Below are 72,089 nucleotides of genomic sequence, written 5' to 3'. Positions count from 1 at the left end.
ACTTTACTTGAGTATTTCCAATTTTCAGTACTTTTACTTCTACTCCACTACATCTCAGAATCAATTATTGTACTTTTACTCCACTACACTTATTAGACAACTTTAGTTACTAGTGTAGATTTTGATTATTATTAAAAAAAACATACAACCACTTCAGACCTATGGCTATTTGAAAATAGCAGATCTACAAGCTCACAACACATTGCAGGTGATCTTGTAGATCTGCTATTTTCAAAGGATTTTATACACATAACTTGTGAAATGGGACATTTTGCATAAGTACTTTTATAGTTATAGTTAAGCAATGAAAAAGTGAGGTTGAGTTACAACAAATGTCATTCATTCAATCAAATTTCCCAAAACAAGGTTAGGTAGACAAAGTGTGAAAGCCTTTTTTTTAACCATCTGTGACTCATATTCGTGAACATTTTCAGTCACATTCACAAATGTCAAAACAGTTTCATATACTGTTGTTGGAAAGTTGCAGATTCTTAAGACATCACAATATTCAATATTGTCTTTGTGCGCCAAACATTAAGCAAGAAAGATACATCATATTTTTTTAAGTTCTTTTTTCTTGTTCAGTGAGAGAAATCTAGTCTCTGCTGGGCTTTAACAAGTGCATCAAAGTCAGGTTGAATGTCTGAGGTGGTTATGCGAAGCACAGCTGACAGATGCTCATCAGTGAGAGAGGATCTGTACCTGGATTTATTAAACTTCATCATTGAAAATGTTTGTTCACAAATGTAGGTCGAGCCAAAGAGAACCAACATCTTCTGAGCATGTCTCCTCATGTTTGGAAAGTTCTCCTCTTTGAGAGAAGAGTAGAAAGCCAGCAGAGATACTGACTTAAAGTGCTCTGCTAGTACTGCATCAGACTGCAGGTCAATGAGTTCAAGCTGAACATCACTGGGTGCCTTATCCACACTGGAGGTGAAGGGAGAGGAAATCATTTGCATTTCATCCTCGATTTTTCTGAGATCTTCAAATCGCCTTGAAAACTCATCATGCAATGCTTTTAACATGGATGAGTACCTGCGGAGATGATTAGCTGATGGTGTGACTTCTTTCAGGGTTTGCATGTGAGTGAGAGTCTTGCTCTCCAGTTGGCTTGAAAGAAACAGCATCTTTCTCATGAAAGCCTTCACCAGGCTGTACATTTCATGAACAAAAAGTCCCTTGCCTTGCAGTTTGGTGTTCAATTCATTCATCAGTGCAGTCACATCAACAGCAAATGCAAAATCTGCCATCCATTCCTCATCTGAGAGCTCTGGGAAGTCTTTGCCTTTCTTCTCACAAAACTCTCGAATCTCTGCTTTCAGGTCCCACACTCTTTTTAGGACTTTGCCCAGGCTGAGCCACCTGACTGCTGTGTGGTAGCCAATGTCACGATGCTCAGTCTCATGCTCCTCCAAAAGCGCGACAAACTGTCTATGATTCAACCCCCGTGCCCTGATGAAATTTACCATTTTAGTAACAACATCAATAACGTGGTTAAGTTTTAGCACTGACTTGCACAACACATGTTGGTGGATAATACAATGCAAAAAAAACAATTTCTGATCTGCATCAATTTCTGTCACTTTATCTTGCATACGTTTCAAAAGTCCAACATTTTTCCCTGTGAGACTTGGGCAACCATCAGATGTGACACCCGCCAGTTTGTTCCATTTCAGACCCAGCGTGTCCATGCACACATTTACCTCTGTGAAAAGATCACTCCCTGTCGTTGTCCCTTTCATCGACTGCATTGATGCCAGCTCCTCCGTAATCTTGAAGTCCGACGTTATCCCACGGACAAATACGAGTAACTGGGCAGTGTCGCGGACATCAGTGCTCTCGTCCAAAGCCAAGGAGAAAAAGTCAAAACTTCCCACTTCACGTTGCAGCGTAGACTCCAGATTCCCTGCTATATCCTCAATCCTTCTCGTCACCGTTCGCCTGGACAGCGGGACTTGTTCAAACGCTTCTTTTTTTTCAGGGCATATTAGTGCTGCAGACTCCACCAAGCACTCTTTGACAAACTCCCCCTCTGCGAATGGCTTACTGTTTTTAGCGATTTTGTGGGATATCACGAAGCTGGTCTTGGTTGCTGCATCCCTGGCAGCATGAAGCTTGGTGAAGAGGCCTTGCTGCCTTTGCAGACCAGTTAGCAAAGCTTCCGATGTCTTTGCCCTTTCAGCATCAGTCAAGTTTTTGTATTTCTCCGCGTGTTTAGGTTTGGTCTCGTTATGGCGACTCAAATTGTAGTCCTTAAACACGGCGATATGCTCCCCGCAAATTAAACACACGGCTTTACCTCCGACTTCAGTAAATAAATACTTGCCAGTTTTTGTTGAACACCCTGCATTCGCCATCTACCTTTCTTTTTTTACCACGAGTGGACATTTTTGCCCCCGTAAGGTCGTCTTGTGACCCGGCCTTGATCTGTAAACAACACAAGTTTCCCCCGCTGTGTGCAGTCAGTCACCTGGCCACTGCTGGGGGTGTGTGTGTGTGTGTGTGTGTGTGTGTGTGTGTGTGAGCGTGAGCGCGCGCGCGCGCGCGTGCAAGTGTGTGCGTGTGACAACGATCCAATCATGCGCACGTCTTGAAACTTCAAAATAAAAGCAGTGCAGCTTTAGTCCATGCATGAGGTAAAATGAGAAAATATGTTTATTTTGACATTTCCAAATAACCTTACACGGGCCGTTCAGAGTCAACCAAAGGGCCGTATACGGCCCGTGGGCCGCCAGTTGCCCAGGTCTGCTTTAAAATGTTCATCTTACTGTGGACATGTTTGCCTGAAAAGGAATCTTTGAAATGTTTAATAGTTTTAGAATTGTACTCCTTTAAAAGTTCAGAGATTTATAATGGAGGCGGATGGAAGGTTAGGGTTAGGGTTAGGGTTACTAGCATTCAAACTAGGGTCACTACCGAAACCACCATTGTGTCACTACCGAAACCATAGGACTCGGTTTTTGTAACCCTTGGGAAAGTGGTAAAGTCAAACATTGGAATATCCAAGTTAAATCCGAACAAATCACCAAGTGTGGAGGCCAAAATTGTCCCCCAAAAACCTGTTAGGAGTACGTTTCAGGCAATTTAGAGTTGATTGGTAGTACTTTGTAGTGACTTTTTTTGGTCCCTAACATTCATCGAGCTCTGGACTTAGTAGATTTTTTTTTCACCATTGTGTCACTACCGAAAGGAACGTTTTTTTTAGAGTTGATTGGTAGTACTTTGTAGTGACTTTTTTTGGTCCCTAACATTCATAGAGCTCTGGACTTAGTACATTTATTTTTTCACCATTGTGTCACTACCGAAACGAAAGTTAAATCCGAAAAAATCACTAAGTGTGGAGGCTAAAATCGTCCCCCCAAAAACCTGTTAGGAGTACATTTCAGGCAATTTAGAGTTGATTGGTAGTACTTTGTAGTGACTTTTTTTGGTCCCTAACATTCATCGAGCTCTGGACTTAGTACATTTATTTTTTCACCATTGTGTCACTACCGAAACGAAAGTTTGTCACTACCGAAAGAAAGTTAAATCCAAAAAAATCACTAATTGTGGAGGCCAAAATCGCCCCCCCCCAAAAACCTGTTAGGAGTACGTTTCAGGCAATTTAGAGTTGATTGGTAGTACTTTGTAGTGACTTTTTTTGGTCCCTAACATTCATCGAGCTCTGGACTTAGAACATTTTTTTTTTCACCATTGTGTCACTACCGAAACGAAAGTTAAATCCGAAAAAATCACTAAGTGTGGAGGCCAAAATCGTCCCCCCAAAAACCTGTTAGGAGTACGTTTCAGGCAATTTAGAGTTGATTGGTTGTACTTTGTAGTGACTTTTTTTGGTCCCTAACATTCATCGAGCTCTGGACTTAGTACATTTATTTTTTCACCATTGTGTCACTACCGAAACGAAAGTTTGTCACTACCGAAAGAAAGTTAAATCCAAAAAAATCACTAATTGTGGAGGCCAAAATCGCCCCCCCCCCAAAAACCTGTTAGGAGTACGTTTCAGGCAATTTAGAGTTGATTGGTAGTACTTTGTAGTGACTTTTTTTGGTCCCTAACATTCATCGAGCTCTGGACTTAGTACATTTTTTTTTTCACCATTGTGTCACTACCGAAACGAAAGTTAAATCCGAAAAAATCACTAAGTGTGGAGGCCAAAATCGTCCCCCCAAAAACCTGTTAGGAGTACGTTTCAGGCAATTTAGAGTTGATTGGTTGTACTTTGTAGTGACTTTTTTTGGTCCCTAACATTCATCGAGCTCTGGACTTAGTACATTTATTTTTTCACCATTGTGTCACTACCGAAACGAAAGTTTGTCACTACCGAAACGAAAGTTAAATCCGAAAAAATCACTAAGTGTGGAGGCCAAAATCGTCCCCCCAAAAACCTGTTAGGAGTACGTTTCAGGCAATTTAGAGTTGATTGGTAGTACTTTGTAGTGACTTTTTTTGGTCCCTAACATTCATCGAGCTCTGGACTTAGTACATTTTTTTTTTCACCATTGTGTCACTACCGAAACGAAAGTTAAATCCGAAAAAATCACTAAGTGTGGAGGCCAAAATCGTCCCCCCAAAAACCTGTTAGGAGTACGTTTCAGGCAATTTAGAGTTGATTGGTAGTACTTTGTAGTGACTTTTTTTGGTCCCTAACATTCATCGAGCTCTGGACTTAGTACATTTATTTTTTCACCATTGTGTCACTACCGAAACGAAAGTTTGTCACTACCGAAAGAAAGTTAAATCCAAAAAAATCACTAATTGTGGAGGCCAAAATCGCCCCCCCAAAAACCTGTTAGGAGTACGTTTCAGGCAATTTAGAGTTGATTGGTAGTACTTTGTAGTGACTTTTTTTGGTCCCTAACATTCATCGAGCTCTGGACTTAGTACATTTTTTTTTTCACCATTGTGTCACTACCGAAACGAAAGTTAAATCCGAAAAAATCACTAAGTGTGGAGGCCAAAATCGTCCCCCCAAAAACCTGTTAGGAGTACGTTTCAGGCAATTTAGAGTTGATTGGTTGTACTTTGTAGTGACTTTCTTTGGTCCCTATCATTCATCGAGCTCTGGACTTAGTAAATTTATTTTTTCACCATTGTGTCACTACCGAAACGAAAGTTTGTCACTACCGAAACGAAAGTTAAATCCGAAAAAATCACTAAGTGTGGAGGACAAAATCGTCCCCCCAAAAACCTGTTAGGAGTACGTTTCAGGCAATTTAGAGTTGATTGGTAGTACTTTGTAGTGACTTTTTTTGGTCCCTATCATTCATCGAGCTCTGGACTTAGTACATTTTTTTTCACCATTGTGTCACTACCGAAACGAAAGTTTGTCACTACCGAAACGAAAGTTAAATCCGAAAAAATCACTAATTGTGGAGGCCAAAATCGCCCCCCCAAAAACCTGTTAGGAGTACGTTTCAGGCAATTTAGAGTTGATTGGTTGTACTTTGTAGTGACTTTTTTTGGTCCCTAACATTCATCGAGCTCTGGACTTAGTACATTTATTTTTTCACCATTGTGTCACTACCGAAACGAAAGTTTGTCACTACCGAAACGAAAGTTAAATCCGAAAAAATCACTAAGTGTGGAGGCCAAAATCGTCCCCCCAAAAACCTGTTAGGAGTACGTTTCAGGCAATTTAGAGTTGATTGGTAGTACTTTGTAGTGACTTTTTTTGGTCCCTAACATTCATCGAGCTCTGGACTTAGTACATTTTTTTTTTCACCATTGTGTCACTACCGAAACGAAAGTTAAATCCGAAAAAATCACTAAGTGTGGAGGCCAAAATCGTCCCCCCAAAAACCTGTTAGGAGTACGTTTCAGGCAATTTAGAGTTGATTGGTTGTACTTTGTAGTGACTTTTTTTGGTCCCTAACATTCATCGAGCTCTGGACTTAGTACATTTATTTTTTCACCATTGTGTCACTACCGAAACGAAAGTTTGTCACTACCGAAAGAAAGTTAAATCCAAAAAAATCACTAATTGTGGAGGCCAAAATCGCCCCCCCAAAAACCTGTTAGGAGTACGTTTCAGGCAATTTAGAGTTGATTGGTAGTACTTTGTAGTGACTTTTTTTGGTCCCTAACATTCATCGAGCTCTGGACTTAGTACATTTTTTTTTTCACCATTGTGTCACTACCGAAACGAAAGTTAAATCCGAAAAAATCACTAAGTGTGGAGGCCAAAATCGTCCCCCCAAAAACCTGTTAGGAGTACGTTTCAGGCAATTTAGAGTTGATTGGTTGTACTTTGTAGTGACTTTCTTTGGTCCCTATCATTCATCGAGCTCTGGACTTAGTAAATTTATTTTTTCACCATTGTGTCACTACCGAAACGAAAGTTTGTCACTACCGAAACGAAAGTTAAATCCGAAAAAATCACTAAGTGTGGAGGCCAAAATCGTCCCCCCAAAAACCTGTTAGGAGTACGTTTCAGGCAATTTAGAGTTGATTGGTAGTACTTTGTAGTGACTTTTTTTGGTCCCTATCATTCATCGAGCTCTGGACTTAGTACATTTTTTTCACCATTGTGTCACTACCGAAACGAAAGTTTGTCACTACCGAAACGAAAGTTAAATCCGAAAAAATCACTAAGTGTGGAGGCCAAAATCGCCCCCCCAAATACCTGTTAGGAGTACGTTTCAGGCAATTTAGAGTTGATTGGTAGTACTTTGTAGTGACTTTTTTTGGTCCCTATCATTCATCGAGCTCTGGACTTAGTACATTTTTTTTCACCATTGTGTCACTACCGAAACGAAAGTTTGTCACTACCGAAACGAAAGTTAAATCCGAAAAAATCACTAAGTGTGGAGGCCAAAATCGCCCCCCCAAATACCTGTTAGGAGTACGTTTCAGGCAATTTAGAGTTGATTGGTAGTACTTTGTAGTGACTTTTTTTGGTCCCTAACATTCATCGAGCTCTGGACTTAGGAAATGTATTTTTTCACCATTGTGTCACTACCGAAACGAAAGTTTGTCACTACTGAAACGAAAGTTCAATCCGAAAAAATCACTAAGTGTGGAGGCCAAAATCGTCCCCCCAAAAACCTGTTTGGAGTACGTTTCAGGCAATTTAGAGTTGATTGGTAGTACTTTGTAGTGACTTTTTTTGGTCCCTAACATTCATCGAGCTCTGGACTTAGTAAATTTATTTTTTCACCATTGTGTCACTACCGAAACGAAAGTTTGTCACTACCGAAACGAAAGTTAAATCCGAAAAAATCACTAAGTGTGGAGGCCAAAATCGTCCCCCCAAAAACCTGTTAGGAGTACGTTTCAGGCAATTTAGAGTTGATTGGTAGTACTTTGTAGTGACTTTTTTAGGTCCCTATCATTCATCGAGCTCTGGACTTAGTAAATTTATTTTTTCACCATTGTGTCACTACCGAAACGAAAGTTTGTCGCTACCGAAACGAAAGTTAAATCCGAAAAAATCACTAAGTGTGGAGGCAAAAATAGTCCCCCAAAAACCTGTTAGGAGTACGTTTCATGCAATTTAGAGTTGATTGGTAGTACTTTGTAGTGACCTTTTTTGGTCCCTAACATTCATCGAGCTCTGGACTTAGTAAATTTGTTTTTTCACCATTAAGTCACTACCGAAACGAAAGTTAAATCCGAAAAAATCACTAAGTGTGGAGGCCAAAATCGTCCCCCCAAAAACCTGTTAGGAGTACGTTTCAGGCAATTTAGAGTTGATTGGTAGTACTTTGTAGTTACTTTTTTTGGTCCCTAACATTCATCGAGCTCTGGACTTAGGAAATGTATTTTTTCACCATTGTGTCACTACCGAAACGAAAGTTTGTCACTACCGAAACGAAAGTTAAATCCGAAAAAATCACTAAGTGTGGAGGCCAAATTTGTCCCCCCAAAAACCTGTTAGGAGTACGTTTCAGGCAATTTAGAGTTGATTGGTAGTACTTTGTAGTGACTTTTTTGGTCCCTAACATTCATCGAGCTCTGGACTTAGGAAATTTATTTTTTCACCATTGTGTCACTACCGAAACGAAAGTTTGTCACTACCGAAACGAAAGTTAAATCCGAAAAAATCACTAAGTGTGGAGGCCAAAATCGTCCCCCCAAAAACCTGTTAGGAGTACGTTTCAGGCAATTTAGAGTTGATTGGTAGTACTTTGTATTGACTTTTTTTGGTCCCTAGCTAACATTCATCGAGCTCTGGACTTAGTACATTGTTTTTTTTCACCATTGTGTCACTACCGAAACGAACGTTTTTTTTAGAGTTGATTGGTAGTACTTTGTAGTGACTTTTTTTGGTCCCTAACATTCATCGAGCTCTGGACTTAGTAAATTTATTTTTTTCACCATTGTGTCACTACCGAAACAAAAGTTTGTCACTACCGAAATGAAAGTTAAATCCGAAAAAAGTGTGGAGGCCAAAATCGTCCCCCCAAAAACATGTTAGGAGTACGTTTCAGGCAATTTAGAGTTGATTGGTAGTACTTTGTAGTGACCTTTTTTTTTCCCTAACATTCATCGAGCTCTGGACTTAGTAAATGTATTTTTTCACCATTGTGTCACTACCGAAACAAAAGTTAAATCCGAAAAAATCACTAAGTGTGGAGGCCAAAATCGTCCCCCCAAAAACTTGTTAGGAGTACGTTTCAGGCAATTTAGAGTTGATTGGTAGTACTTTTTAGTGATTTTTTTTGGTCCCTAACATTCATCGAGCTCTGGACTTAGGAAATTTATTTTTTCACCATTGTGTCACTACCAAAACCACCATTGCGTCACTACCGAAACTCCCTGCATGTCCACAGTAAGGTGGAATTTTTGAACTGTCGATGGAGTTTCTAGGTGAAAGTGTTTTTTTGAGGTCCCTTAACCCTTACCCTAACCCAATGGTTTTCTTTTTTCACCATTGTGTCACTACCGAAACGGGAGCGTACTCAAGTTCCCTCAACCCTATGTTCCCTCAGCCCTATGTTCCGTCAGCCCTATGTTCCCTCAGCCCTATGTTCCCTCATCCCAAATTAGACCGACATGTTGCTTGAGATTTTTTCTTTGAAATTATTTATAGTTTCGGAGATATTTAACCCCATGCATTGTCGATGCGGCAATGGATATTTAAAGGGAAACGAGTACAGGCTACTCATCCTACATACTTTCTGCTAGTAACCCCATTCATACTTTAAAATGTTCATCTTACTGTGGACATGTTTACCTGAAAAGGAATCTTTGAAATATTTAATAGTTTTAGAATTGTACTCATTTAAAAATTCAGAGATTTAGAATAGAGGCGGATGGAAGGTTAGGGTTTGGGTTAAGGGACCTCAGAAAAAACACTTTCACGTAGAAACTCCATTCACAGTTCAAAAATTCCACCTTACTGTGGACATGCATGCTTGAGATTTTTTCTTTTTTTTATCATTTGTAGTTTTGGAGATATTTAGCTTTAAGTGCCCCATGCATTGTCGATGCGGCAATGGACATTTAAAGGCAGGCTTACAACTACATACTTACTTCTAGTAACCTCATTCATACTTTAAAATGTTCATCTTACTGTGGACATGTTTGCCTCAAAAGGAATCTTTGAAATGTTGCATAGTTTTAGAATTGTACTCCTTTAAAAGTTCAGAGATTTATAATGGAGGTCGATGGAAGATTTTGGGACCTCAAAAAAATACTTTCACCTAGAAACTCCATTCACAGTTCAAAAATTCCACCTTACTGTGGACATGCATCCTTGAGATGTTTTACTTTGAAATCATTTGTAGTTTTGGAGATATTTAACTTTAAGCGCCCAATGCATTGCCAATGCGGCAATGGACATTTAAAAGCAGGCTTACAACTACATGCTTACGCCTAGTAACCTCATTCACACTTTAAAATGTTCATCTTACTTCAGAGATTTATAATGGAGGTCGATGGACGATTTTGGGACCTCAAAAAAACACTTTCACCTTGAAACTCCATTCACAGTTCAAAAATTCCACCTTAGTGTGGACATGCATGCTTGAGATTTTTTTTTGCGGTGCCAACCACTCTACATTTGACTTTGACTCCGTGTCTGTGTGTCTGTCTGTGTGTCTGCGTGTCTGTGTGTCCGTCCGTATGAGCCCGGGATGAGCACGGCAAAGAAGCAACACATACAAACACACGCGCACACACACACACACACACACACACACACACACACACACACACACACACACACACACACACACACACACACACACACAGACTTGGAGATTGCCTATGCCATCTCTCCTCTCATTGGCCACACGTGCCACTGGTTATCAACGAGGGGTCCAGGGACCCCCAGCGTATGTTATGTCCGTCCACCCGTATGAGCACGGGATGAGCACGGGATTTTAAACAGCTATAACTCCAGTTTGCAGCATGCCACCAAGTCCAAATTTTGTATGTGGACTTAGACCACCAATAGGGACGAGCATGAATTGCTGAAGCCCCACCCCAGGGTTCCAGGGACCCCCAGCGTATGTTAGGTCCGTCCGCCCGTATGAGCACGGGATGAGCATGGGATTTTAAACAGCTATAACTCCAGTTTGCAGCATGCCATCAAGTCCAAATTTGGTATGTGGACTTAGACCACCAATAGGAACGAGCATGAATTGCTGAAGCCCCGCCCCCTCTGTCTTCCCATTGGCTGGCCTTTAAACAGCCATTATTCCAGTTTGCAGCATGCTACCAAGTACAAATTTGGTAAGTGGACTCAGACCACCAATAGGGACGAACTGAAATGAGTTAAGCCCCGCCCCAAAGGCACCGCTTCCTTCTCACAGGGTGTGATTTTTTAAATAATTAGTAGTTTTGGAGATATTTAACCTTAAGCGCCCAATGCATTGTCAATGAGGCAATGGACATTTAAAAGCAGGCTTACAACTACATACTTACGCCTTGTACCCTCATTCATACTTTAGAATGTTCATCTTACTGTGGACATGTTTGCCTCAAAAGGAATCTTTGAAATGTTTAATAGTTTTAGAATTGTACTTCTTTAAATGTTCAGAGATTTATAATGGAGGTCGATGGATGATTTTGGGACCTCAAAAAAACACTTTCACCTAGAAACTCCATTCACAGTTAAAAAAATCACACCCTGTGAGAAGGAAGCGGTGCCTTTGGGGCGGGGCTTAACTCATTTCAGTTCGTCCCTAATACTATTGGTCGTCTGAGTCCACTTACCAAATTTGTACTTGGTAGCATGCTATAAACAGGAAAAATGGCTGTTTAAAGCCCAGCCAATGGGCAGACAGAGGGGGCGGGGCTTAAGTAATTACAGTGCGTCCCTATTTGTGCTTTTAGTCGATGTACAAAATTTGTACTCCGTAGCATGCTGCGAACTTGAGTTATGGCCGTTTAAAGGCCAGCCAATGGGAAGACAGAGGGGGCGGGGCTTCAGCAATTCATGCTCGTCCCTATTGGTGGTCTAAGTCCACATACCAAATTTGGACTTGGTGGCATGCTGCAAACTGGAGTTATAGCTGTTTAAAATCCCGTGCTCATCCCGTGCTCATACGGGCGGACGGACATAACATACGCTGGGGGTCCCTGGAACCCTGGGGCGGGGCTTCAGCAATTCATGCTCGTCCCTATTGGTGGTCTAAGTCCACATACCAAATTTGGACTTGGTGGCATGCTGCACACTGGAGTTATAGCTGTTTAAAATCCCGTGCTCATCCCGTGCTCGGACATAACATACGCTGGGGGTCCCCTGGTCCCTTGAATGGGAGTTTTTTCTTTTTCCCATTAAAGTGTATGGGGAAATTTAATGCACTAATAAATCAATATCAATTAAACTACGTAACCAATCTCTTAGCAAAATGGATGCACCCGATTCCCGGTGAAGCCGGTCATTTTGACATATGGCACAAAATTGGGAAAAATACTAACAAGGCCGGTCTTGACACTCCACCTTAGCATGACAACAGAGCAGGTTCAGCTGGACAAGTTTTTTCATGCATAACCCTCCAGCTTTACCTTTCAGGAAACAGGGGGAGAGACATTGTCCCTCCCGATGGTCCTCCAGTACCTTGGTGGTGTGGGGCTCAAACCTGCAAACTGTCTGTAGCAGAGGCAACCGATCGAGCACACCTCCTCACCACTGTTCCAAAGCACCTTTGGGCCTTCGCCAGGTGTCTATTAGGGGTTACTTTTGAAGTATTCTTTTGTATGTTGGCCAACAAAACTTCAAAGTGCTCCTGCATTCACTAAGGTTGACCAGGGACATGGAAACACAGAGTCTGAGCAGTAGACCTCTAGACCATCATGCCTTCACACTCAATAGGTGTCTCCCAACACCAGTGTCATGGTCAGTATCATGGTCAGTATCATGGCCAGTATCATGTCAGTATCATGGTCAGTATCATGTCAGTGTCATGTCAGTATCATGGTCAGTATCATGTCAGTATCATGGTCAGTATCATGTCAGTATCATGGTCAGTATCATGTCAGTATCATGGTCAGTATCACGGTCTGTATCATGGTCAGTATCATGTCAGTATCATGTCAGTATCATGGTCAGTACCATGACAGTATCATGGTCAGGGTCATGTCAGTATCATGTCAGTATCATGGTTAGTATCATGTCAGTATCATGTCAGTATCATGGTCAGTATCAAGGTCAGTATCGAGGTCAGTATCATGTCAGTATCATGGTCAGTATCATGGTCAGTATCAAGGTCAGTATCATGTCAGTATCATGTCAGTATCATGTCAGTATCAGGGTCAGTATCATGTCAGTATCATGGTCAGTATCATGGTCAGTATCATGGTCAGTATCATGTCAGTATCATGTCAGCATCATGGTCAGTATCATGGTCAGTACCGTGTCAGTATCATGGTCAGTATCATGTCAGTATCATGGTCAGTATCATGTCAGTATCATGTCAGCATCATGGTCAGTATCATGGTCAGTACCGTGTCAGTATCATGGTCAGTACCATGTCAGTATCATGGTCAGGGTCATGTCAGTATCATGGTCAGGGTCATGTCAGTATCATGGTCAGTATCATGTCAGTATCATGGTCAGTATCATGGTCAGTATCATGTCAGTATCATGGTCTGTATCATGGTCAGTATCATGTCAGTATCATGGTCAGTATAATGGTCAGTATCATGGTCAGTATCATGTCAGTATCATGGTCAGTATCATGGTCAGTACCGTGTCAGTATCATGGTCAGTATCATGTCAGTATCATGGTCAGTACCATGTCAGTATCATGGTCAGGGTCATGTCAGTATCATGGTCAGTATCATGGTCAGTATCATGTCAGTATCATGGTCAGTATCAAGGTCAGTATCAAGGTCAGTATCAAGGTCAGTATCATGTCAGTATCATGGTCAGTATGTCATGATACTGACCATGATGATACTGACCAATGTCATGGTCAGTACCGTGGGAATTTTGGGCCCTGGGATTTACAGTAAAATGGGAACATAGTTTGTGCCCACTTTGTTTTGTGCCATATTATTATGATGGGAAACATACTCATGTATGGCCCCATTTTGATCAGCAAGCTCTTTTTGCTACATTGCCTTCTAGTTGAAATTCAAACAAGGGGATAACTTGTATGAAACTTGCATTGAGTGTGTTGCACCAAAATCGGTAACCCGTTGAATATTGTGACTAGAGATTGCTGTAGCTCAGAAGAAAATAAAGCATGAAGAGACGCTGTTGGCCAGGAGTCTACACTTTATCAATACAAAAGAATTGCATGTTTACACAAATAAAATCAGAAGTCCTCTTCAACTGGTCTTGGCTGAAAGAAAAACAAATGGAAAGGTGTTGTCATTTTCAAAACAACAAATCCAATAAAATGTTTATATCAGCGATTTGCAACCTGTGGGCCGGGGCCCACTGGTGGGCCGTGAGGATATTGTAAGTGGGCCCCAAAATAATTGGCAAAACACTACGACTGTCAAAAAGGTTGAGGAAAAAGTGTTATGGTATTTATTTTTTAAATACCATAACACAAAAATAGTTTTCAGTGTGATGTACATGGGAATATGGAAACTTAATGTATACTACGTTAGTCCCAGTGATCCAAGCTGGAACACAATCAATAGGCTCTATACACAGCAGCCATATTGGGAATGAATTGGGCCCCTGCCTTACTTCCTTTACAGGTGTTACCAATAATACTAATTAAGGCTCTGTTCCATTTAGTGTGGCATAGTGGTTGTCTGTTTTCAAGGACCCCCATAACTCTGAGAGTGTACAAATGGATGGGTCCATTTGGTTCCATTTGTACACTCTCAGAGTTAGACACCCACCATAAGGGGCCATTTGGGAACCAAAATGGAGTGTTTCTAGTGAGCCAACATGCACGATATCAGCACCCTGCCTGACCAGAATGGAACAGAGCCTTCATTAGTAATGGTAACACCTGTGAAGGAAGTAAGAAGAGGCCCAATTTCTTTCCAATATGGCTGCTATGCATAGAGCCTATTGTTTGATCATTAAACATGCCCATCTGACCAGTTATGGTCAAATGGATGGCCTGGAACGAGATTTCGACACACAATGCCATTGGCTGTTCGGCGTGGGGCCTCTCTCAGGCACGCCCCACGAGCCTCAAGGTCTCGCTGTTGGCGAGCCCGCCTTGTTTTCCATTATCTTTATCTTTTTTATATTTTAATTCATAAAACCATCTCAAAGTATCATTTAAATGTAATGCTAAATTCACAAAACCACTCAGTCAGTGTATATACGGCAGATGGGGTTATTATTAAATAAATATGGTTATACGGTCTCTGTCATGAAACTACCTGGCCTGTAGATCTGCCTGCTCCATATCTGCAGATGCCCCGGTTTTAGGAGTTCACATCCGTTTCCTACACATCTACTCATGCAATGTCGCGTATTGGCCAGCAGATGTCACCAAAGCATTGATTTATAAAACCTACGGGCATACCACAAATAGGCTCTATGCACAGCAGCCATAGTGTAAGACATTCACAGGTGTTACCAATGATACTAATGAAGGCTCTGTTCCAGTCTGGTCAGACAGAGTCAGGGTGCTGATATTGTGCATGTTGGCTCACTGGAAACACTCCCAAATGGCCCTTTACGGGTGTGCAACTCTGAGAGTGTACAAACTTACGGGTCCATTTGGTTACATGTGTACACTGTCGGAGTTATGGGAGTTGTGGAAATTGAAAAATCTGAGAGCCACTGTGCTACACTAAATGGAACAGAGCCTTCATTAGTATCATTGGTAACACCTGTGAAGGATGTGATAATATGGCTGCTGTGAATAGAGCCTATTCAAGACCCATAGGTGGTCTTGGCCTCTACATCCACAGTATTTCTCCAGTTTAGTTGATTAATGTCGACCACTGGTTCTCAACGTCGGGCCAGGGACCACCAGGGTTCCAAATGGACCCTTATGGGTCTGAGTAAAATAAACACTATACAGCGTATTGATAGATAATTGTATCAAATGGTGGTCCGTGGCCTAATGCATGTCAAACTTGGGGTCCTTGAAATGATAAAGGTTGAGAATCACTGATGTAGAAAGACTTACCTTGCTTTTACCACAGTTGCGGATCTTGTTGCCTTTAGAGGAAAATGAGACAATCAGTGATTAGTGAGAACAGCCAGCTGCTCACACATCAGTGCTATTCACCATTCGCTCAACAAGGTAACCCTGAACACAATAACTAGTCAAACAATGAGAGTGATGATGGATACGAGCTTCAGTTTCTTCAGTAAGTGTGTGCGCACTCATTTCCCAATACAAATTAATGATATTATAAATTAACTATACTGTTCCAGGTACCCAAGCAGTATTTCATTTACATTTGTAAAAGAGGGGGTCAAATTTTCTCTCTCTCTCTCATACTCTCTCAAAGTACACACACACGCACGCACGCACGCACGCACGCACACACACACACACACACACACACACTCACCAGCCAGAAGGATGATTGACAGGAACACTATGATGCCAGCGAAGGCCAGACCTCCAACACGCAGTGTGTAATAGTCTGCAAGTTACAGAAAGTCATATGCATTGTCAGTCATAATTACTATCTCCCCACCCGTTTCGTTGTTTCTCTCTCTCTCTCTCTCTCTCTCTCTCTCTCTCTCTCTCTCTCTCTCTCTCTCTCTCTCTCTATTTATTCTTTCCTAAATACTGTCTTTTGTATTTGTATGCTGTGCAGCACTTAGGCAACCTTGGTTAAATATGCTTTACAAATTGACTTGACTTGACATACTGTATCTGTAGCCTATCCCACTCTCTCTTTCTTTCCTTGTTTCATTCCATCACTGTTTTCAACCTTGCGTGATCTAGCTTGTGACAGTCATCTATTATTGAAATCCTGGCTCAGACTGACGATGATACAAAGACTATAATCATGCTCTCCCTGTGTACGCGTGCACCTTACTCATTTTTTGCCTTTTTTTCTATTTGCATTACTCTGTCTTTTGTCAACCTGTTTGTGTTTGTCTCAAATCTCGAAGTACGTGTACGTTCTACATTCTCTGACGTTCTCAGTGTCAACATATGGCTAAAAGTTAACCTACTCTATTCAAGCATTACTATTTGTAATAGTTGTGGTCACGTACCATACACAAAGTCTGCATCAGGGTCAGGGACTGGAGCTGAGGACAGAGGAGATAACAATTATTTAGTTTTAGGTTATTTGCAAGAAGCCATATCCACTACACCAGGGGTCTTCAACAGGGGGTCCGGGACCCCTAGGGGGTCCTCAGAGTTACTACAGGGGGTCCACCAAATCTTTATGTGATATGATTTTTCTTTTTACCATAACCACTCGAAACCTAGCATCCCTTTTCTGAGGAGAACTTTAGCCAAAAATAGCAGATCTACAAGCCCACAACGCCTGTAGATCGGCTATTTTTGGCAAAGAGGTATAGGTGTAGAGGTAAAAAAGAGCAGACCAAGTAAACAAAAAAAAGTATAATCTTAAACACAATTTTATACAATATAGAGGGGTCCCTGCTCCATCTCTCTCTCAGCTAGGGGGTCCTTGGCATGAAAACGTTGAAGACCCCTGCACTACACCACTGTTTCTCAACCAGTGGTCCATGCCATAATTACTGTACATCCATGAGTACCTTTGTTAAATGTATGAAAAATATGTTTAAAATACACTATAAGAACTAATAGGCATAGTGTGGTCTTGTTTTTCTGAGGGAGGATGCTATTTTGGGGAAGTTTGGGAAAATGTTGGGCCAGGTTTGCGACAAGAGAGCACTGATGTTACAAGTGATGTTTCTACAACTCAGTGTCATTCCAACCTGTGTGGATTTAGTGGAAATGTGTCACAGAGGACTGGGTGAGTCAGTGTGCTATGTGAAGCCTATAACAATCCCCTGATATTTTACCTTTATCTTGCTGACAGTCAGAGTTATACATCAGTTGTGCTTCTTCTCAAACAGTGCCAAGATACACTGGTGTGTACTTTGTGTTATACCAGCATTACAAGAACATTGTTATTTAGATCAGAGTCAGATCAGATTCAGAATCAGATCAGGTTCAGTATTACATTATGCAGTTTTGGATTAAAGTCATCAATGTCACTAAAAACTTCAGGCCCCCAAAACAAACTGATATGACTAGTTCTTGGCCTTAAGCCCATGACCCACCTAATAAAAGGGGCGGTAAATATAATTGTCCCATCTCTTTTGAACATTGTGTTTGTATTTGTTGATGGAAACAAGGTCCCCCATGTTATCTCTTTAGCTTTAATGTCATACTGTATCATGGTACTGTTTGTATCTCTGACTGATAAAGTATTCAATCAATCAATCAATCAATCAATCAATCAATCAATCAATCAATCAATCATTGCATTTTCCTATTTTAAGATAGTTTGTAGAAATCCAGCAAGTTGTTGCTGACTTACCACCTGCATTAGACATGTTGGCTGGCCTGTTTAAGCACCGTCTGTGAGTTCAGATGACACAACTGAGGGGAAATGAATAACAGACAAAAGATGGCCATTATAACAGCAGCTTCCAGCCGTTGATCCATTTAAAATGTGCTCCTTTCACTGATTTACAATGAGTGTTGTCTTTAGCTAGACAGACTGATTTTTCCTGATAACGACTGGTAGCCTTTTCCATCAGAGTCTGGATACAAAATACAGTTTGGATACAAAATAAAGACATGAAAATCTGGTATTTGAAGTATGTTTACAGGGTAAAGACTTATATGGATTAGGTTTCGGTAATCTCTCTATTTTAATAAAGTTGTAATTGGATTCTTCAGTTTTGATGAGTCGTGGTTGAGAGACTAGGAAACTCTATACTTTATGTCCCGATGACTTGCTTCAGAGGTTTTCTAACTGTAGCCTCAATTACAGCAAACTGATTACTTTGACCTTTAAGAGAGTGATACTGATATTGATTGCCTCTTTGTTTCACACCCACACACACACACACCCACACACACACACACACACACACACACACACACACACACACACACACACACACACACACACACACACACACACACACACACACACACACACACACACACACACACAGTTCGTTTCATCTACATATAAATCTCCAGATCTATAAAGTAATCATTAACCAACATGAACTAGCAAATTATGAAATTCCCCACCTCCATTTTGTTGTGTACCTATTTGTTCCCATCTATTAGTATGTGTCTGGTCCTATCCAACGCACCACTGACCATAAAGACATATCCGCAAAGAGGCAGTTACTTATTAATGTATTATAATGATTCATTAACCTTCAACCATCTCGAAGCCAATCACATGTTAAAGGTAGAGAAACTGTCTTTGATGTTGAGTGGAAGGCCTTAGCAATTACTTTTCCTGAATGGCCATGCAAAACCATCATTTGTTCTGTTTTCTGGATTCCAACATGAACACTGCACCCTGCCCCCCCCCCCTCTTAACATGTCCTCTAATCCCACCTTCAAAACCTACGTTAAGTCATACATGATTAGTGGAACAATTGAAACAGTTCAATATAAAGGATTTAGTCAAACAGCCGAATCTACAAGCTCACAACGTGCCGTTGTAGATCAAAAAATGTTGACACATCTTGACAAATGTTGACAAATCTGCTCTTATGGGGGTCCCAGGCACAAAATCTTTTACAGGAAAAAAAAATTGAGAACCACTACCCTAATTTACAGTATACAAACATAGATACTGAAGAGTGCAATACCTACTCTGAGCTAAGCTCTCAAAACAGCAACAAGTATTGAAACTCCTGGAACACAATGGATAGATTTTTAAGATTGAAGTGTGTGTACAGCCAATATATGAAATGGAGGCAGAACTCACCTCTTCTGGCAGAGACTTCCTGCGTTCCCTTCTGTCAGGTCAGGTGTGTTTGTGTGTGTGTGTGGTCTCGTCTTAGTCAGGGGCAGGTGCAGAGCAGACTGACGCTTACCTGACAGACACACCCCCTAACACAAATACACACACACACACACACACACACACACACACACACACACACACACACACACACACACACACACACACACACACACACTAGAATTCTGAGTATCAGTGTATCCCGTTGTAACGCTGAGAGTGTGCAAATGTAACCCAATTTACGGGTTTTACGGGTCCATTGGGTTACATTTTTACACTCAGAGTTAAATGAACACTGAGGATTCTCCTGTGTACTGTCACATTTGAAGCCAGCCCCTTCCTTTCTGACGCCACACTCAGGCATCCTGGGGCTCATAAAGTCTGGACTTTGATGTCCAATAAAACCGTTAGATGTTATGACCTTTGGAGTCATTGAAACATGGTGAATATTATACTATGTATTCTACTACGGATTTGCAGCCATTATGGCATGGCAGCAGACCACCTTGGCTGTCATTGAATTTAAACATGGCAGATTGGTTTTCAAAAAGCTTGTGGAAGTTTGAAACTGTGAAATTGTCTTGTGAAATTGTATTTCCATGGGCCTTTAGAAAACCATGCCATCAGCGGTGCAAGAAGTACTCAGATTTGTTTAAATAAAAACCACAAACACTCTGTTACAAGTAAAAGTCCTGCATCCAAAATTTGACTTCAGTAAAAGTACAAAGGTATTGGCCACAAACTGTACTTAAAGTACCAAAAGTAGAAGTACACATTTTCTAAGGTAATTAAAAATTTGTGAAGAAAAAAAGAATAAACAATTCAGCAGATCTACAAGCTCACAATCCGTCACAATGTGACGCGTTGTGAGCTTGTATATCTGCTATTTTCGAATAGCTGAAGTATAGATTAGGGGTTTGGCATTAATAATACAAATCGGCAAAGTTACCAGTAACAAAAGTTCTCAAATAATTGTCGTTCAGTAAAAATCCCAATAGTTGTGTAAAGTATCAAAAAAATGGAAATACTCAAGCAAAATAAAAGTACTTCAAAGTTGTACTTAACTACAGCACTTGAGTAAATACACTTAGTTACTTTCCACCACTGCCTACCTGTCATCTACGGTAAATGAGCACATTACACACATTATACTTTGTGTTGAGAAACCTTTATTTCTTATGCCAAAATCACAGACTGCTGCTACACAACAAAGCCTCATGCACAGGATAAAAACAGCTTTTGAGTATTTGTCAAGATGATATCTTGAAAACTGCTACTTTGTTGGACCCCTATTAGTGAATGCCTGACCTACTGTACATAGTATAGGGTTCACCATGAATGGACGGTCATCTAGTTTCTCTCTATGATTTGGCTTCTAGGCTACTATTACTGTAGTCTGGCACATATCTGAGTTTTGATCTTTCCCCCTCTCTCAAACCCAACATACACTAACACACAGATGCGTGCGCGAGCACACAAACGCAAGCACACACAAGTAGGGCCGCAAGTATCAATTATTTTCTAGCGATTATTCTATCGATTACTTTTTTGATTAATCGAATAATCAAGAAATACACATTTTTAAAATATGTTTTGTATCTTTTATAATCAATTATTTGTTATAATCAGTCAACGTAACAATTACCCGAGTTACTACCTAAGCACCGCTTAACTGTATACTGCTGTATGTCATACAATGGTGTTGTATAATAACAGCAAGAATATACCCGATCTACAAGCTCACAACCATAGCGCGTCGCAATCTGACACGTTGTGAGCTTGTAGATCACCTGTTTTCGTTGTTTAAAAAAAACAAAAAATAAATATATATTTGTATCAGTGAAATCAATTTGTTTGATTAACTGTAGCACCCCCACACACATGCTCGCATGCACACACCCAATTAACAGAATGTATGAGTGTTCAAGACTACGTGACAAAGCACGTACGAGACAAAGCGGACATGGGACAGTCAACCAATCACATCATCATCCTAGAATGGATTGACGTTGAGTTGAGCCAGTGACAGATAGAGCATCCAGGATGCGGCAGTGACACAGCTGAGAGGAGGATGAGCTCATACAGACATCTGTGCTCATCAGTAAACCATGGCAGTTGAGATTGTCATACAGTTTAGACTGTAGAAGGCCGTCACAGTTAACATGTATACACACACACACGCACACGCGCACGCGCACACACACACACGCGCACACACACGCGTGAATGCACGTGCGCACACACATTGACCTACATACAGGATATTTATTCATATTATTTATGTGTAAGCTATTCATACTTATCATGTGTAGGTATATATCTTATAATCTAAAGGTGAAAAATTGTATCAAGGACAATTGGTCCAAATTGAACCAAAGTTCATAGCAAATACTAAAACCAGACAATAGTAATACAAAACATAGCACAATGGACAACACAGATTTTTTTTTCTGCCCAGAATTGATCCTCATTGACAATCTTGTGTAGAAGGTGCTACTGGCAAAGACAAAGTACTGGAGAGAGACCCATTAGCAGAAAGGCACATTACAAACTGGACGACAGCACTGGTAGACGGGCACGGTCACAACAAAAGCGCGGAACAACGGCCTAGAGGGTCATGTGCAGGTCACAAGGTTTATGTACACATTACACCTCCTTATAACTTAACCCCCACCCCCTTAGCCTGTCATATAGCCAATTCATCATAATTGATTTAACGTTCGTATTGAATAGTGATTATCATCCGGTAGATTTGACATCAAATACGATTGACAATAATTTCAGGAGGCAGTCCATTCTAGAGGAGTTGATCAGATCTCAGCACTTTTTTCTTCGGCAGCTGCTGGAGCTGGAAGAGATAAAGGATTCATGAATGATTTCAGAAGAATTATGTTTTTCTCTCTCTCTCTCTCTCTCTCTCTCTCTCTCTCTCTCTCTCTCTCTCTCTCTCTCTCTCTCTCTCTCTCTCTCTCTCTCTCTCTCTCTCTCTCTCTCTCTCTCTCTCTCTCTCTCTCTCTCATTTCTGGAACTCACTCTCTCTCTCATTTCTGGAACTCACAAACAGGTTTCAGCCACCCCCAGAGGGAAATCTCCAGCACCAAAATGATAAGAATTGAGAATAAAAAATAGCAATTCAAATCCTCTCTGAATGTGTTTAATAGCTTCAGCCCATTCAACCCCACTTTTCTTTACAATTTCCGTGGTTTGGACCAGTAGTAGAGTTAATAGACGGGTTATCACTATCTTGGCTTCATATCTATGGGTCTATTTCATGTCATGTAGGAGGTTTTCCCGTAATGATGTCAGTACTTGAACGAAGCCAATCGTATAATTATGGACAATCTGTCTTCATGCTAATGTTTTCCCTGACTCGTGGTTTCGTAACTGTCTCTTTATCGGTTACAGTTTCAGAGCAAATCCTTTTATTTATTTGAAAAGACAGCTTTTTGCAGTTGAAAACAAAAGTGAAACTTAACTAAAATGTCGAATAGAAAGCCACCTGTGCCTTGTTTTGAAGTTAATATTTATAGATGACATGGCAACATTGGACATCCAAACCATGTCTCTCTCTCTCTCTCTCTCTCTCTCTCTCTCTCCCTCTCTCACTCTCTCTCTCTCTCTGTTAGTCACATGTGCAAAATACAAGCAAACAGCGAATAAATCCCTCTCACTTCTTGTATGTTTAATTGACTTATGGAGTAAGACAGGGGGTGAGACAGACGTTTGGGGGGGGGGGGGGATTAGTTAAGATGCGTTCCTCACCCTTGGAGACAATCAGGTTCTCTTCCTGAGCCTCACCGTCTCTGGGAACCCTGAGGTGACAATAAACAGGTTGTCATCATGTTGACCAAACAATGTCTGGTAACAAATAGGCTCTTGTTGTATCCTCAGCCATCTTAGCCTGCTTTCCAGATGCCATGAATCACAGAGAATATGTTTAGACATTACTAAGCCAGCGTGGTTGTGAATCATGGGGACTGGATTCAGGCTACAGCCATCGTCCAATCAGAGAGAGAGAGAGAGACACCCACATACCTGGCCTTCTGCTGCTCGGCACTGCAGCGACACCGTCGACCTACAGACATCATCAACCATTAACCATGTGTTTTTTGTGTCACCCTTTTTCAAAGGTGAAAAAAGCCATCACAGTAAAACGTTACACATTAAATGAGGATGAATTAATCATTATAGCACATCATAACCCGTTTCATTTATTTACTACCAACAGAGTGGACTACATGCATAAGAAAGTAACCGACGGCAATGTTGGCCATAGAGCAGCTAGGAGCCTATCTCCCGTTTCTGTGGCATGAGGCAGCTTGATGTACAAGTACTGTACACCCCCTGGACATGAGGCTAATAGGCTCTATGCACAGCAGCCAAATTATCACTTCCTTCACAGATGTTACCAATGATACTAATGAAGGCTCTGTTCCATTTAGTGTAGCACAGTGGTTTCCACAACCCCCATAACTCTGAGAGTGTACAAATGGAACCAAATGGACCACACTCTCAGAGTTACACACCTGTAAGGGGCCATTTGGAAGCCCATGAGGGTCCCTGGACCCCAACTGTAGACCCACTGGTGTAACAGAGTGTTTCCAGTGAGCCAACATGCACAATATCAGCACCCTGACTATGTTTGTCCAGAATGGAACAGAGCCTTCATTAGTATCATTGGTAACACCTGTGAATGTCTTCATAATATGGCTGCTGTGAATAGAGCCTATATGTCACAAGGACTTACCCCAATCCAACCCTTGATGCTGAGTGCCAAGCAGGGAGGCATTGGGTCCTACTTTATAGTCTTTGGTATGACCCACCCGGGGGGATTGAACCCTGACCTCCCAATCTCAGGGCGGAAGGACACTAACCACAAAGCCACTGAGCTGGTCATTTATTTACTAGTAGCAGCAACAGAGTGGAATCAAGGGCCCAGCATCCGGCTTTGAAATTCAGTCTATATACGAAGTGACAGTTCATATGAATGGCCTGTAGTTTCGCTGTTTTACCCTGCTGGTATCAGAAATATTTTTTCTCCATTCAAGTGGGTGGGTTTTTGACAAACTTTAGACTTGATTTTCTTACCTTATTAAACATTGCCATAAATACTATATGCTTCCAGTCGCTAGTTTAAAGTCGTTTAAAGTCTCTTTAAAGGGTCCATGATATGCGTTTTGGTAAATTATGGTCCAATTTATTTTAAAATGGATGATAAAGTAGGGTATGCTGTAGGAGGGGCGGGAAGACTTGATTGACAAGCTACACAACCAATAGCATTCATTCCCCGCCCCCACTCTTGATTGACAAGCTACCCAACCAATAGCATTCATTTCCGGTTGCTTAGATATGACGCGATATAAAAAGATAGAAAGGAAGCGGATTTGAAATCGTTGACAAATAGCCTTAATTTACGGTCTGTAGAAACCAAAGGCATCACTTTGTCCATTTATTTTTACAGTCTATGAGTGGAATACATGCACATCCACATAAAATGATCCAACAGGTACAAGCAAACACACACACACAGGCACGCACACATGCGAGCGCGCGCACACACACACACACACACACACACACACACACACACACACACACACACACACACACACACACACACACACACACACACACACACACACACACACACACACACACACACACACACACACACACACACACAGGCTATACTTACTGACGATGAGAAGGATACCCAGTAAAAACAGAACCACAGCAAATGCGAGTCCTCCAATCCTGAGGCTCTCATAGTCTAAAGAGACATTTTATAAGAGATTAATGAGTGTGTGTGTGTGTGTGTGTGTGTGTGTGTGTGTGTGTGTGTGTGTGTGTGTGTGTGTGTGTGTGTGTGTGTGTGTGTGTGTGTGTGTGTGTAGGGTTCAATTATGTAAAACAAAAGTGTTGTTACATACTGTAAATGAATGACAGGGGTATCAAAAGCAGAGACATTGATTTACCCATATATCCCTCCTCAACAAATCAAACCCTGTATATACTGAATGAATTACACTAAATTACTCAAAGACATGACGTACTTCGAACTTTTTACGTTTTGTTTTGTCTTGTTTTGTTTAAAAAGAAGGAAGTCGCACAGCTTGTTAGCCACGGTGCAAAAAGTGTTTTATTTGAAAACCAACGTTTCAACAAAGTCTTCTTCAGGGTTTTTTCCCCCTAACACATCCTCTAATCCAGTGGTTCTCAAAATAAGGTCCGGGGGTCCACCAGGGGTCCTTGAGGGGGGTTCCAGGGGGTTCCCAGATAAATTAGTTAATATAGCATCAGTTTAAAGGACTAGTTCACCCAAAACATTTCTTTAGATTTTTTTGTTTTTGTCGCATTCCTAAGCCAATAATTTGACTCTGAAATTATTGGCTTAGGAATGCGACAAAAACAAAAAAATCTCCATGAATTCAAGGCTTCATCGGGTGTGTAATTGATAGAAAATAAGTATTTTTTTTGGGTGAACTACTCCTTTAACCACTTTAACCTTATATAAATTCGACTATTTGAAAATAGCCGATCTACAAGCTCGGTGCAAATTTTCAAAAACTTAAAACACTTAAACATTTAACAACACAAACCTTGTATGGGAGGTCCCTGACCCAAAATATTTTCAGATGGGGGTCCACGGCCAAATACATTTGGGGGTCTTTGACATGAAAATGTTTGAGAACTACTCTAATAACTGTGCAGTGATGATAAGAGCTATGAACAGACACTTACCATAGACAAATGGGTTTTTAATGTCCTCCTTGCCATCCTCCTTGGCATCTATAAAGACACCCACACATGTTGGTAAGCATGCAATGAGCGTGCTGACAATATTTGATCAATGAACAACATTTATTGCATAAATACATGCATACTTGTACAATACAGTATGCACGTATGTACGCATGTAGAGAATGTATATGGAGTTCCATGTGGCGTGGTCTGAAATACTCACCCTGTGCACGACTGGCTGCTACAGCTACTATAGAGACAGGCATAGGGAGTAGCAGAGGATTATTGGACAAAGTGAAAAAGAGGAAAAAATGGCAGAGCCATCTACACCTATAAGATCCTCTGTGTTAAGTTAACTCCGAGGGTGAACACATCTATTCTGCACACTCTCAGAGTTACAAATAATCTAAATGAACACTGAGGATTTTACTGTGTACTGACAATAGTGTCAATGTCACCATGGCAAATTGTAGCTATACTGTTCTGTTTTTATTTATTTGTTAAAAAGCACTTTATTAATTTATTCATGTCCACATAAAGGAGAGCATACAAGAACACAAATATTAAAGGTGCAATTAAGGTTACATCAACACAATCATGGCATATGTCTTCATGATACAATAAGCATATCACTCAGTGCACTATGGGTATAAGTAACAGCGTCTCCGCCATATGTGGCGGCTACTAACAGCACAGTCATTTTGCCTCCATTTTGGACATCCCAAGTCGTTGAAACCCTCTAACAACCAGTCTGTGGGCATGTCTAGGCTGCCAAATATAAAAACAAATAGTCTGCACCCATAGCCCAGCTCTGAGATTGTATGTAGAAGTGGTTGGTATTTAATGACATTGGTCATAAAGGCTTCCTCTAGTCTAGGGTCAAAGGTGCAGGTTATCTCTAATACAGACACTTCTCTGGACTCTTCATCAACCACAACAACATCTGGTGTATTAGCTGTCAAATATGTAAAAATGTCTGGGCTATCAAAGAGATTAAACATGGAATGGAATTACACAGGAATGTTTGTACATTCTCACCGAGAATGCGTGATATTTTGATGATAAGTTCCACTATTCTGTCATGTGCTATGTACATCCCTTTGTATTCATAACAGCCATTCAAGATGTGTGACAGTGTTTCAGAGTGGAGTGGAACCAGATGGAAAGATTAAGTCTGGCTTTTACTGTGAATGCACGCACACGCACACACCCACCCACACACACACATACACACACACTTTCCCTTCATCTTATTATTTTTTACAAACATTAGCTCCAAGAGTCAATTAACTTTGAATGATCTAATCAACCAGCGCTGTACGGCTCATTGCCCAGCGCCTCACAAACTATCTATCTTAGGTGTGTGTGTGTGTGTGTGTTATATTTAATTATACAGCATGTACAACCAAGCAGACACGCACGCACGCACGCGCACACACACACACACACACACACACACACACACACACACACACACACACACACACACACACACACACACACACACACACACACACACACACACACACACACACACACACACACACACACACACACACACACACACACACACATCCATTTACTCCTTGCAGACAGTCAGTCAGCAGGAAGCCCTGAGGCACATAGCCACACCCAAAACCTATTCATGTCACACCACTACCTGTCCCTATACTGCCCCCCTGTGGACAACTGGGATTAACATGGGAGTGTGTCTGTCCAGACCTCTGTACTGTACGTGCGTGCCTGCATGCGTGCCTGCCTGCCTGTGTGCGTGGATTTGGTGAGTAGGGGAGCACTTACCAGAAAGGAAGAGCAAAACAGTTTCCATGGCAACTGTTGAAATAGAAAGAGAGGGAGAACAAGATGGAATTAAATACATAAAGAGACAGAGAGAGAGAGAGAGAGAGAGAGAGAGGTGTATTGAGCTGTATTCTACAGTGACAATACATTCATTAATTACAGACATGACATACATGCACACATGCACACATTATGCAAACGCGCGCGCACACACACACACACACACACACACACACACACACACACACACACACACACACACACACACACACACACACACACACACACACACACACACACACACACACACACACACACACTGCACTCTGGGTGCAGTTTCCATGCACAACTACAGCTACAGTATCAGTGTTCAGTAACATTGTGTTATCTTAACTGTGAAGAGTGTACAAATGGAACCAAATGGACCCGTAAGGCTACTGTGCATGCATGTTCTCATTTCCTGACTGAGATCGTCCCGGTTTCCCTGAGGACACCAAACAACCTTGGCCTATTTCAATTACGTTCTTTCACACACACACACACACACACACACACACACACACACACACACACACACACACACACACACACACACACAACACACAACACACAACACACAACACACACACACACACACACACACTCTCTCACACACACACACACACACACACACACACAGGCTTATGAATGCAGTCACACAGACATGCACGCATGCACCGACACAAGAAAACAAAAACACGCACATGCACAGAATATACTATGAGCACATAAATGTTCATAATGTTGGGTATGTTGGGTATGTCATTATTGACATTTTTCTAAAACGTTCAAACATTTTCAAAATGAGCAGATCTACATACTTCGAATAACTAAAATATAAATCAGGCTTAAGTGCACAGTGGGTCCTACCAGCTAGACGTGGGCAAACTTCAATCAAGGTTATGCTCACAATTGAAATTTTAAAGACAAGTAATGGAAAGCTTGCTCTTATTGATGTTTTAAAACCACTTACAGTATGTGTCAGAGCCGGTGGCAACGGCAGCTGAAAAATCAATAGATCAACAATGTCAGCTAATCAAATGTCTGGAAATGCATCATACATCGAGCTATAAGGCAACAGCAAACATGCTGTAAGTAAGAGTAATGATAGCAGTGGTTCAAAATGACACAGCAAAATCAACTCCCGACTGTTAATTTATCTCTTACAGTGTAAAAACTGACCCAGGTCAGATTTTACAGTGAGATAAATCAACACTCAGGAATGTGTGTGCAGTCAGAGCTGGTAGGTATGAGATCCAGTGAGTGTAGGTACCGGTTCCACTGCCTCTGTGAGGCTGTATTTGATTTTATTATCGATTACATTTTTTCTGTATGTTTCTCCCCAAACACAGACTCACACAAAACAAAAACATGCACTCTCAATGGACCACAATGGAAATAAGCTTTGGAGTGATTTTTTTTACAGGTATGGATGAATGTTTATGTTTTTGTATTTTGTCGATAAAAACATCAATTCATCAATCAATCAATCAATCAATCAATCAGATAGATAAACCTTATTTCCAATGCTTATAGTACGTTATGGTACGTCTTTGGCAACAAAACCATAACATAATTTTGTGCTGCTTTCTCGTGACAAAGGTGCCATATCACCCAAATGTGTCTCTCATTTTGTCTGCCTGCCTCACTCTCTCACTGACCAATACTGACAAGTCTGCATTTCTGCCTGTTTTATCCTGTCAATCTGGATGTTTGACTATGTATACCTCTCTCTCTCTCTCTCTCTCTCTCTCTCTCTCTCTCTCTCTCTCTCTCTCTCTCTCTCTCTCTCTCTCTCTCTCTCTCTCTCTCTCTCTCTCTCTCTCTCTCTCTCTCTCTCTCTCTCATATCAATGGTTTACAGGTGTAAAGAAGTGAAATTAATTGGTGTTGTTTTCCAAAGAGAGAGAAGAGGAGAAAAAAAATAATCTAACATTCTCTCTCTCTCTGTCTCTCTCTCCTTCACATCCTTTCCTCGAACCATATTGACATTATGCATGGAACACAGTCAATTCATTGGCATACTTGGCAGTCCAATGTGGCTGCTCAGTGCTCATTAGTAATTGGTTTAATTTAAGCCAAACAGATCTCAGCTACATACATGGTGGGATTGGTGACATAATGTGACACTATGCAGTAATTAGCAGCAGATGTGTTCATCTGCTGCTAATTACTGCATAGTGTCACATTATGTCACCAATGGTCAGAGATGGTGGCATCTCAGAGCCCTCATTACATTCGTGGTACGGTGTATATCCAGCATACACTCTTCAACACGAAACCCCGGTACAATATGACCCTGGCTGGGGTCATACCAAAGTTGCTGTTGGTGTTTATGTTGGTGTTTGCCCCTGGGGGGCGCTCTCCCACTTTGACAACCTGTGGACCAGACTCGTACACATCTAAAGCCAAGTCCACACCAATGACTGGTGTGGAATGGCCTTTAGAAAACTGTTTCAGGGTAAACTAGAAAAAGTGCTCCTCGGAGCACAAGTCTCCGCCAGGTCAGGTAGATCATTGTGGCCTCCTGGTGGCGCTATAATAGGCCAATGTGAAAAGGGTGCCATTTCTTCTTAGGCCTTGCACGACAATCGGACAATGCATTCATGATTTGAGGCATTTTGTTCCAAAAATGTGGTTTGCTAAATTAGACCTGCTGGTGGCGCTATAACAGGCCAATGTGAAAAGGGTGGCATTTCTTCCTCTGCCTAGTGGGAATGTGCGTGTAAAATTTCACGGAAATGGCACACTGCGTTCATGATTTGAGGAATTTTGTTCAAAAGGGATCCATCCTGCAAACTTTGGAAGCCAATGTTAGCCAAGTAGGATGGAATATGAACTATCGGACACATCCATCGTGATCACATGACTATAGAGATACTGTGTACCGATTTGCGTGATTTTTGGACAGAATCTGAAGGAGTAAGAGCAAAAAATATGTTTTTACAAAACTCAGCCTCCTGGTAGCGCTCTAAAAGGCATATGTGAAAAATGCAGGGCAAAGGTTTTTCCTTGGCCTCTAGGGAGTATGCGTGCAAAGTTTGACGCAGATCGTGCAGTTATAGCTAAAAACGTGAATTGGCCTGTTATAGCGCCACCATGAGGCTGATGTGAACGTTTTCAAGTGGCATTTCTTCCTGGGCCAAGTGGGAATCTCTGTGGAAAATTTCACGGAAATCGCATGCTGCGTGCATGATTTGAGGCCTTTTGTTCCAAATGAACCAATCCTGCATACTTTGGAAGCCAATTTTAGCCAATCAGGATGGAATATGGAAAATCAGACAGATCCGTGTTGATCACATGGCTATAGAGATACTGTGTACCGATTTGCGTGTTTTTTGGACAAAATCTGTAGGAGTAATAGCAAAGAATGTGTTTTGCAAAAGCCGGCCTCATGGTGGCGCTATGACAGGCTGATCTGAAAAATGTGGGGCAGAGGTTCTGCTGTGGCATCCAGGGAGATTAGCTGTTAACAGACAGAAGGACGGACGCACACACACACACACACACACACACACACACACACACACGGACGGACGGACGGACGGACGGACGGACGGAGGGTAAAACATACTCTCTCGCCATGCCTTTCGGCCTGACGGAGACAATAATTTTCTCTTAGAGAAGCTATCTGTCTAGTCAAGGCAGACACATTGGATGTCTTTCCTCAAGGTCTTTTCAACCGTCACATGGTATTATTCACTGAATACCGTGCAAGATGGTCAAGTCAAAACCTTATGACAGGTCTGTCACTATCTTTATGTATTATTTTGAAGGCTGCATACATTTCTCACAAATATGACAGCTGGCTGGCCCCAAACTGTACTACACTCTCTCTCTCACCCCAGACAGATCAATAAGCACTTTATCATACTCAGCAAGCAGACTCAATACCTGTCAGGCTAAGGTAGGGTCCCCCCTTCAAAACCCATTCATGGCTTTAACACCCAGTGGCCATGAACAGTAAATCATCAACTTTGAAAGGTCCAAGCCACATCTGAGAAGCATCTAATTTACCAACTATGAATGAACATAATAGCCCTTTATTTTGCATTGTTGATTCATTCAAAACCAGCTCTCTAACTAAGCATCTTTTAATGTACAGTGCTCTACTGTACCTGTAATAATATTTGAAAGGATTGTGTTGGTGTTTGCATTGTCCCGGCAGGATAAGGTGTTTCTAACAATGGGTTAATGTAAGTTCTCTAATTTGTCATTTATATACTGTAGGTTTTAGAAACATAAACCATTTCATTCTAACCGTTCTTCTACTGAAAACATTTCTTTCTTCCTTTTTCTGCTTCAGTCCCTCACATATCCTTTGTCACACCAGATGGGCCAAAGGGGTAAATTACCCCTTTGGCCCATTTGGTGTGACAACGTCACTTATCTTAATGGATGTGGGATAAACATAGAGAATTAGATGGATGGATGGATGGATGGATGGATGGAGGTGGGAGGTGTGTGTGAAGAGTGGGGTCTGAAGCCCTGTTTTGTCTCATCCCCTGCACGCTATATTATGACTCAGATATGGCTATGAGTGTTTGGGGTTAAGTGGCTGTTGGGACAACCTCAACTGATTCTGGAGAAAACAAAGATAGCCTGAGGTTGGAGGGTAAGCAATTAGTCAAACTCAAAACATTGCTGTGAATGGAGACCTTTTTCAAGGACAAACAATTTGAGAAGACCCTTTGTGAGAAAACATTGTCTTTTATACAAATAAAGGCCTCCTTTAATTCTTCAAACAATGCTTTCTTTGTAATAATCTTATAGTGAGTTTGTGCACTTGATGCAATTACCAGGTCCAAATGAAGAGAGAGTAGAACGAATGGAGATTGTAACGCATTGATCATGAAATGGACAGATATAAATCACTATAATATTGCCAAATATTATGAGAATTGTATGTTCTCACTCTGCTTATGCTACAATTTTACAGTTGCTCGAGTTCTCCATCTTAACATATATTTGTTTGACTCACCATATCTGATCACACATACTTTAGTTTTGACTCTTGCAGACAACGGTGGATAAGACAAAGGATAGAGTGAGGTCGTGAATTCACAGCAAAGATTGGCAGAGATTTTAATGGTGCAATCAGAGTCTCTATCCAGAGAGAGCATAGTAGTAAGCCATCCAGTGACATATGTTTAAGTCACATGAGTTCCCTGTAGGGTGTCTGACTCCACACATTACCCTGTGCCTGTACCCTTGCCTCTCTGTCTATCCTCAACCTACTTTATTGCTGCAATTGTTTGGCGATATCAGATTATAGACACTACTGCCACTGCCCACATCTCCAGAGAGGGACAGTGTCTAAGGGGGAGGGGACAGTGGAAGGACTTCATTCAGGTCATTTTTTTAGGGGAGAGGACAACAACAGGGTGGGCAGTCGTATGGCAGAGCTATTTTCAGTGAATGCTCCCTCTGTGTAAAAGGGAATGGTCAGAAAAAATGAAAGGCAAATGTAGAGCAGAGACACAGGGAGAAACAGGATGGTGAACAAAGAGAAAACAAAAAAAATGAAGCAAAGGGAGGGAATGTGCTATAACCAGGTCAAAATGACCAGGTCACAGACGAGGCACTGCCATATAGTATTTGCTCAAACAAAAATGCTTTAATCTCTGGAAATACATGTTCTAAATGCACCTCATTTAACAAGGGGGTAGACAGGATGAATGGGCCATCCACACCAAGCAGTATAACTATAAATATATCAGAGACTTGTGAATGTTACAAACATCTTCATTGCATCAGACAAAGGACTTCTCTCTGTTTTGCTAAGCCTTACTGCTGCATTTGACACCATTGACCAACACAGTGGATGTTAAATAAGGAAGATCTTTTCTCTCGTTTTCAGCCAATCAGGTGATGTGCTCAGTTTAACAAAACATCTGCTCTGAACCTGTCATTCACTTTTCAGACTGAAGCGTTGGACAACCCACCTTCTACCGTAGCTCCACCTTGTTAAGGAGTACAGTAGGAAGGAGATTTCACCTTAACCACAACAAGGATTCTCTCGCCTCCATCGTCATTGGATAATCATACTGTGTTAGCTTTCATTAAGTCTAATAGTCAAAACTTGTAGGTTTCACAACAAAACTCATGATAAGGCAACTTTGATCAATGTTATCCTTACCAACTCCCCCATAGGTAGTTCCAATCTGGGGTGTTTTGTGCTACTGTCAGTGACCACTGTTGTATTGCCTTTTGTCCAAAAAGACTGCTCTGTTAAGCTGCAGGCTCATATCAACTGTAAACTGATTTTTAATTACTTCAGCTCTCAAGCCTTTTACATGACCTGGCCGATGTGGATTGGTTTAGGATTTGCCTGATTCCCACCGTAGATGAGGCATGGAATCTGTTCTGCGACTGCGAGCTGTTCAATAACATTAATAATAAGCATGCCCCTGTTAAAAAAAATGAATAAAGAAAAACACAAAAGAATGCTGCCTGCCTGCCACAAGGCAATTCTCCCTTTATGGCTCTGAGCCCAAAAAATGTCTGGAAACAGTGAGAGATCTGGAAAATAAACCCCCTATTCCCCAGCCCTTGTCATTTAAAGTCGACTACATTAAGATCTCTGACAAGATGTGTTAATGTTGATAAATGACCATTGTAAGACATTTAAATAAATCTGGTTTTATTTTTGAATAGACAAATGCTGACTCCTCGCCCTTTGATTCTCCTGCCAGCTCAACTATAGCCTCACCAGACACCATCTCTCCCTCTCCATCTACAACCATATATCCCATCAATGCATGTTACTAACTTGCCTTCGGCCATGGATTGTGATTGTGGACCCCCGGGCTATGAATCAAGGGTTTCCATGGACCATGGCTGCGGACCGTAATTACGGTCGGTCGGACTGTCTGCCTCTCTCCCTCTCTCCCTCTCTCTCTCCCCCTCCCTCCCTCCCAACCTGTCAAGGCAGATGGCCTCCCACCTAGAGCCTGGTTCTTTCCAAAGAACGTGTCTTACCGTTAACCACTTAAACCCTACCATTCCAGTTCTGGGCATGTCATAATGGGTGAACATTAGTCGAAAATAGGTGAACATTCAGTGACCTGACAGATCTACAAGCTCACACGTTGCGACGTGTTGTGAACTTGTAGATCGGGGCTATTTTTAGAGATTTAGTGTACTGTATAGAGGGACACAATGAGGGGCAAAAGGATAGACCCCTGTGGGACTCGGGTCAACGTGTAGGATTTAAGTGTTACGGGTGTTTTTTTCTGTGCTGCCATCGCCAAGTATAAATAACAAACAAGTGGAATGAAAATGACAAAATAACAATATTTAAAATCATTTAAAATGTCCCAAGTTACAGTAAGGCATATAGTCCATAAGCACGACAGACATCTACAGAAGCAGTGGAGCCAGGTGACGGCATGTATTATGGACAATGGCATGGCACATAAGGACATGACCATAAAAAGGCAATCTATGTCTGTTTGTTTTTACATACTGTATGAGTGCTCATGCCTGACTGTATGGATGTCTTCCCTTCTAGGACACTATTGCGTGCCACAAATGTACAGAAATTAGGTGGTGTGTGAAAGATTTGTTTAAGTCCGCCGTCCCTGGAGGTTGTATGGAGGTTTCTGTGTCAGACAGGCAATGAGTGTGTGTGTGTGTGTGTGTGTGTGTGTGTGTGTGTGTGTGTGTGTGTGTGTGTGTGTGTGTGTTTTGACTGTTTGACTACTGCCTATTTGGGAGGTGTCTGATGTTGGGTATAAGGCTGATAACTGGCAATCATTGAATCTTATTTTTTATCCCTCATTATTGTGGACGCATGATGTGTCTGCACAATTTGCACAGTGTTTATTCAACACGGCAGACATCTTGCTTCTAAAAAGGCACGGCACATACAGAGAGTATGCCACTGTCAAAAAAAAAAGATTTTCAACTGATTCTTTCAAGTCAAACAACATCAGTCATGTTGTTTGGGGGTCACCACCATGCGAGCTTGGTAGACATTTTCTCAAAATTAGATTTTTGCCACCGACATACAAAATAAGTGGTTAATAATATTACCAGAAACCATAGACAGAGAATGGGGAAGGCTAATTGGATACAGTGTGGGCATAAGGGACATCTGGGCACCTTAATGTAAAATTGGCTATTTGGTCCAAAATGTTAAAAATAAAGATTATTTGAAAAATGGTCTTAAGTAATGAAAAGTATGATGAGAACATGCACGGTACATCATTATGAGACTTAATTTATCCTTCAACTTCTTGTTTATGCACCAAAATGACTGGATAAACAGATTTTGTAGCAATTGAAATAGCAATTGTAGAAATGTTAGATCTTAATTGTCGAATGTTTAAGCATGATCTAATCATGTATAATTTGCTTAAAGACATTTTCCAAATATTTAGTTTTTTAACATTTTGGAAAAAATAGCCAATTTAGGAGGTGCCCTCTCTTCCTTGGTGCCCACCTTATCCTGTTACTGGTTATTTGACCATGGCTATTTATTTGAAGGACCACTTGGTCAACGTCATGTATATAACAGCAATTAAATGCACTGACTGCAAACAATAATGGCTCAGCTAATGATACAAACACTGTAAAACACTGATTACTCAAGTTACCTCTCTCTCTCTCTCTCTCTCTCTCTCATTGAGCAGCAGCGACAATAATAATACTACTTACTAATTTACGTTTATGTACAATGTATTTATGTACAATGGCCAGCGGCAGTAGGCCATTGTCATAGGCGGCGGGTAATGAAGGCTAGGGTAGGCTAAGCCTTCCCAAATGTTATGCTGGGAAATTCTGGGAATTGTGCAAATTATATATGATATATGTGCGCAGCATTATTTAGTTAATTATAAACCCTAACCCTAACCCTATAACCGAAATAAAGTAACCAAAAAGAAACTAACAAAATCCACATTTTTTTGGCAACACGCGCGGATTTCGGCGCCCCAGCCTTCCCAATTGTCAAGCTCACCCGCCGCCTATTGGCCATTGTACAGTACTTTTCATACAGTACATGTATGTAAAGCAGAAAACGTGCAGTAAAATATCTCCACTTTCCCACAAGATTAAGACAGACTTCCACTTGTGAGCATACTGTATATATGGGACACATATTGACAGGTGCTATGATGTTGGTGTGGGGTAATTAATGACTAGAATGTAATATGTCATCCCGATTCCCGACACTTCACCAAATGAATTCATACACATATCATACACAAAAATATTATTTTGTGAATATTTAGAGAAGAAATCTTTTTATTTATATTATAATGAAATAAATGTATATATTTTTCATAATTTCAAAAAAAATTGTCACAGACATGTACAAGTCTTGCCCCGGACACGTTTGAGTTACTAGGGCCCCAGGTAAGGGGGGCCTAAGGAAAAGAAAATACTAGTATTTTTTCCCACAGTGAATATTTGTCCCCAGGGCCCAGTGTGGTGCTACGCCCCTGCGTGTACGGACATGTTGGTGACCCCTTGTTCATGATGTTACATGACCAATGTCACAAATGTAGGTCAACTTTTTACTGTACATATTCTTGTTTCTTATTTTTCAATTTGTAAACTGTTTATATGTTGTTCTGCATATAGTGCATATCTGTCTGTCATTTAATGTCACTATGAATTGAGTACATAACATAAGGGCCCCATTTGAAACAAGCCATTAGGCTTTCATGGTCTTTTTAATCCTATTTAGTTGACCTTGTATTTAAACTGTACCGTCATGTGCTTTTTTCTGCAAACTTAAAAAAAAAGTATTCAATCAACCCAATGTACAAATGTAGTAGTAGGCTACACCAGGGGTCTCCAACGTTTTCAGGCCAAGGACCCCCTATCTGAGAGAGAGATGAAGCAGGGACCCCCTCTATATTATATAAAATTGTGTTTCAGATTAAACCTTTTTTGTTTACTTGGTCTGCTCTTTTTTCCCTCTACACCTACCTCTTTGCCAAAAATAGCCGATCTACAAGCTCTCAACGCCTCGCGCTATTTTTGGCTAAAGTTCTCCTCAGAAAAGGGATGCTAGCGTTCAAGTTGTTAAGGTAAAAAAAAAAATCATATCGCACAAAGAGTTGGCCCTGTAGTAACTCTGAGGACCCCCTAGGGGTCCCGGACCCCCTGTTGAAGACCCCTGGGCTACACACACCACCACCACAGCCCAAGTGATGATGCATCACCATGACGACAACGTGCGTCGTGCCATAGTATCCATTTATCACCATAGAAACTGAGCGGCCACCATGTCTGCTATTAGGGCAAAGATGCACGGAGGCAGTGGTTCTCAATCTTTTCAGGCCGCGCCACCCCCAAAATAATCATATTTGAACTGGGGACCCCCCACCCTGACAAGCACTTGGAATGTAGGAGTTGAAGCATTACATTCAGTTTGACTCAGTTCTACAGATACATTTTGTGAAAATAGCAGATAAGCTCACAACGCCTCGTGAGCTTGTAGATCGGCTATTTATTTTGTTTTTAGGTCAGTGGTTCTCAACCAGACAGTGGTCCTTGAGGGGGTTCCAGGGGGTCCCTAGGCAAATTAATAGTTAGAAACCAAATTGACCCTTAAGTGTCTGTAGCTCTGAGTGTACAAATGGAACCAAATTGACCTAACGGGTCCATTTGTCCACTCTCAGAGTTAAATGAACACTAATGCTGATGATACAGTGTAGATTGGGACCCCCAATAAATTAAAATGGTTGAGTCCCTGGCATATCTTTTCAAATGGGGGTCCGTGGGCTAATATGTGTCAATTTGGGGGTCCTTGACGCGAAAAAGGTTGAAAACCACTGGTTTAGGTATTAAAAGTCCGAAAAGTCACTTCACTGTCATCCCAAAAATCGTGGGGGTCCCGACCCACAGGTTGGGAACCCCAGTAGGCTACCGGCGAGAAAAGACAATGGGTGTGGCAGGCATATAGCTACACTTGTGAATAACAATGCATTTGTCAGTCGGTTTATCAATAGGCTATATTAAATAACCAGCTATAATGCATTTCTGAACGTCACTGAAACACAGAGCGCGATTTGAAACCATGTTGTTAATCCATTCCGTGCGCAAAGTTGCACGATGTGCGTCTGAAAGGCTGAGCGCTATTAAATCCACATCGATATGCACTTTACGCTGTTCTATCATCACGCTCATAATAACCTCGCGTCACCAGTCTTTCAACCTCGGAGGAAATACTCATAATAGACACGTAGCCTATAGCTGAACGATCGCCGTGCGTAGGCTTGTATGCGTACCGACCTGTTTTTCTCCATATATAACAACCTGTGGATCTTCCAACTGACAAGAAAAGCGACCCCGCTGTCAGTTGGAAGATCCACAGGTATAATCAAGTCGGCTATTCCATGGAATTTCTCATCACATCTACAAGGAGTAAAATGAAACATTTCCACAATCAATAACATGATGTATAGCCTGACAATGCTGTGCTTAGTGTGTGGATATTGGGTTGAGCGGGCCTAATCAATCAATTGTATTAATTTGTGACAGCTGAGGAGAAACCTCCCATCTCCTACGATTTTAAATAATCCCGTCGTAATGGGCAGTTTGTCAAGAGTGTTTGTCGTTACTCGTTGACCCGCAGTGAAGGTTATTAGTCATCAGACAGAATGGACACACCTTCATGTCAAACGAGCCTTGATAAAATACAATCAAATATAAACTATTCATGTAGGTCAACAAGCTTCCACTGTTCGAAAAACACAGCTTCATTGACAATTGCGTGACTTTTCTTTTTATAGATTAAATGTGCAGCTTTAATATTATTTGCACATTAAATTAAATTGATAAACAACTATTGGCCCAATGAGAGCAATCAAAAAAATAATACATGTAGTTGCATTAATTCTTGAGGTTTTCAATCTATACTGGGATTCTCAACTTACCTCTTGATTCTCCAATTGCCAGCAGACAAAAAGGGGGAATAAAGAAAACCACCGGCGACAATCAACTAGTTGTTCCTCCAAATATTATTCTCTCTGCACAATATTCACATCCAACTCTCCAATTAAACAGATGTCTTTGATTTTAAAATGGATGAAGGCTAGTCTATTGTGGACGTATTTAAGGGATCTCTCTCTCTCTCTCTCTCTCTCTCTCTCTGAGCTTTCCTCTCTCTGAGCGCTCTCTCTCTCTCTGAGCTCTCTCTCTCTCTCTCCCTCTCTCTCTCTGAGCTCTCCCTCTCTCTGAGCTCCAAGAATTTTGTATTTACTGTATCATTCATTTGTCAACTAAGAAGGATGACTGAACTGATCTTTTGCTCAATTTATGTATTTATTGATTAATCTTAATGATCCCATACATATTGTTGCTGCCGGGAAGGAACCTTGTACAGTATATCTCCATATTTCAATGTATTGTTTTTGTTGTCATAGCTACTAGTCACACAAACATAGTTCACAGCTACTTAGCTAATATTTTTTAATTCAATGTATTTTAAGTGAAAGTGAAGCATAACATCTTTTAATTCAATTAATTTTCAGTGAAAGTGAAGCATAACTTTTTTTTAAAGTTAAAGTGTTTAAGTGTATATATTGAACAAATCAAAAGTATTAACAACAGCTGTGAGTGTGACTAAATAATAACAGTACATTGGATCCACCGGTTCTTTTTTTCCATTTCCTGAAAAGTAACAGTTTTGGACATACGTACAGTACAAGGTTTCCACCCGACAGTGACGACATGTTAGACAAATAGCATTGACATTTCTCTTAGAAAACAGTGAATATAAATTATCAATATGGGCAAACTGCCTAAAATCTGTACAGCGATATTTCACAGTGTTATCATAGCATTAGCATACATTTACAAGGCTGAGGAAGTTCTGATATATTCATAAACAAAATACAGAACAAATTTAACAGGGGTATTAACACATTTTCTTTTCTCCCAGAAATATGGTATAGGCTTTTGGAATGAACCCCTTTCTTCAGCTTTCAGATGGTTCACAAAACACTGTCATTACCTAGAGATGTGTCAGTGCGTGAAACACACCTCCGTGGTTATAGATGTATACAGTAGATTGTTTGCCCAACGAGACTCACTTTCAAACCAGTTCCCAAACAAAAAATTAAGAGCTTATTCAGCATTATGACCAGACATCCATTATTATATACATGTAAAATACAAACATCATAAATATAGCACATCACTGAGGATACTAAGAGATGACAGGCTAGTATGAAAATACATTCGCTTCTTAAGTCGCTCTGCAAATGGCTATATTTGCAAAATTGTACATAACACAAACGACCGCATTTTAGTGGACAAGAGTAAAAACACTGACGCCAAGGTGGCAGAGAAAGATTACGCAAGAACATCAGAGCAGCATTTCTGTGTTAAAGTGCATCATCGGGTCCTGCTTCTCTCCTGAGCCAGTGGTAAACCCTTTGCCCATCTCCCCGTCCACTGCTGTACCTCTTCATGCAAACATGGCCGTGTGTGTGCATCTCCAACAGTGCATCCGAGGTCACATCATCATGCAGGGCTCTTCAGGAAAGGGTGAAGGGGAACACGGCAGTGGTCTTTGGAGACCAGGTGTGGCAAACCCACGGAGACAAAGAGAGTTCAAGGCTTCTCTTGCTGTGGAAGGCACAGGAAGTGGTGAAATGAGAACGTCTGTAGCCCGCCTGACACTTGGATTCACTAAAGAGCTTTTCACACGGGCAGCGACACTATGCTTGCGTACCCGCTTGGATCCACACACTAGCGTACGGTGGGTTCTAACGTGGACCGGGCCAGACCCCCCCCCCCCCCCCCGGGGGGTATGGGGGGGGGGGGTCTGCGCAACGATGGCTGATAAGTGACAGTCTATTGAGAATTACCATCAGCATTAATGCAAGCGAGAGAAACGTTAATAAAACACAATATGCAAGTATATTTGGGAAGCGGCTTAGTTTGGGTTGAGTTGCTGGCTCGTCGATAGCAGAGAGGTCTGTAGGCGCAACTGCGCCGCTGGAATCCGGGGAGCAGGGGCGCACTTATGGTGCTGCTGGCCGCGGAGATGGTTGATGGTGGTGGCGGGTCTGGCGTTGTGGTGGGCGCTGCTGGTTGTGGCCCCACTGGCCCCCCACCAGCAGCCGCTCGTGCCTGGCAAGAGAACCGGTTTGACGGGGAAACCGTTTTTTAATGGCCACCCATTAACAATTCGGCCGAATGCAAATAAGCCCGATTTGAAAACAAAGGCGAATTTCTGTGGTTGGCAACAACAGAATAGGGTGAGGGGTACTAATGTTGTTATGTTGATTTTTTTGTTTTTCTTTCCCCTGGGGGAGCAGAGTTTTATAGAACGGGCCATGGCCCCGTTGGCCTCTATGACGATACGCCCTTGGATCCACATGCACTCCTCATGTGAATAGACGCATCGCGTAGACAAAAGTTCAACACAACTCAACTCGGGTGAGCGCGTGCGCGAGACAAACATGAACGCAACAATTTCAAGGGATCGGGCACTATGCCTGTCAGATTGCTTGCACCTCCCTACCTGCTCACCGCTCATTGAAAATTAATTATTAAGTGTGTCAGTCACTTCCCGTGTGAAAAACCCTTAACAGTGGATCAGTAAAAAAAGAACTTAGAAAGACTTATTTCAGGTATAGGCCTTTCATGATCAAAGTCAATACATTTCCTACCTGCATCTTGCTGTAGATCCAGGGCAACATCATCCTGACCCTGGTGTAAACTCCAGGCTGTTGTCTCTCACCACAGCTGACACCCCAGCTGGTTATTCCTGCCAGGTACCAGCGGTCCTCATGTTGACATACCAGAGGACCTCCACTGTCACCCTGGGAAAAACAGAGCAGGTTTTCGCGATTGGTCATCATGATGGGTAAAAAAACAAAAAAAAACGCGTAAATAGCAGCTCTACAAGCTCACAACGCCTTGCAATGCGCTATACTTTATCTATGGAGTCATGGGATCAACATGTATCATTCCTATTTTTCATATTTCATTTCGATTGGCTATGATAGGCTTCCAAAGATTGCGGGACTGACCTATTTTTCAAAAGATTCCCAAAATCGCAGTCATGATTTTGTCACCAAATTAGGTACAAATTATCTCGTGCAACATGTGACAATATCCATCAAACAGTGTTTTGATACTCCATTCCATTTGCCTGTAACCAGTGGCGTTCCCAGAAATTACATTTAGGGCAGGCGAGATTTTTTTCTCTACCTAAGCCCCCCCCACCCCTCCTCCTCCGAAGGGGGGGGGGGGCACTACACTGACTACACTGACTACGAAACTACACTACCAGACCCCCACACCTGGCACTCCTGGCACCCCATGAAGATAAAGGCATACATTTGCATAGGCGACGTAGCTCTGCTGAATGGATACGGTAGTGATTGGCCGCCTGCCCGCGTGAATGGACGAGGAGGTCCGACGGCCACTATTCTCTTTGGATTTTTTTCACTGCCTGTTTTTCAGTCTTTTACTTTATTTTCTAGGGGAGGCTAGATTTTAGTTGGGCAGGCGGCCGCCTGCCCTGCCTCTATGGTGGGTACGCCACTGCCTGTAACTGGTTTCAATATTGGGAGGTGCCTATTTCTTCCCAAAAAATTGCATTATGAAGGCAACATACAGTTCGATCAACTCTTAATTGGAATCGCATGTTGAGGTCTGTATAGACCGCACCTCCAAAGCACTTTCACTTCTGCTCATGTAGGGATGCCACAAATATATAAAGTTGCACGGTAAGTTGTACAGATGCTATCCCCTCAGGGTTGCGGTTATCACCCTGATGACCGCAACCCATGACTCACACAGCCCTGGTTAGGCAACCCAACCTGGCGGAGATACTGTATGTGCTGCTCAGAGAAGCACACTTTTCTAGTTGCTTGTGTGGTATGACATAAATATGTGCGGATTTGTTTAGATTATCTTGTTCAGCAAAACGTGGATATCATAAGCTTATTTAGCTTATCCATAGCTAGAAAAGTGTGCTCCTCTGAGCGCAGATCACCGCCAGACCTGATTGCCCACCTACTGATTGCCTATGGGGTGCCACCATCAGGACATGGGGAAGCTGCCGGGTTTTTTTTTTTTTAGCAAAAAAAATATTTTTTGAAAACTTTTTTTTCTGGGTAGGAAATAAAGGGATATTTACTCACGACCCATAAAAACAGGTCCATGACCCAAAATAGGTCACAACCATATGTTTTGGAAATGCTGCATTACATGCAGCAGTAAATGTGAAAGAGATGAAAAGTCACCTGACAGGAATCCCGGCCCCCATTCAGGTCTCCCGCACACAACATGTTCTTGGACACGGCACCCCCATAAATCCTGGTGTGGTTACACTTGCGTACATCGATGATATCCACGGTCACTTCCATCAGGTCCCTGGAGATGCTGGCTGTATGGGAGAAGGTTGTTTTGTTAGTGGGACTGTTGGCTACAGGTAAAAACAGGAAGTGATAGAGAGTGATTTTGAGACCGTTTTTTTACCTTGCAATGCAAGTCAATGGAGAGGCTATTTTGAATGATCCATTTCAATACAATGGAACAACTATTTATATCATAGCAAGTAACTACACAACCCAAACCTCTACTAAAGTGTCATAATATTACATTAAATGCACTGTCCTTATGATGGCTCTGTTCCATGGCTCCATTCCATGTTTTACCTGAATTTGCATCAGTGGTTCCAAAGCCAGAGATCCAACATGTGGTTCCATGAAGGAATCTTTGGTTGAAGGCAGGCAGACAGGCAGGCTGGACCACATCTGTATAACATACACACAAACCATTACATAGCTAGACATGTAGTTTAATGGATCACAGCGCACGCACACACACACACACACACACACACACACACACACACACACACACACACACACACACACACACACACACACACACACACACACACACACACACACACACACACACACACACACACACACACACACACACACACACACACACACACACACACACACACACACACACACACACACACACACACACACAAATCAGATCATTGTGTGACCGGATAGAGCACAGATAGTAGGACTCCAGCAGACACAAAACAGAGGCATAAACAATGTGATTATCGTGTCTAACCACTTAAACCCTAAACGTATATTGGCCCATGAACCCATTGGATCAATGGAACTAACATAGCATACTTTCCTACTGGTATCACAAAGAAAGAATACCATGACATTTTGACATAATGCTTTATATTAATGTTACATTATCATTAAAATATCTAAATGAGTTTTGCCAATTATTTGGGGCCAACTTGCAATAGCCTCGCAGCCCACCAATGGTCCCACAGGTTGAGAATCACTGCTCTACCAATACCATACATATTGTTCAAGAATGAGGTTTTATTCACAAAAAAAAAAGTTATGTATTGCATTGCTTCTTTTTATTTTTTTGCATGAACATCACCGTTCCAACTGGAGGTATAAAAATAGGACAGACAGAGCATCCCAGGTGAGGACATATAGCCGTCAACAATAACACAGCTGCCCTGATTGTTCCAACCTTTGTGAGCATCTGGTTTGCAACCGTTGCCCTGGGATACAACATGAATTATCATAGAAACAGCTGTTAGTTAGCTGGCTAGGCTACCAATTCACATCCACAAGATGTTCTATCCGTTAATGCCAGCACTGGTTTGGGCCCACAGTACACAGTAAAATCCTCAGTAAATTTAAATTCCAGAGCGACTCAAAGGAGTTGAATTAACATAGCATTTGTCAGTGTACCCGGATGTGAGTGATTGGATGTTGACACGGACGTTTTTACATGTCTCGTAGCAACATTTAACCACTGAAACCAGGCTATTGCAAGCAATGGTGGATTGGACTGCAACTAGTTATTGCAACTAGTTATTTTCATCATAGATTAATCTGCCGAATGTTTTTTCAATCATTCGGTTTATCTACATTACGTGATTATCTTAACCATAAAATTATGGTAAAAAAATGATTAAGTTAAAGTAAAACAAATCATGGGAAATGCTTATCACAATGTACCTGAACTCACAGATATAAGTTATATATTTATACAGGATGATAATATTTACCTAACAGACAAAAACACCTTTTATAAGAAGGAACAAAGACAACTTTACATTTTGGATAGGTTCTAAATTTACACATTAAACCAATTCCATTCGATTCAAATAGATTTGATTAAAAAAATATTTTTTTACCTCTATTTTCGATCAACTATTCAATCAATTCTGGTCATTTATTCAATCATGGTTTGATCCCTACCGTTGAAGTCAACAGGCGCAGATAATTTGATCAGGGCGATGTCCTGGTCATTGGTCTTGTTGTTGTAGTTCTCATTGACGATGATCTTCCACACCCGGTAAGGCCTAGTTAGTCTGGTCTGAGACACCACTCCTCCATAGACACGCCAGTTCCTGGCGTCCCGTGTTGAAGGGTTTGACCTGGGGGTGGGAGCGCAGAGCTTCTGTCAGTGGTGGATGGTAAACTAAGTACATTTACTCAAGTACTGTAAGTAGGTCGAAGAGGCTTATTGTCAGTATCAGCCAGAGCGCTGGAGTCTACAATGCACTAGACCTCCGGAAGATGGTTTTACTTTTTACTCAACCTCAATTATTTGAAAACTTTAGTTACTAGTTACTTTGTAGATTTTGATTATTACAAAACATACATTAACCACTTTCAGCACTATAAGCCATTTAAATTTTCAAGCTCACAAGCGACGTGTTGTGAACTTGTAGATCTGCCATTTTCAAAAGATTTTCATTCATTTTGATTAGATATTTTGCATAATGAGTACTTTTACTTTCAGTACTTTTGGTACGTATATTTTGATGCCAATACTTTTGTACTTTTACTCAAGTAAATTTAGAATTTCAGACTTTTACTTGTATAGTTAATTTCTATAGAATCAATCTTCTCTAGGCTACCAACACATCCAATCTTCATCTTCACATCACATTACAAGTAACATGAAATTCTTAATTGTGCAGACCCATCATTGCAGTTAAACTATCACTTAAAAGTTTAATTTCTGACCCCAACCACTTGCCCTTTTCATACATAGACCGCTAACAGAACAATTTTGCAAAAAATGTAACACTACACAAGGTGTGCAGACTACTAGGGTACCACTTCAGTGCTTTAGTGACTGCACTGTGTAATTATCAAATACAGGACGATAATTTTATTCAAATAAATAAATAAATAGGGAGTGCCGATAGCCGAGTGGTGAAGACGCATACCAGGCTCTGATGCCTGACAGCGACTCCATGGGTTTGATTCCCCGGCCCAGTGGACCTTTTCCGCATGTCACTCCCCGACTCTCTCTCTCGCTGTTTCCTGTCTCTCTACGCTGAAAACATTCGACAAACCAGGATTCCAATTTCAAATTACTCACGCTGGGAAGCAGTGTGCAGCGGTCGCCACAAAATCAGGGGAGATTAGTACCCCTCCACAGGTGTGTGAGCCCATGAAATGCAGAGACAGCTGCCAGGGCCACTGACCCTGCTTGGCCACGCTGCCCCCAATGATCCGTGAGGTAGACTTCTGTCGACCACAGTCTGGTTGAGAGGACAGAGGTGTGCCGTGAGACAGAAATTATGCAACAATGCAGTCAACAGCACAAAACATCACAACTCATAAAATACAATAAACAAATATAGTTTGGCAACAAAGATCCAAATCTGCTGATGGTGTCAAGAGGAGATAGAAAATAAGACTATTGGGATGCTATGCAGAAATCTTATCTTTTGGCTGTTATTGCAAATACAGTAATACTGTGTGCAGTAATTGCACACAGTATTACTGTGTACAATAGTCACACAGTAGAAGAAATGTCACAATGACATTGTGTCCATGTCATTGTGAAAGAGAGAGAGAGAGAGAGAGAGAGTGCACGCTACAGGAAAAGCAGATGGAGGCTCCTTACCCACACACTGCAGGGAAACAGTCTTCAGTTTTGGACAGGAAGAGCTACACCGTGAGAGAGAGACATGGATGTCAACATGAGTGCATACATCAGTGTGCACTTCATCACCTCATCAACCACATTCATAATTCTGGCAAGTCAGGCAGTATTTTGCAGCAATTAGAAGGCACATTATAATGAAGAAATATAGGCTATATTTAGATTTGTTTTTTCAAAATAAAAAATGTGCCACGGACATTGACGTCTGTCCGTGGGTTTTGTAAATATTTAACAAATGAAGTGTTGACAATAGCTTGTAAATACCTGTCCAACAGCAACTCGTGTTCTATTTTTTTCCATAAATCAGTGCTATTGAACACCCTTTACGTCTGTGTGTTGATTAAAAAAATATTGAACCAATGAAAAGTATTAAAAAGCGCTTCTGACAAAACCAGCTAACTACATTGGATCCTCAAACTTTCTGCTGTTAGCTGGTTTTGCTGACTGCTAAAGGAAAAGTTAAATGGATGGTGCATTGAAGTTTACCTTATATTGACAAGACCCTGTAAGTAAGGCGTACCCAAGGATGCCTTACTGTTCACTGTTAGACCAATGGACTGCTGAGAATCCACCGCCTTGGTCCCATAGCACCTACAAAATCGTTAAAAAAAAATGTAAGTGATAAAGATGTCCATTTATTGACACACACACACACGCGAGAGGTTGGTGGTTGTAAAGGTCAACAAAAACTAAATAAAGGAACATAGATGAGATAGTGTTGGTGCTCGTGAGTACATTTTGCAGAGTAGTTTTGTTTTTCTAACTACACCTTTTTTGTGCAAAACCCAGTTTTTTCCATTACTCCTACAGCTTTCATCCAAACGTCATACAAATCGGTACACAGTATCTCTATAGTCATGTGATCAACCTGGATCTGTCCCATTTTTCATATTCCATCCTCATTGGCTAAGGTTGGCTTCCAAAGTTTGCAGGATTGGTCCGTTTTGAATAAACTGCCTCAAATCATGAACGCAGCTTGCCATTGCCATAAAATTGCACACGCACATTCCCACTAGACCAAGGAAGAAATGCCACTTGAACATTTTCAAATCAGCCTCATGGTGGCGCCATAACAGGCCAATTTGCATTTTTAACTATAACTGCACCGATCTGAGTGAAACTTTGCACGCACACTCCCTAGAGACCAAGGAAAAACATCTGCCCTTGATTTTTCACATCTGCTTTTTACAGCGCCACCAGGAGGCCGACTTATGTAAAATATTTTTTTGGAGATTATTCCTTCAGATTCTGTCCAAAAAACACGCAAATTGGTACACAGTATCTCCATAGACATGTGATTCTGTGGATCTGTCCGATATTTCATATTACAGTGGCTTCCAAAGTTTGCAGGATTCGTCAGTTTTGAACAAAATGCCTCAAAACATGAACGCAGTGTGCGATTTCCGTGAAATTTTGCATGCAGATCCCGACTAGGCCGAGGAAGAAATGCCACCCTTTTCACATTGGCCTATTATAGCGCCACCAGGAGGCCACAATAACCTGCCTGACCTGGCGGAGACTTGTGCTCCGAGGAGCACTTTTTCTAGTTTTCCATTGATTTCGAATCTAGGCTCAGTATTTATGTAATACCAATGACGCCCAGCCAGGGGCAACAGATGTAAATTACCTCTTAGCCATCTCTGGCGCAATATATGTATTGTGCATTGTCCCTTTTAAATAAAACAAATGCACAAATAAAACCAGAGACAGAGGTAATTCTGTCTGAGACCAAATGCATTCTGGTTCTGTCACGCTAATGCAACCCAGGAAGACCTGTGAAGAATCAATCAGACTCTAAACACACACACGATAGCAGCAGGGGTGGAGAAATGTGACGGATCTCATTGGCTAGATTATAGATGGGGTGCTGGAGACTTGTAGACCTGGCTAAATTGCTTCATAAATGACTCCTTCAAGAAGCCTGAAGTAGTTCTCTGAATGATGGAGATCGGTGAAGCCCACTGAGATCGATGTGCTTGTCAGTGGAAAATGTGCTAATCTGGGATGGGTTTTGCAGTCAAACTAAAGAGCACAAAGCATTTGAACCAGCAATCAATCAGTGTTACTGCCCTCTGAGAGATTGCGTGAGCAGATTTCCACCCTATATGAACTGTTTATGTACCTTAGGCAAGACTTAAAGGGGACAGGCTGGCCTAAAAGAACTGATCTTCAAGCTAACAACGCGTTGTGATGCGACAGGACGTTCCGCTTTAAGATCAGTTAATTGAAGCAAGTGACAATGCTATTGTACATCGGTATAAATTAGGCTCAACCATGATGACTAATGTGGTATGATGGGTTGATTTACTTTCTGAAGCCCATCTGAGCGCAGGTGTGGTCAGCATAGCTCTTGTCCCAGCCTTGGTAACACACCGGAAGATAGCGACCGTCCTCATTGGTCCGGACCTGCAGACCACCGCCGATAGCGAATCTCACTGAGGTAAACACACAGAGAGAGAGAGAGAGAGAGAGAGAGTAAAGACATTATGTGCCATATTTTCAATATGGTCGCTGTCGGGCAGAAACCTTGTATGTCCAAAACAATGTCCAAAACTTTTCAGGATATGGAAAAAATAACTTGTGTTCCTATAGAACACGGGTTGCTGTTTGACAGGTATTTACAACCTATTGTCAACACTTTTCATTTGTTAAATATTTACAAAACCCACGGACAGACTTAACCACTTTCACCTTTTTCAAAAGTAGTGCAAATAACAGATCTACAAGCTCACAAGCTTATAGATTGGCTATATTTGCTATTTTTGTGTGACACTGTTGTACAACGAAGTAGGTCATTCATTTATTGTCTCCGCCAGGCCGACACTATGTTTTGCACTCTGTCTGTCTGTCCGTCCGTCCGTCCGTGTGTCCGTCTCAGAGGTCATCAACATGTCTGTACATGGACAAACGTGTCCGTGGCAAGACATGTCAATGTCCGTGGCACATTTTTTATTTTGAAAAGAAAAATCTAAATATAGCCTATATTTCTTCACTATAATGTAAAAGCATATTAATAATGTGTTTTAATAACTTTGGTGACTCGTAAAGTAACATGCTCATTAATATGTGCAGGACATTTGTGGTATTGCACATGGTACCTGTACACAATTGCATCAGGTGAAGACAACAAGACAGCTAAAGAAATGATTGCTAATAGCTGCCTCGATTCTGTGAAAATAGCTAAATGTGCTATTTGTTGGAGAGAAAAAAAAACGTTTTTCTTTCTTTTTTTAAAGACAACAGAGTGTATGTGGTGTGGTCAGACAATTAAATAATTAAAGTCAACCACGAGGGACCCACGAGGGACCAGAAGGAGCTATTTGCTACCAAGGCAAAGGAGGGCAGAACTGGATAAGTAAATCATGGTTGTCGTTATGGAAACCCTCCATCCACAGCCTAGGACCTCCTCCAACCTAAAAGTTAGCTCACCTCTGATCAAAGTTAGGTGCCTTCACATTAAACTATTGTGACACTGCATTCAATAAAAATCCTGGCATGCCCTTCATTAATCACTCATCATGTAGGCCTACATATCTTTTCTGTCTCTCACGTTTCCTTGTTCCAGTGGCATTTTATCCTTGACGTTTCCGTGAGAAGCATTTAACATGAAATGATTACGTCTAATGAATCAAATCAAGTGTAGCTTGTTGGGTGAGTCTTGTTTCCATAGTTACATGCATGCCTTGGACTTTGTCATCAACAGAGAATACCTGATCACCTTAATGGAATCCACAACCGTACCTTGCCAAACCAAACCAACGGTTTAGCTGGTAGAACTTGATTTGATCTCCTTCTGTCCTAAAGTAACACTGTCCTTTGAAAAGCCTGCAATCTCTATAAAAGCCTTATGATGTGTAATACGCAACCACTCACCTTTGCAGTTAAATGGCTCTTTTGCGATGGAAGCACTGTCTGCACTGATTAGACTCAATTATTATTATCCAAAATAATTAAGATAGGTTTTGGTGGTTAAGTGGCTTAGTAGTTATTGCAGACATACTATTGTTTTAAAATGTGTAGCAAATTGGAATAGACCCTATGACACATTAGGAGTCCATTAGTATACATTTAGGGCTAGGCCAATGTGTTTTTGGTCAAATTATTATTTGGCATGTCCGTGGCAAAACATTAAATATTAATGAAAATGTCCATCACAAGCTGCCATGGTGACGACCCCTCCGTCTGTGAACGGCTCTTTTTTTTTTGACAGTACTACAATACAGATTTTGTCCAAATAAATTATCGTTACACAGCATCATTATCTCTATAGTCATTAAACAAAACGTCTTTCAGATTTTTCATATTCCATCCTGATTGAATAGTGCTCTGTTTTTTACAAAAAGCCTCAAATCATGAACGCAGCGTCCGATTGCGATGAAACTTTGCACGCATATTCGCACTACGTTGAGGAACAAATGCCACCCTTTTAACATTTCCATATTATAGGAACAAATGCCACCCTTTTAACATTTCCATATTCGCACTACGTTGAGGAACAAATGCCACCCTTTTAACATTTCCATGTTATAGCGCCACCAAGAGGCCGAATTTTGCACACATTTGTTTTTATATTACTCCTACAAAATGTGTCCAAACATCACGCAAATCGGTACACATTATCGCTATAGTCAAGTGATCAAGGCAGATCCATACAATTTTTCACATTCCATCCTGATTGGCGAATTCCGAACATTGCCCACAATAACCTACCTGACCTGCCGGAGACCTGTGCTCCGAAGAGCACTTTTTCTAGTTAATATTGTTTTTACCTAAAAAGTTGAAATACAGAGATACAAAGTATCTGCTCAAGAGCAACGATATATAGGCCTACAGTATGTGGCAGCGATATAGACTAGTGTCATGTGTGACCGAGCGCCCCGCGAGCCACTGCTGGTCATCAGCTTAACACATGATAACTTAAAACAAATTGAAAAAAGAAAGGTGAACAAAGTGAAAACTCTATAGGCTATCCTGTCTTATCTAGCACAAGATAAGTAAAATTCCATGATCTAAATGTTGGCAGATATTATTGCTTAAATAAAAGGCCAGTAAACTATTGTCCTCCAGTCTGTACTATCCTATTTCCGTCAAGCCCATGTGTGAGAGAACTAAAAACCTGACCTACAGTTTCTCATGTGAAGATCGTTTGTCATGCTGCCTGTTTTTCTTTGTAATGATTTGGCTGTGCTTTTTTTTTTTGCTGTATACCTATCCTTTTTTAACATGTCTTTTTATGTTCGTCTGGTGTGTGTGTGTGTGTGTGTGTGTGTGTGTGTGTGTGTGTGTGTGTGTGTGTGTGTGTGTGTGTGTGTGTGTGTGTGTGTGTGTGTGTGTGTGTGTGTGCGCTCACCACAGTTGGATTCATCAGAGCCCAGCTTGCAGTCTCGCCTTGCGTCACATTCAATGGTAGTGTTGGGGCAGGTGTCATGGCTCGGCACGCTCGACTGATTTTCTTCCCAATCCAAGCTGTCACTCTCACTGGTATTGTAGAGGATAGCTGTTGTAGCCAGCCTGGTTCCATATCGTACTGCCATGAGTTAGTAGAATGTAAACCACAAGGTTATTATCTAGATAATTGATAAATCAACCAAGAAGACTCGTGAAGCCAAAATGTATATAAAAAATGTATTTGAATACACCTACTCCTGATATACTGACTACTCCTGATATACTGATACTGTAAACATCCAGGTAGCTATACCAATTGTTTAAGACAGACACATAGACACATTCTACTCAGCCATGGTCATTCAATTACTATAAAATGGATTTGCACATTGCTAGAGCTCAATAAATAAATACCTCTAGAAATAATGATCATTACAAAAAAAACACTCCAACATCCACCCAAGGGAAAAAGTGTGAATTATAGAGGTGAGAAGAGAGATAGAGGACAGCCACGCAGCAGAGACGACAGTGAATCCAGATGATAAACTATAGGTAAAGATGATAAAGTAGCTATGAATAAACCAGCGCTGAAACAAAACTTGACTGGGTCATAGCAGTAGACGACCCCAAGCCAGAGAGCACACACACACACAAGAGCACACACACACACGCCATACTTCCAAGCCAGATGGCCAGTGCCAGCATGATGAGGACCAGAACAGTGCCCCCCGATCCTCCACAGCACCTGGCATCAGTCCTGCAGCAACTCTTCTGCTTTCTACTGGGTGCTGGAGAGACAAAACACACACACAAAAAATCAGTGCCAGTCTGACACAGATTCTACTGACACAGATTCTACAAATGCCTTCTAAATCAGCGGTTCTCAAACGTTTTCATGCCAAGGACCCCCCAAAATGATATGTATTTGGCCACGGACCCCCCCCCCCCCCATCTGAAATTGTTTTGTGCCAGGGACCTCCAGAAGAGAAGATTTGTGTTTTAAAAAAATAGCAGATGTACAAGCTCGCAGCGCGGCATAAAGTGACGGGCTTTACCGAGTGTAAATATGGACACTCCTGTATGCTCAGATGACCTACTACTGTACCTGGTTGTGTGACGCGGGGGGCTGCCACTGATGGGTGCAACTGGGGGACGTAGTGGAGCTGGTTGGGACGGGTCACAATTGGACCAGTCCCATACACCACCTCCTCATAGGACTTCAGAGGAGGCTGAGTGTGCACCGCAACACTGTAGTATGGAGGAGGAGGGTCTTTCTAAGCAGGTGGGGAGAGAGAGAGAGAGAGCATTAGATCGACTGAAACACCATCATTCACATTGCTGTGGTAGTGACGTTTAGTTTTATGTCATCTCCAAAAGCATGCTCCTTTGATTTTCGAGTCATTGGATTCAGTTAATTTCTGGTAAGATTGGTAATGTTTCAATAACTTTGGACAACATTTAAAAACATGGGCCAAGTCTACAAATAATGCTATTATTTGAATAGACAATGGCAAGGCTAAATAGACAATGGCACTGTATTAGACCTTTAACACTTGACAAGAAACCCATTGTATTACATAGGACCCTATAGTGTCAACCTGATAAAGCATATCCTATCTGACAAACCCAACACCTGACTAACAACCTCACAGACAAAGACTTATCTCCTGGCAACAATCCCTGTAAGATCACAGGGTACCATCAACCTTTTTCTCAGCTTGCAGTAAGTAGCCACATAAACCATTTCAGACAAAAGGAGTCATTTGCCATCCAGGGATTGGCAAGAATCGCATGATTTACAGTATAAGGTTTATCTTAACTAATCTTATCTGAGGGGTCAATCATGAGGAGTGTACAGTAGCTTCCACAGAGACAATCAAGCTACAGCATTGAAAAACAGGACGACAGGTGCAGGTTAATAGGCTCTATGCACAGCAGCCATATTGGAAATAAATTGGGCCTCTTCTTACTTCCTTCACACGTGTTACCAATGATACTAATGAAGGCTCTGTTCCATTCTGGTCAGGGTGCTGATATTGTGCATGTTGGCTCACTAGAAACACTCCATTTTGGTTCCCAAATGGCCCCTTATGGTGGGTGTGTACAAATGGAACCAAATGGACCCTTACGGGTCCATTTGGTTCCATTTGTCCACTATCAGAGTTATGGGGGTCCTTGAAAATAAGACAACCACTATGCCAGACTAAATGGAACAGAGCCTTAATTAGTATTATTGGTAACACCTGTGAAGGAAGTAAGGAAGGGCCCCAATTCATTCCCAATATGGCCGCTGTGCATAGAACCTATTGCTACAGTCTATCCTGGACACTAGTATGCTGCCTCATGGCTAGTTCTGTTAGCAATTCAGGTCAGTGGTGACACACTAGTTGAGACAGTCAGACTGAGTAAAGGCAGACCAGCCCAAGGTGAGAGAGAGTGGCCCCTCTCCCCCTCTCTCTTATTCTAAGTTCTAAGTTGTCTTAGAAAGTGTACATAAAGAATAAGTATTGGGCGAACTGCCTAAAATCTGTACAACTTAAAGATTCCTTATCTGGTTCATTAGGTGTGGATCCTATAGCTGCAGTTCAGCTAACTGAGATCTAGTCGACATCACATTATTTGGTATTGAAAACCAAGTCAATGATCTTGTCAAGCAATCATCCACTTCTGTTACCTGTAATCAAATTCTATCTGTTCTAGCAATTCTGAACAGGATTAAACAATTAACAAAAAAGCTGGTAAACGAGGCTTCTGTCACACTGTCACAAGACACATCACATTCTAATCCAACAAAACGTTTACATTTGGAAAAATATAGGATCAATTCTATGACAACCTTTCATGAAAGCAGAACATTTCCTCAACTTACATTATTCTCCATTGTTTCACCTTTCTCCATTTGATATCCAAGTCAGAGGAGTGTTACTGTAAATGCTGAGACGATGAGGTTCACAATGTTACAGTATGTGCCTGAAGTGAATGTTCTGTGACTGTGATCAAACTCGTTTGGTAGAATTCCTGTCTTCCTTGATTGTATGTGCAATGCTGTTACCCCACTTCATCCCACACTAGAACAGGTGAAGTATCTATGCTTCAGGCTACAAGAGCCTGCTGGGCTCCATTCCAAACAATGAGCCTTTCAAGATCATTGGTCACCATAACCTCTCCTGATACTGACTTGCTCTTTCCACAAAGAGGGAATTATGGAGTGACCAAATTGCTAAATAAAACATTTTATTGAGTGACCAAATTGTTAAATAAACCAATAATAATAAACAAATTTGACTTTTTTTTAAAAGTGGCAAATTGTGCTTGATTTCATACAGTTGATTAGTAATATTGACAAATACTGCCAGCTAAGGCTTTGTTAAGGCTGTTCTTGGCCATGACCATTACTTGGCCCACATTCTGTGACCCTTTTTCATTCACCAGTTTGGTAACACCCACAGAGAAAAGGGGGGGGGGGGGGTGTCTCAATAACAACGATATTTCATAAGACCATTGTCTATGGTCCAGTGATCAGGTTTCAGAATATGTCTATAGGCAGCAAATACCCTACTCAGATGAACTACAATGGCTGTGCTGAAGTAGGTGGAGAGATGGTTCATCTTTCAACACAGCCAACTTGGCACTATTGTTTCCCAAATGCCGTTTGCACAGAATATTACTATAACATCAAAATATTACTGGTTCATGACAATAGACAGGTCATTATAGCTGGAATTACTAAAGCATACAGTTCTAGAGCTAACATGAAAGTTGAGGCATAGCTTCCCTTAAATTTTAAATTTTGCTCTTGAAATTGCTCAGTGTGCCCCCCTGAAAATGATTTTCTGGTTTTAATCATCCAACCTTGGCAGGTAACTTCAAATCTGCAGTACTAAATCTGTCTGTGGTACGTACTGGTTCCCATTAGTATCATTGCAACCCAACCCCTCTATTCAATCTTTCCTTCGTATATAGGTCAAACAGATTGCAATATAGAATCACATCTAAGACAATCAGTAGATACACAGAATAACCAAACATTCTAACTTAAATGAGCAATGTAAGGCAATTATTTATCACAGGTTCTTAATATAACATGCAATTATGCAAGAGCATTATCTCTAAAAGCAGACACTACTGCCCAAATGGTCATTGCATTGGGGGAGCATAGCCCTGAATATAATTAGCAATTCATCCAGGAAGAACCATCCTGAAACCATTCTGAAACTGAAACTAATCACTTTACTCACTTAACAGGTTAAGTAAGGCCACAGAACCTAAACTGAACAACATTCAGGACAAGGGGTTCTGGAAGACTGACGCTGAAAACAAACAAACAAACAAACAAACAGATGGAGAGAAGATCTAGCCAGAACAGTAAAGAACTAGACGCGTCGCAATTCTGGGAAATTGCAGACTTAAGGACTTATTGAAGCCTTACAGATGAAAAACTAAGAGAAGGAGAATTACAAATGGAGAACCTACCGGGTCATGCTTTGCCATTGGACTATGGGGAACATAGTTAGGAGAGAGCAGGTGAGAGCAGGTGTGGGGAGGAGCTAGGTTTATGCAGCCATTCACTCAGTCACAGACCACTGGTTTGAGCATGGTGACGTTGCATTCAACACCTACTGTTCTCTCTTTTCTGTATTTCTCCACTGACCTTCATCCGACGCAAGCTCACTCTCCTCTTCTCATCATCCCCCACCTACATTCATTGTCTCATTCTTTTTCTTATAGACTTGGGCGTGCCCAGGTGTGATACTTTTCCACCCGGTAGACCGGTTTTCATCCAGCTACTGTAAAAGATTTAGTATGAAGCACAGTTATGGTTCAGATTACACCAGCTGAGGCAGTCAGAACCAAAGTGGCCTTATCTTCTTCACAGGAAATCACAGATAATTGGTCTGGCAAACAAAGACATTCTTCATTTGAATCAATAGACCCTTTTCATGGCAGCCATGCATGACATAAGTAGTAATGTTCACTTCCTTACGTGTTACCAAAAATAATAATTAAGGCTGTGTTCCATGTAGTGTAGCAGAGTCTTCCAGTAAGCCAACATGCACAATAGCAGCACCCTGACCTACTGAATAGAACACAACCTTAATGAGTATAATTGGTAACACCTGTGAAGGAAGTAACATTACACAACTATTTGTTAATATGGCTGCAAGTGCAAATTGGCTGACAGAAATTGGCAACTGAATTTTGCCAATTCTAAACTATAAATGAGACAAAATCTACTGAATTAGACATTGTAAACTCCAAGTGTTAGAAACCAATAAGTGTTAAAAAAGAAGGAAACAAACTTTCAATGCCCATTTCATATTACTTGTTGTGTATGATATACAAACAACACTGTAAATTATAATATTGTAGTGTAGCAACAACGCTCATATGTTCGAATGTGTCAGTGGATATAAGTGCGGTACAATGGGACAAAAGCAAGAAATTAAAGTCAAATGTCCCAGATTCCCCTGGAAACTGGTATCATCATTTACCTCTTCCGGATTGTTAACCTCTGCCAGGATATTCCTGCATATTCCTGCAACTTTATTGGCACACATCACACAATTACAGGTGTAAAAGAGAAATATTTTTTGTGTGTAAACTATGAACATTTGCAGTTACAAGGAAGAGTTAAGAGAACATGTGAAGGTTTTTCCTCGGCCTGTGTGCGTGCAAAGTTTCATGCCGATCAGTCCAGTTAGGTAAAAACGTGAATCAGTCTGTTATAGCGCCACTATGAGGCTGATTTGAAAAATGTAGGATGTAATTTCTTCCTTGGCCTAGTGGGAATATGCTTGCAAAGTTGTACGGCAATTGAACGCTGCGTTCATGATTTGAGGCATTTTGTTCAAAACGGGCCACTCCAATAAACTCCAGAAGCCAATCTTAGCCAGATCTGATCCGTCTTGAACACATGACTATAAAGATAATGTATAATGATTTGGGTGATGTTTGGAAAAAATCTGTAGGAGTATTTTAAAAAATTGTGTTTAGCAAAAATGGGCCTCCTGATGGTACTATAACAGGCTGCTGTGCTCTGGCCTCCAGGGAGTGTGTGTGCACAGTTTCATGCCGATTGGTCCAACGGTGCTGGCGATTAGCTGCTCACAGACAGACAAGCTGTGAGACCTGCACCAAGAATATGGACCAAAACTAGCCAATCAGGTGCCTGTTAATACAGCTTATGGGATCTACACTATTAGTCATTACATTACATTACATTACATTACATTACAGTCATTTATCAGACACCTTTATCCAAAGCGACTTACAATAAGTGCATTCAACATACGTAGGCAAGAAAACTACTAATCACCAGAAGTCTTGAGTGCATTCTCTTCTATCCAAGCAACTAAGAGCATACCTAGCACTAAGGTAAAAGTGCAATATATCAGCTACCTACTTTCTTAAACAGATGAGACAAATAGGAAAATCAAATGAGCAAGAGCTAAAACAAATAAGTGTATCAAATAAACAAGATCCAATAAAACAAGAGCTCATACAAATAATTGACAACAAGTAGGCAAGGCCAAGAGGAAGGGTGAGGGTAGTGTTTCCTGAAGAGGTGGGTTTTCAGCCTGTGGCGAAAGATGGGCAGTGACTCTGCTGTCCTGACATCAGTGGGGAGTTCATTCCACCACTGTGGGGCCATAACAGAGAAAAGCTGTGACCGTGTAGATCGGCCAGGAGGACCTCTGAGTGTAGTCAGTCAGTAGTGTAGTCAATTCCAAGAGGGAAATAGCAAGAGTCACGATCTCTGGTTTACTTCCCGTATCTGGGTAGACGTAGGTGGACGCCTTTTTAGGAGACAGGAAGCAGGTTTGAGTCTATTGATTCCAATGGAAGAGTGAACGTGAACACAGCTTCTGAACCATTCTTTAGCTCCATGGTCATTGAACTAAATATTGGACCCGATCGTCACAAGACACACAATATGTACAAGATTTTCATATTAAAATTGCTTTTTTTAGAGACACAAATGAGGAGAAAATCGACTTTGTTATCGACTTTTCTCTATCCCAGCAACACACTCTCGCGAGATTTGAGAAGATATCTGAAGAGTCCATCTGCAGTCTGACGGACGAGCCATAGAGGGCTCTGTCCCTTATATTATATTTGTATTATTACATTAGATCTTAACTCTATGCTCTGTCCCTATAATATGCTCTAAAAACTGATAAACTGAGATTCTGAATATAGTACGTGAAGTCGTTATGGACATATTAAAGATTAAATAAAATGTGTGTTCCAATGCTCAATTACAATATAATTTTCCATTATTAACTTGGTTGATGGGGTATGATTTGGGAATCATAACATTTTTGCTAAACATTCATGCTAAACACACACTATATAGTCTATAGTGGTCAAATATATAACTTATAAATAAAAGGCCTGTTACAATGTTGTACGGGGACATACAACGTTTGATTGACTGGTCATACAAACATAAACAAGGAGTTAAACAAGGAGTATCCTGTCCTGTATTACAGAGCAATGAAAGATTGTTGCTCATTTTAGCACCACTAGAGGGCGATGTTTTACAGTACATGTACTGATATAATGAGCTTTGATACTGTCCCCTTCAAACAATACTGCTGACAGTACTGTCCATCCATCCTTACCTCATTCTCAGTGATGTTATTCTGTTTGTTTTGCTATCATCTGCAGAAGAGAAAACACGGCAGTCACACACTGGACAAAATCACTTGATCTAGTCTGACGCTGTGGTTATTTGACTAATGGAACCAGGAACTGAAACAGAAAAACATGTTGAGAAACAAAGACGACCATTATGCTAGTTTATTACACGGCTTGGTTGAATGGCTGATTCTGATCAAATCAATAACCTTCCAATGTCCAAGCGGCCACTCTACCTCCTGACCCACTGCCTCCCTCCATTCTACCTCCTGGGCCCCAATCTTACGCCCCAATCTTCCACAGAGAGCAGGACAACAAGGATAACAAAAATAGCAGCAGTGTTTCAAACAATCTAATTGTATAGCTAAAGAGTACACAATAATGTTTCTGAGAACAATTGAGGGGAGAAATAGGCAATGCGGTAAAATAAACTTGATTCATATTGGATCAGCACTGCCTTCATAGTTTTTACTTTGTGGTCTTCAGTGACCTCCAGGTGGGTCATGCCCAAAATGAGCATTTATGGTGGCTAAGAGACTGCAAAATGCCACTTCCCTTTAAATTGTGTTGTTTGATTCGATGATACATGATACACTGAGGGTGCATTTTGAAGTTCCTCATTAACTCATTAAAAAGCATCGGTATCATTTTAGATTTTAGCTATATAGCAAGCAACACACATTTTTCAGAAACTGTTAGGATTTATAAGGCATTTGTAGAATCGGCCTCAGGCATAGAGTTAAAAATAATAGAGAGGGCACCGGATATCCCCTCCCATCCACTTGCATTGAGTTGCTCACCCAGCGCATGAAGCGATTTAACCCCTTGAAAATGTGATGGGCGCGGCCTATTTGGGGCTTCTGCGCGTCACAGAAGTGACGCGTTTTACGTCACAGAGGTGCACACATAGATATAGAAACCTAGATACCTCATTGGCCTCTGCAGTTCGTTGGAGCAACTCGTATCGCGGCCGCCATTTTCGCGTAGGAAAACGGACACTCAAAGTGACTACTGGCCAATCACAGCGCTCACAGCGCGTTGACTACTGGCCAATCACAGTGCGTCTTTTCTAAGATTAGTCAGAATCTAGTTGTCCCGCCCCCACTTGCCTCTGATTGGCCTACCGAACGCCCCCTTCTGTGACACACACGGAAGCTTCAGGGAAGCTTTCCTACGCAAAAATGTCCCCCGTGATACCCGTGCGCAAGCTCATGAGTCAAGCCCATTGGCCCACCGTTTTCGCTTGTTCATGTACAGTGGCCCCACCTGCAGTACCTATGAATGGCCAACATGTCCAATGCGCTTCAATGCAACCACTGGGTTCTGGGGGCTTGGCCTCAGGTCTTAATGGGTTAAACACAAGACACAGTGGTAGCACTTTAAACGAACATCCTATTAACAAACATTAATTAACCGTTAATAAGATACTTATAAGTCTTTACTCATAAGTAAGTAAGATGCTTATTAACCTTAGTATTTGTCAATAAAAGCTATGTTATTGTAATAGCGTTGTTAATACACTTATTGGTAGATTATTAGACCCCAATACGCATTAATCAGTAAGGCACTTATAAGATGTGTATTAACATTATTATTCCTTAACAAGGCAATGTAAGTGTTTATAATGGCATTGTAAAAAAACATTTTTGTTATATTATAAAGCCATAATAAGCCTTTAATTAGTAGTTAATAAGGCACTTATGAAGTTCTTATAAGCTGCTTATTAACCTTATTATGTGTTATTAATGCTATACAAGTCTTGATAATAGCATTGTTAATATTTTTGTTAGATTATAAGACATTTTTAAGCGGTTATAAGACATTTGTTGACAGTTTCTAGACTGCTTGGGATACAAACATTTCCGGGGTGATTTTAATGGCTACTCTGGCTTTTGTGTGCACACCAGGCAGTTTCTAAGTTTCTTGGTTCAGTGTTTTGATATTTGATATTCACTTTATTTATTTATTTGTACTACACATCCCCTTCCTTTATAAACCCATTGTGACTTCAAACACACTCCACTTTAACCATGTTAGATTCATTGAAAACTCATTTCCTTGGTTCTGGTGACTGATATTGTCCTTCTAATGCGTGAGAGGGCTGTGTTTTTAGTTAGTTTAGTAAAAAAGAAATGTAAAAAGTATTCCCTAATATCAGTCACCAGAACCAGGGATATCTATTAAAATGGAGTTACTTTGATTGATTGATTGATTAAAAGTTTTTATTAGGAAAAAAGAATGTAAAACAACACAGTTACATTTATATACTTTTGTCTAAAAGGTCCGCCCAAAAAAGTCCTTGCGGACTTGTTTCCGTTGGGGTCCTTAATTGGTATTAATTTCATAGACATATATAGTAGCAACCAAACAGTTCAAATACAATGGGTTTATATAGGGGGCATTTATATAGGGGGCGTGTCTGATGAATGTGTCTGATGAATTGAGTATTTCCAATTTCCAATACTTTTACTTCTTCTAGTCTCCATTACATCTCAGAGGCAAATATACTTTTACTCCACTACAATTATTTGAAAACTTTAGTTACTAGTTACTTTTCAGATATAAATTATGATATTATGAAACATACATTAACCACTTTAGCCCTATTTTATACATAGGCTATTTGAAAATAGACCATCTACAAGCTCACAACGTGCAGGGTTGCCAGGTTTTGTGACAGAAATAAGCTACCAGGTCTATGAAAACAAGCCCAAAAGAAGTGAGCCCTTCGCCCTTTAAACACGTACATTGGCTATTTGAAAACAGCCGATCTACAAGTTCACAACCTCTAGCAATAAGAAACTGCACTTAAAGAAACAAGGCCAAAAAAAAACGCCAATATTTACAAGCAACTCTAAGGAAAAAGTAGCCCAAATTCTCTTATAATAAGCAGACATGGTTTTATTGACAAATAAGGTTAATAAGCATCTTACTTACTTACTTACTTAAGTCAGGACTTATAAGTATCTTATTAACGGTCAATTATGATGTTTGTTAATACAATGTTCGTTTAAAGTGCTACAACTAAAATCACCTGTAATGACATCTCACATCTCTAGTTTTGTTGACAGGAAATGAGGAAAATAGAAGCAGGCAGGAAAAACACAGAGTGGTACAAATTGACAAACAAAAAGAGAAGCTCTGAATGCAAATGACTAAGCCACACACAGTAGTGTACAGTACTTACAGGGCAATACCACTTTGGTAGAGGTTTGGGTTGTGTAGTTACCTTGCCATGATGTAACTCCAAAGGTTGACAAGAAATCAAGAAAAAATAATTGCTCCATTGATTAGAAATTGATAAATCAAAATCTGCTCCTCGTTGACTTACATTGTACGGCGAAACAGCTCTCAAAGTCACTCTTTTAGTCTTTTAGCATATAAAATGTATTTATTAAAATGTTAACTTCCTGTTGATTTTACTATTTGAAGATCCGGATCCGGATCCACGGATCCAGTCCGGGTTTTCTTGTGGAATGGAACATTTTTATAAAAAAAACGACACAGTGTACTGGGTTTTGTGATGTTCTATATTGTCTGATATATTATCTATATTGTCTTTGTTTGTGTTCGTATTAATGCTAAAAGAGTGACTTTGAGAGCTGTTTCGTCGTACAATGAATGTCAATGAGGAGCATATTTTGAATATTTTCTAATCAATGGAGCATTTTTTTTTATCTTCTCCACCTTTGGAGTTACATCATGACAAGGTAATTACACAACCCAAACCTCTAACAAAGTGTTCTTGCCCTTTAAATATTTTTAAAATATCCCTTTCCCTTTGAACAAGAAGTGATTATCAGATATCTTGTATGTATCTATATGGAATGGGGAATTCCTTGGCCTCCCCAGGTTTCACTGTACTATATATCATAAGAAAAGAGGAACAAAGTACTCACAGTAGGCTACAAAGTGTACAGGGTCAGTGGAGAGAAATGTCACCAGTACATCACAGCAGGAAGCACATCAGCTGAGAGGGTGGAAGTTAGTTGAGAAACAGAGACTGGGGAGAGTTTGTCTTTGTGGTAATGTCATAAGGGAAAACCACGTCCGACTTCTCAACGGCTGTCACTTCTTCTCTAGATGAACAGAGATCACTGACACAGAGTCACTGAATCGTTCATAGTACACGGTACTTTTAGCATACACTGAACAGTGAATACCGTGACAAACGTGGATTAAGGGGAGATGTTTCTTAGGTCAAGTTTGCTCCTTCACTGAATGGATTGAGAGATTAAGCTTTATGATATCTTCGAGGACGTATGCCTGGATATTGTGTGGATTATAAGGCTTTTTGATCACTGGCTGATGAAAATGGAGAGAAGCAACAAGATATCTATTCTTATCTTTCTGATGACCTTTACAAGCTGTGGGTCAGGTAATTTATATTTTGCTTTATTTTATGTATTGAATCGAAAATACACAATGATACTCTAAATACAATTATCGTATAATTCTGAAAATCCCCCCCTCTGACTTTGAAATTAAGGAGAGCAACAACCCAGTAACAGCAAGGAGAATTACTATACATTTGTATTAATAGTTTAGTCTTCCCTTAAGAATCTTTGGTTTCCCAGTGTCTGTTCTAATAAAACAGTCATTATTTCTGACACGATTCAAATTTACAGAACTGGCATAGAAAATACATTAGATGGTTCAAATATTTGTTTATAGAAGCATATTTTACATCCTTCAACCAACTCTCTCAGAGACATACAAAACACACTTCTTTAGATAGTTTCAGGTCAGACCCTCGATTCTACCTTGTTTTCCTGAAGAACCTGGCACTAACCCTATTGATAGTTTCCTTTCATTTGACCCGCTGTCCAGGGGTACAATGTCAATATTATATGAGATAATCTCCATTTTGAAATGTCCACCTCTGAATATGATCAAAACGGCATAGGATCGTATTTTGGTGCATACCCCGGCACACTATCCGCCAAAAAATGGGACTATTCTCACCTCAATACACAATACACTCTCTCTGTGCAAGACATATTGCAATTTAAGGTAGATCATAGAGCTCACATTTCCAAGGCCAAATTAGCTAGCATCTACCCTAACGTCAACCTACTTGTGACAAATTCAATGATGAAACTTATTATTATTATTATTATTATTAATAATAATTGTATTATTATTATTTATGTTTTCATTCTTTATACACACATACATACATTGATTTAACTCAGATCATATTTGATCATGTGAAGCGAAAGAAAACAATCATTATAAACTCCAAAATAATGTACTTAGTGTGAGGTGATTTCCTTGTATTTCATACATATTTCCAGTGCTTTCCAGTGCTTTAATTGAATTGCTTTTGTGACAGTGTCCTGAGGTGTGTAACATACGTTTCTCTGTTAATAGGTTTAGACCTTCCACAGCCTGTTGAGCTAAAGCTGGAAATTTGGGATGGGGAGGTTACAGCGGTTTGGGACCGACCTGTGGATGCTCCACTGAATGTCCAATACCAATACAATGTACAGATGGAAAGGTACTTTTCTATTTACCCTCTATAAAAAAATGTTGTTATCAATATCAAACATTCCCTTTCCCCTTTATTTCCAAATTAAACATTTCCAATTAAAATGTCCCAATTCAAATAACATTTTCCAATTACAATTGTCTCATATTATCTATATTTTTCTTCTCCCTTTCAGTTCCTATGCTTTTGCTGCTAAACAGTATGGTATATTAACTATTAACTAACGTAGTGAAATAATTAAAAAAGATTAAACAAATGCACCATGGGTGCAAACCCTGCCTGCATCTTTTGTGCTACTTCTCTGAAACAGATTTTTTTAGGTACAAAGTTTTTTTTTTTAAATGTACAAAAATGTCTACAAGCTCACAATCGCATTGTGACATGTCATGAGCTTGTAGATCAATCCACCCATCAGTTCCCACTGTTGACCGTGACTGTTTCCTTGACCTTTTCGATCCAAAAAAGGCAGCCTGCTGTTCATTCCCTCTAAGTTTCATGAAAATACACCCATCGGTTTATCTTGATAACCAACATAAACACACACAAACAGAAAAGATGGATTACTGTACTCTGCCACACTTTCCTGCATACAGCAGGGTAATAGGCTCTATGCACAGCAGCCATATTGGGAATGAATTGGGCCCCTTCCTTACTTCCTTCACAGGTGTTACCAATGTGATACTAATTAAGGCTCTGTTCCATTTAGTGTGGCATAGTGGTTGTCTTATTTTCAAGGACCCCCATAACTCTGAGAGTGTACAAATGGAACCAAATGGACCCTTACGGGTCCATTTGGTTCCATTTGTACACTCTCAGAGTTACACACCCACCATAAGGGGCCATTTGGGAACCAAAATGGAGTGTTTCTAGTGAGCCAACATGCACAATATCAGCACCCTGACCAGAATGGAACAGAGCCTTCATTAGTATCATTGGTAACACCTTTGAAGGAAGTAAGAAGAGGCCCAATTTCTTTCCAATATGGCTGCTGTGCATAGAGCCTGATGCCCTGTTCCATCCACATCGGAACTCCTTTCAGGAGGTAACCAGTATGTATTCCATTCTCAGGTATGGTGTTCCATGGACTAATGTGACCAGCTGCATGGGGATTACGGTACCCCACTGCGACCTCACTCATCTCATCCAGGACTACCTGGCGCCGTACAAAGTCAGAGTTCAGTTGTTGATGTGGGACAGAGTGTCAAAGTGGACAGTGATGAAGAAGTTCCTCCCAAATGAAAGTGAGCAAATCTTTGTATAAGATCAGCGCGTATATCCTGAGGGTGTCTAAGTGGTGTTGTAAGAGCCATATATATGATCGTTATTTCTTATTTGATGACGTCACCGCAGGGCTTGGTCAAGGCCCAGGTTGCCTAGGTATTTAACAAGGTCCCTTATCAAGCGCAGGTGTTGCCAGTGGCAGAGGCACATGTGTTCATGAGGGCTGGTGATCTGTAAGCGTTGACTGTTTATTTTGCCTTATTGTTGTCTCCGCCAGGAGACTATGTTTTCACTTTCCGCCCCCCCCCCCCCTCGGCCAAGCTAACATTGGTCAAGCCTCACGTGACACGTGACAATACGTTGAAAGAGTGTGCTCTGATTGGCTAGTGAGACGCATGACGTATAGCGGCCTATAAATAGATGTGTCACTTTGAAAGAGTCTTGGTCTCTTTCAAAGTGAGGTAAGACAGGAATAATCACGAAATGGCTGAGAAATGGCGGAGTAACACTTAAGACAGGATTAATCAAGTAACACTTAAGACAGGATTAATCAGAAACAGTACTGGCGGAGACCTGTGCTCCGAGGAGCACATTTTCTAGTTTATTTATGTATTTGTATGCTGAAGTGACTGACAAGTGACAGAGAATAAATATATTTTTTGTTGAAATCAACGGACACATTCTGGACATCAGTTTGTATTTAGCACGTCTGAACTTTAATCCCTGGCCATCGGCAACCAGTAGTGCCAGAAGTATAGGACTTTTGACACTACAGGTGTAGAGATACAACACTCCACCCCACCAAGTGCAGGAACATACAGTGCCCACACAGTTCATGTCATTATTACTCAATGTCATGGTCATTCATTTCTCTTCCTGTTCTGCTTCTATAGGCAAACTACGGCCTCCTTCATTCACTCTGGTGGCGACTTCCACTACTCTGACAGTCAAAGTTCATGCAAAGCCTATTTTCAAGAAGCTCTTCCTTCTTGGGGTGACATACACAATCTATTTGCAGGAGAGAGGACACGAAAATAAGGTGGGGAGAAATACTTGTGCCTTGTACTTTTGATATTAACCTTTTGAAAAATATACAAACATCATTTAATAAATCCACAGTTTGCTTGTTTGTTTGTTGCAATCTACAGTATGTACAAGATTTTATTCAATGTATTCTACACTGTGTGGGCAACAAAAAACAACCGCACAGAAATAACAGGTCTGTTTGTATAACCAAGAGTTCCATGACCTATACTATTATATAAGAGTGTAGAAATTACTAGACACAGTATAGTTCTCTACTGTACTCTAGACCGGATATCAGCACTGAACAGTAAATAGAAACCAGGCTTTCTGCCGGTATTGCAGAAATCCTGGTGATGTGCGCTTTCGCTTTGTATAACATAGTGAATTAAATACCTTTTTCATTTTTGCCCTGCAGACTACCCCAGTATCTCTACACAGTATTGAAGAAACAAATATGTTTGATTCCCTCAAATGGGGAACAGAGTATTGTATCAGCATCATGGTAACGGCCAACGCAGCTCCTACTGTAAGCCATGTGTCACCACAAGAGTGTCTACTGTTACCTGAACAAGGTTAGCGCAACACAAAACATACAAACCATAAGGCTTCCATTTCAAGTCTAATGCTCAATGCATTGCCTCCCATTGTCTTATTGGCACCCAGTAAACTCATGTTGTTGTTGTTGTTGTTTTTGCTCCCTCCAGAGTGGTACATAATAGCTGTGTCATCCCTGTCGATCATGGGTGTTATGATATTTCTTGTCATCGTGCTTGCTATGATCTGCTGCTTCCTGATGCATCCAGAGAAAACACCTAGCGCTCTGGCAAGTATACTTTAATTTCAGTATATGGAGAAAAAACACATTTGCTCTGAATGCTACCACACTTTGGACCGACAGTGTGGTAGCATGCACTCACATTCACATTGGACACCACAGACGGAGAACACAAAAGCATCCATAACAATCCCTGGCATAATTACAGCCTTACCAGTGTATTTTTTGGGGCGGTGTAACCGCCCCCTATAAGTGAGGTTTGGACACTGACCAATCCTGCACCGTGATTGGCCAATAGTCTACAACGCAGTCTACAACGCTAACCCTTCCACAGTCAATGCAAATCTATACTTTTGCAAAGTCAGCCAATCACATTACAGCTAGTGTCATCACCACTAGCTGTAATGTGATTGGCTGACTTTGCAAATTCAGGACTGTGATTGGCTAGCGAAACACATGACACATGTGCAGCCCTATGACTAGCAGTATGGACTTAAAAAAAAACACTTTTATGTTTTTAGCGGCGCTAGCCGCTCTATACCTTTAGAGGTAGCCCTCTATACCTGGCTTTTGCGTCAACGTTCTGATTGGTCAGACACGTCAACAAAGTGATTGGTCAAGCTTCACGTGACACGTGGCTTTAGCGGCGCTAGCCGCTCTATACCTTTAGGTATAGAGCGGTAGCCCTCTATACCTGGCTTTTGCGTCAACGTTCTGATTGGTCAGACACGTCAACAAAGTGATTGGTCAAGCTTCACGTGACACGTGGCTATAAACACATTATAAACACTTATTGATGACAAAATGTATCAAAGGCGCCGCTACCTTCACACAGGTGTGATTTTTTTTTAAGTGAATCACTTCCATCACGGTGATGACCACTGTGACCACACCGCCCACTTCACACTGGGTGTGATTTTTTCTTTATAGTCCATCTAGCTCCTCTCCTCAGACCTAATGTAAACTAATGTGAATACTAACAGAACCTTCATCTTCATCACAGAAATCCCCCAAAAGCGGCTGGTCCCCACTTACAGCTACGGAGGCCCGAGGCCCGGTGGAGACTGTCACAGACAAGGGCTGGCTCCTGACCATGTCCAGAGGCGAAGTCAAAAACTGCGTTGCGGAACCGATGATCACACAGCAGATCACCGTAAATAAGGGGGACGAGAACGGGCAAAGTTGGACGAGCATGGACAGTGGTGTGAGCATGCAGTCGAACTCTACGGAAAATGGTAAAGTCAGCCCAGCAGACAGTGGCTGTGTAAGCATGGGGGGCTCAGAGAGTTCTGCCAGCTACAGAAGTGGTACAGGAGAGCTGGAAGACAGGATGAATGCCAACTCAACCAGAAAGAGGGAGGATAGTGGGCTTGGATGTCCGGTGGACTGTTCTGAGAGTCTGGATATCCGGGACGCTGATGATAGGAACGCTTATCGTACCCAGAGCCCTTCAGCTCTGCAGATGCATGCGTGTGATGGAGAGGAGAGTTTAAACCAGATCTGTATAGATACAACAAACACAGCACTTGCTGACATTGTCTCAAGCTACAGGGCTGGGCCTCAATCATGTGTCTGTTCAAGAACAGGCCAGTGTGTTTGGTGCCAGACAACAGGGCATTACAGAACCAAAGAGCAAACACAGTACAGAAATCCACATGCTGGTGATGGATTTGTGAGCGGCTGCCAGCATATTGTGGATACTTCAGAACGGGACATGTCATTCCCAAGTTACAATCCAAAAATTCATGTTAAAATAGAGACCATAGTCAGCATGGGTGGGCTGGAAACATCACCCAGCCTCCTGGAAGTAGAGGCTTTCCCATTCTTAACAACTCTTTCAACCCTACCGTCCCTAGTGGACGGAGCCATCAGCTGTGGTATCAACACAATGTCCCTCTCTCTGTGTGATGTAGAACTGACTGATTAATATGGTTTCTGTTGCTGTAATGTTTTCTACTCTGTGTGAAATATGACAAAGACACTCAACATGCTGATCCCCCTATAGGCTGCAGTTCGGCTTAAACCCTCTATACTAAAACGGACATGAGTTTCAAATGTACTTTTTACACTCTACACCTAATATCTTAGCAGGTCTTCAAGCTCACAATACGCTGTGAGCTTGCCTTGTAGATCTGCTGTTTCTGGCGAATGTTCCCCCCAGAATAGGGATACTGGAGTTCAAGTGGTTACTAAAGTATAAGATGACCATATTTTCAAACACCCAAACCGGGACCTTTATATAAATGTGCACATTCATGCTGTGTATGATCATGCAAGCATGTTCATGTGCACACATTTATGCATGTGCTGGTGCGCACATGTATACAAAGGTTTTCATCAGATGGGGGATAATTGTTTTAGCGCTTGACACACCTCACTGCACCCTTCAGACAAACATGATGAATGTTCATCCCAAATCATATATTTTTTTAATGGGACAATTGTATAGTGAATGTTGAAAACTGGGACATTTTAGTGTTTTACAGGCCTTTGTTGGGACCCGGGATATCCATCTAGAAACCTGGACAATCGCAGCCAAACCAGGCCGCACTTTAATGCTAAGTCTACATATTAAGTAGGCTTTTGTTTTTTGCATGTGACTGCGGAACACTGTCACACACTTTATGCATATTTGATTGCATTTGTTTTGTTTAATATTTTTACTCTTATTCTTATATCAAAAATGTAATTGCATTTCAAGTTGAAG

The 72,089-nt window shown here is 41.1% G+C and overlaps 4 protein-coding genes and 1 long non-coding RNA gene across 8 annotated transcripts; 1 reads left to right on the top strand and 4 right to left on the bottom strand.

The window, feature by feature from the left end:
* Positions 1-581: 581 nt before the first annotated feature.
* LOC311050629 (general transcription factor II-I repeat domain-containing protein 2-like) lies at positions 582-2,357 on the bottom strand (the record flags this gene model as incomplete). The annotated part of the gene is made up of 2 exons (XM_084064714.1): positions 582-1,406; positions 1,704-2,357. 2 exons carry the CDS (start codon positions 2,355-2,357, stop codon positions 582-584), a joined length of 1,479 nt encoding a protein of 492 aa, XP_083920840.1.
* Positions 2,358-13,651: 11,294 nt separating this feature from the next.
* LOC311050824 lies at positions 13,652-19,334 on the bottom strand. The gene is made up of 6 exons (XR_014601322.1): positions 19,279-19,334; positions 17,857-17,918; positions 16,553-16,588; positions 15,895-15,969; positions 15,504-15,535; positions 13,652-13,736 (listed from the first exon to the last, which is right to left on the bottom strand). It is a non-coding gene; the product is annotated as an uncharacterized lncRNA (long non-coding RNA).
* A 1,268-nt stretch (positions 19,335-20,602) lies between these two features.
* Positions 20,603-39,981, bottom strand: fxyd6 (FXYD domain containing ion transport regulator 6). 2 transcript variants are annotated; one of them, XM_084064982.1, is made up of 8 exons: positions 39,785-39,981; positions 27,856-27,888; positions 26,279-26,305; positions 26,056-26,103; positions 25,010-25,084; positions 23,350-23,389; positions 23,077-23,126; positions 20,603-22,162 (listed from the first exon to the last, which is right to left on the bottom strand). In XM_084064982.1, exons 2-8 carry the CDS (start codon positions 27,881-27,883, stop codon positions 22,125-22,127), a joined length of 306 nt encoding a protein of 101 aa, XP_083921108.1. In that variant the 5' UTR covers positions 27,884-27,888; positions 39,785-39,981; the 3' UTR covers positions 20,603-22,124. The 2 variants fall into 2 exon arrangements, with proteins under 2 accessions (XP_083921108.1, XP_083921109.1); XM_084064983.1 differs by having other exon boundaries at positions 26,279-26,302.
* A 404-nt stretch (positions 39,982-40,385) lies between these two features.
* Positions 40,386-57,728, bottom strand: tmprss13a (transmembrane serine protease 13a). Of its 3 annotated transcripts, XM_084064483.1 has the most exons (14): positions 57,702-57,717; positions 56,098-56,162; positions 54,334-54,502; positions 53,906-54,016; positions 53,191-53,367; positions 50,149-50,275; positions 48,327-48,431; positions 47,802-47,845; positions 47,271-47,433; positions 46,136-46,314; positions 44,528-44,626; positions 44,114-44,256; positions 42,530-42,682; positions 40,386-41,480 (listed from the first exon to the last, which is right to left on the bottom strand). In XM_084064483.1, the coding sequence occupies exons 2-14, from the start codon at positions 56,125-56,127 to the stop codon at positions 41,466-41,468; spliced, it is 1,515 nt and encodes a 504-aa protein (XP_083920609.1). In that variant the 5' UTR covers positions 56,128-56,162; positions 57,702-57,717; the 3' UTR covers positions 40,386-41,465. The 3 variants fall into 3 exon arrangements, with proteins under 3 accessions (XP_083920609.1, XP_083920610.1, XP_083920608.1); XM_084064484.1 differs by lacking the exon at positions 56,098-56,162 and having other exon boundaries at positions 57,702-57,728; XM_084064482.1 differs by lacking the exon at positions 57,702-57,717 and having other exon boundaries at positions 56,098-56,240.
* A 7,177-nt stretch (positions 57,729-64,905) lies between these two features.
* On the top strand, positions 64,906-71,058 carry il10ra (interleukin 10 receptor, alpha; the record flags this gene model as incomplete). The annotated part of the gene is made up of 8 exons (XM_084064713.1): positions 64,906-65,247; positions 66,243-66,369; positions 67,429-67,601; positions 68,475-68,620; positions 69,023-69,179; positions 69,312-69,434; positions 70,366-70,818; positions 70,934-71,058. The coding sequence occupies exons 1-8, from the start codon at positions 65,178-65,180 to the stop codon at positions 71,056-71,058; spliced, it is 1,374 nt and encodes a 457-aa protein (XP_083920839.1). The 5' UTR covers positions 64,906-65,177.
* Between the last annotated feature and the right edge of the window lie 1,031 nt (positions 71,059-72,089).

This window comes from Gymnoscopelus microlampas, assembly GCF_963454915.1.
Source record: "Gymnoscopelus microlampas genome assembly, chromosome: 8".
Lineage (NCBI taxonomy): Eukaryota > Metazoa > Chordata > Actinopteri > Myctophiformes > Myctophidae > Gymnoscopelus > Gymnoscopelus microlampas.
Note: the sequence above shows the minus strand (reverse complement) of the source record. Positions and strands in the feature narration are given on the sequence as shown.

Excerpts from the sequence above, each read along its gene's own strand:
- fxyd6 (XM_084064982.1), bottom strand. The coding sequence starts at position 27,883 with ATGGAAACTGTTTTGCTCTTCCTTTCTG. Across the intron at positions 26,104-26,278 it reads AGCAGCCAGTCGTGCACAGG|ATGCCAAGGAGGATGGCAAG; the intron begins GTGAGTATTTCA and ends GTGTCTTTATAG. Across the intron at positions 25,085-26,055 it reads TAAAAACCCATTTGTCTATG|ACTATGAGAGCCTCAGGATT; the intron begins GTAAGTGTCTGT and ends ATGTCTCTTTAG.
- tmprss13a (XM_084064483.1), bottom strand. The coding sequence starts at position 56,127 with ATGGAGAAAGGTGAAACAATGGAGAATAAT. Across the intron at positions 50,276-53,190 it reads CTCTGATGAATCCAACTGTG|TGAGATTCGCTATCGGCGGT; the intron begins GTGAGCGCACAC and ends TGTTTACCTCAG. Across the intron at positions 47,434-47,801 it reads TGTTTCCCTGCAGTGTGTGG|ACTGTGGTCGACAGAAGTCT; the intron begins GTAAGGAGCCTC and ends CCTCTCAACCAG.